The sequence below is a fragment of the Lampetra fluviatilis genome, chromosome 51 (assembly GCF_964198595.1).
Source record: "Lampetra fluviatilis chromosome 51, kcLamFluv1.1, whole genome shotgun sequence".
Lineage (NCBI taxonomy): Eukaryota > Metazoa > Chordata > Hyperoartia > Petromyzontiformes > Petromyzontidae > Lampetra > Lampetra fluviatilis.
The window spans coordinates 7864776-7936864 of record NC_136325.1 but is presented as its reverse complement, the minus strand read 5'-3'; the positions used below and the strand labels follow the sequence as shown (position 1 = coordinate 7936864).

The following is a 72089-nucleotide window of genomic DNA, read 5'->3' as shown; positions in this document are numbered from 1 at the left end:
AGTGTGTGGGTGAGTTGCTGTGTCGGTGAGTGTGTGGGTGATTGGCGGTGTGGGTGAGTGAGTGTGTGGGTGAGTGAGTGGTGAATGAGTGTGTGGGTGAGTGACTGTGTGGGTGAGTGAGTGGGTGAGTGGCGGTGTGGGTGAGTGAATGTGTGGGTGAGTGAGTTTGTGGGTGAGTGAGTGTGTGGATGAGTGAGTGTGTGGGTGAGTATGTGGGTGAGCGACTGTGTGGGTGAGTGTGTGGGTGAGTGACGGTGTGGATGAGTGAGTGTGTGGATGAGTGAGTGTCTGGGTGAGTGAGTATGTGGGTGAGCGACTGTGTGGGTGAGTGTGTGGGTGAGTGTCTGTGTGGGTGAGTGTGTGGATGAGTGAGTGTCTGGGTGAGTGAGTGTGTGGGTGAGCGACTGTGTGGGTGAGTGTGTGGGTGAGTGACGGTGTGGGTGAGTGAGTGTGTGGATGAGTGAGTGTCTGGGTGAGTGAGTATGTGGGTGAGCGACTGTGTGGGTGAGTGTGTGGGTGAGTGAGTGTCTGGGTGAGTGGGTGTGTGGAATTGCTCTCCCCGTGCCCTTATAAATCTCAAAGTTCATCCGACAAAGTCCCATCACAAAGGAGAAACGCAAACAAATGGACACATTTTTTTTGCCGGTATTGAAACGGTTGTACGCCGTTTGGAGCTGAAAACTCTATTTCACCAGAATGTGGGGTGAACCGTGTGGGTTGACACCAAGGGCGTATTTATAATATATATTGGGGGGGGGGGACACACATCCCCCCCAAAATATATTGCTATGAAATAGATTCCTGTTTATATGATTGTGGTTATGGTTGTACTTTATCAATCCCTAATCTCTGCCATTACATACAATGAAACAAGAAAAGGTAAACAAGAAAAAACAGAGCAATGTAATACATACAATACACTATTAGACATTATTGTAAAAAATAAATAAAAAGTCCATCCTATGTTTCAATTTAAAGCTTTCGTGACTGCAGGAATTCATCTTCTTGGTTCTTTCGGTAAAGTCACGTAGAAGGGAAATAATAAAATAATGAAAATAAAACATTATAAAATAATTCTCACGTTTCGGCTACAATGCAAGTAGTCGTCCTCTTCCCAACAGATCTGTTTTTCACCTGAGGACGGCTGCTTGCGTTGTAGCCGAAACGTCGTGAGAATAATTTTATTATGTTTTATTTTTATTTTATTATTATTTCCCTTCTACGTGACTTTACCGAAAGAACTAGGCAGGAAATGTCAGGAAATGAGTTTTCAAATTTAGATTTTTTTTCAGACTCCCTGGAAGATTTGTTCCCCCCCCCAATGTTGACTGCATGGTTACGGCCTTGGTTGACACGGCATGAGAGAGAGAGTGAGTCTTCGTGTGGGCGATGATTGTGGCTTTGACTTCGAAATTCAGAGGAGGCCTGGAAAGTTACCAAATGATGCAAGGGCCCGATGGCTGTTTATGCAAAACGCCTTTCGCAACGGCCTTTCGTAAACGCCCTGCGTGTCTGCGACGATCGGCGCCTGGGGATGCATATCGCCTATCATTGCTGCACTTGCCGGTCCTGGGCCTCCCCTAGGTCGACTCAGCCTCAAACGAGTACCTGGTGCGGTGTGTAAACATCGCCACTGGGGAGACAAAGGCGGTCGGGCGTGGTGCTGGCCACCCACCCCCTCGTGTGCCGTTCCGGCCTTCATGGGTGCTTGCTAACAGCACTTGCCCCTACAGTCTGTTACAGGCTATACGGGGGATCTTTGTCTTTGTTGTATATCAAGGGACGTTTCCTGCCAGTATCAAATTATGATAATAGGTTTTACCCTATTCTCATATGAACAGGAGGTGTTCACATGTGCAATGCGAGCGTAAATGGGCAGGCCGGATGTGACGACCCGCGAGGGAGGAGTCAGGGTCACGTGGGAGAGGGAGGAGTCAGGGTCACGTGGGGGAGAGGTTATAAGAAGGAGACCGGAAGACATCTGGGAGCAGTCGAGGGAGCGAAGAGGGAGGCCACGTTGGGTGGCCGCCGTGCCCTCAGCCTGGAGGCTGATAGGGCTCGCCAGACGGCGCCAGCCAGCGGGGTGCGGAGAGAGCAGAGTGCGCGGGGCGCACAGGGCGTGCGAGGTTGCACGGAGCAGCAGAGTAGCTGCAGAGCTAGCGGAGGACTAGCAGGGGGTGCGAGGTTGCACAGGCAGCAGAGTGGAGCAGCAGTGTAGCTGCAGAGTGGAGCAGCAGGGTATATGCAAAACATGCTCTGATCCTATATGTAAAACATGCTCTGATCCTATATGCAAAACACGCTCCGATCCTATATGCAAAACACGCTCTGATCTTATATGCAAAACATGCTCTGATCCTATATGCAAAACACGCTCTGATCCTATATGCAAAACATGCTCTGATCCTATATGCAAAACATGCTCTGATCCTATATGCAAAACATGCTCTGATCATCATATATATGAGACTTGTGTTGCCTCCGAAATGTCGTGATTTAATTGATTTATTTTCATTTATTATTATTTTATTTCTATTATTTTTTTACCTACGTGACTTTGCCGAAAAAACCTAAGAGTATATATGATGATGCATTGTCTTTGAAACTGATTGGTCCACACCAGAGATAGCTTTTTTAAGTGGCCTCGTCTCAACCGGTGTTAGACCAGACCACGCCAAAATGTGTGCAAAGAAAATGCGGATATTTACCAGAGCATATTTATTTTTTGCATGTTCACCAAAAAATGCATCTGTTTGGTCTTTGAACATCTTAACACCTCCATAATACATTGGGGTTTTTTGGGGGGTTAGATCTCGTAAATATATAAATGTGTCGTTAAACCCGCCACCACACGACACAGCCAATTAGTAAGGTTTGTCACGTAAAACGAACGTGGCCAATTCGTTACTTGTACAGCACTAGTGTATAGTGTATTGTGTATAGTTGTGTAGTGTATAGTGTAGTGTATAGTGTATTGTGTATAGTTGTGTAGTGTATAGTGTACTATACTGCCCCCTCCCTCTCTCCGCCCCCGCCCTATATTTAAGGCCTCGTCACAGAGACGACCTCTCTCTTTGTGCCGATACGTGTTCTCTCTCTGTGTATCTTTATGATGTCTGTCTGCTTATATGTCTGTCTCTAGTTTTCTGGTTAGATTTTTGTTGCTATTTCTTTTATACCTGATGACGATTGCTTGTGTTGCAATCGAAACGTCGTAGTATGCTATTATTTAATTTATTATTTTATCTTTACAACGTGACTTTACCGAAAGAACCAAAGAATAATTCCTGCAGTCGCGAAAGCTCCAAAATTAAGATTGTACTATACTGGTTCAGCACACTGGTGTGTTGGAGAGTTTAGCTTGTTGTGATCACTGGCAAGGCACCGGTTTGTGCTGTACCAGTAACGAATTGGCACGTTCTGTTTACGCGACAAACCTTACTAATTGGCTGTGTCGGGTGGTGGCGGGTTTAACGACACATTTATACCGGTAGGAACCGCCTTGTGTCCGTCCGTCCGTCGTGCATCCAAAAATGGGAGGGGTGGGGCTGGGTGGAGAGGGGAGGGGCTGGGTCGGTGGGGAGGGTGGGGCCGGGTGGGGAGGAGCTGGTCACCCCGTGGTGCCCTTATAAAACTCAACGGTTAACCTACTCACGCCGGCTTGTGCCCGCCCTCACAGTCGGCCATATTTGCGGAATACACCACGCCGCCGTTGACCCTGGCCATTGACCGAGCAACCCAACGTCCCTACCAGCTCCCTCCGCAGGAATGTGTTTTTTTGACGCGATTTAACCCAAAAAAACCTCTTATCAGTTTAGTTCAGTTCATTTATTAGGTATAACCCTGTGAGCCATGTGGCTCTTGACTCGGGCGCAACCGCAACATCTTAAAGTGACTACACGCAACAGAAAAATCCTGGAAAAAACAGCAAAGTATCCCAGAAGAAAAAAAACCCACCGCATTTTCAACGCTGCGTGCAAAATTATAGATTGGTCGCGAAAGCCTACGACGTGTTGAACCATTTTAACACGTGTTTTATTTTCAGAAAGGGTATAAACCTTTACACATGTGTTGTGCGTGTGTCTTTGCGTGTGTGATTGTAGCCGTGGGGGGAAGCGGTGGTGTATCGGTTAGCGCGCTGCGCTGCGAACCCAGCGTCCCGACGTCGATTCCAGTCCTCGAATGAGCACTCGGTGCGGTGCGCAAAGACACTGAGAGAGACAAAGGCGGCCGGGCGTGGTGCTAGGCCGCCCTTCATAGGTGCTACTCGCAAGCAGAACTTGCCCCGCCAGTCTGTTAGAGGCTATACCGGGGGGGGGGGCGGTGGGGAGAGAGTCATTTGCCTTTGTGAGTCTTGGTGTGTTCCAACTTCCTTCCCATAAATCATTTCCCACCCCCACCACACTCCCCCTTCCATCCCACCCGCGCCTTCCCCATTCCCGGGGCCGTGACCTCCCTGCAACGGAGCTGGGAGCCCAATGCGATTTCACGCGGCACGCATTGATCAGCACGTGACACGCATTGATCAGCATGTGACACGCATTGATCAGCATGTGACACGCATTGATCAGCACGTGGCACGCATGATCAGCATGTGACACGCATTGATCAGCACGTGGCACGCATTGATCAGCATGTGACACGCATTGATCAGCATGTGACACGCATTGATCAGCACGTGGCACGCATGATCAGCACGTGGCACGCATTGATCAGCATGTGACACGCATTGATCAGCATGTGACACGCATTGATCAGCACGTGGCACGCATGATCAGCACGTGACACGCATGATCAGCACGTGACACGCATGATCAGCACGTGACACGCATGATCAGCACGTGACACGCATGATCAGCACGTGAGACGCATGATCAGCACGTGACACGCATGATCAGCACATGACACGCATGATCAGCACGTGGCACGCATGATCAGCACGTGACACGCATGATCAGCACGTGGCACGCATGATCAGCACGTGACACGCATGATCAGCACGTGACACGCATGATCAGCACGTGGCACGCATGATCAGCACGTGGCACGCATGATCAGCACGTGACACGCATTGATCAGCACGTGACACGCATGATCAGCACGTGGCACGCATGATCAGCACGTGACACGCATGATCAGCACGTGGCACGCATGATCAGCACGTGGCACGCATGATCAGCACGTGACACGCATGATCAGCACGTGACACGCATGATCAGCACGTGACACGCATGATCAGCACGTGACACGCATGATCAGCACGTGGCACGCATGATCAGCACGTGACACGCATGATCAGCACGTGGCACGCATGATCAGCACGTGGCACGCATGATCAGCACGTGACACGCATGATCAGCACGTGGCACGCATGATCAGCACGTGACACGCATGATCAGCACGTGGCACGCATGATCAGCACGTGGCACGCATGATCAGCACGTGACACGCATGATCAGCACGTGACACGCATGATCAGCACGTGGCACGCATGATCAGCACGTGACACGCATGATCAGCACGTGGCACGCATGATCAGCACGTGGCACGCATGATCAGCACGTGACACGCATGATCAGCACGTGGCACGCATGATCAGCACGTGGCACGCATGATCAGCACGTGACACGCATGATCAGCTCGTGGCACGCATGATCAGCACGTGACACGCATGATCAGCACGTGACACGCATGATCAGCACGTGACACGCATGATCAGCACGTGACACGCATGATCAGCACGTGACACGCATGATCAGCACGTGACACGCATGATCAGCACGTGACACGCATGATCAGCACGTGACACGCATTGAGTAGCACGTGACACGCATTGAGTAGCACGTGACACGCATGATCAGCACGTGACACGCATGATCAGCACGTGACACGCATGATCAGCACGTGACACGCATTGACCAGCACGTGACACGCATGATCAGCACGTGACACGCATGATCAGTACGTGACACGCATGATCAGCACGTGACACGCATGATCAGCACGTGACACGCATTGATCAGCACGTGACACGCATGATCAGCACGTGACACGCATGATCAGCACGTGACACGCATGATCAGTACGTGACACGCATTGAGTAGCACGTGACACGCATGATCAGCACGTGACACGCATGATCAGCACGTGACACGCATGATCAGCACGTGGCACGCATGATCAGCACGTGACACGCATTGAGTAGCACGTGACACGCATGATCAGCACGTGACACGCATGATCAGCACGTGGCACGCATGATCAGCACGTGGCACGCATGATCAGCACGTGACACGCATGATCAGCACGTGACACGCATGATCAGCACGTGACACGCATTGAGTAGCAACGCGGCACGCTCCGTTTCCGCTTGAGGAAGGAAGCGCATCTGGCCATCGTCAGCAGCATCAGCAGCATCAGCAGCATCAGCTGCAGCTGCTGCTGCTGCGCGTGTCGCAACAAGAGTCATTGTCGGTGAGGTTGCTTGAGATTGCTACAGATTGGGGTGAGGCATTCGATTGAGCAGTCGATGAGTCCGTGGCTGATTATGAGATTATAAAAAAAAACAATTCTGCGCACAACGAGTCGAACCTTTCAGCTGATCACGGCTGTGTTAAACGGTAACCGGTAACCGCTTCCACAACCGGTTACCGCTTTTCCCTCCCTATCACCCGCGAACCGGAAATACCATTAACGAATTCGATGAAAGCGCAGCCCCTGCAAGTGCTCGCTTACGATAACTGCTGTTTGACGGGAGGGGCCACCTCCCCTACGGGAGGTGGGTGCTTTGGCCTACTCTTCCATACTGGCTTGGAATAGGTGGGAATAACCACACTTGACCCTACCGCCGCCACACGTGGCATCTGCCCGATCGTAGACACACGCTGTGGTCTGTAACCCCATTATTTTTAAATCCTTTATATTAAGTTCACTTGCTTGCTTGCTTGCGCGCTTACGAACGTGCAAATCTTTCGGTCGTTTTTTAACCCACTTCCCGTGATCCAATCGAGCTGACATTTTGCACACAGACTCGTTGTGCGTGACAATTTATTTTCGTGAAATTTTTTTTTCCAAAATTTTCCACTTTCAGAAAAAAAAAATTCATATTTAATTTGAAATACCAATGTGATAAAAATGAAACTCTTACTCAAGAAAAAACAGAAATGAATAATAAAATAAAACCGATGCCACGCATTTAAAGGATTTATAGTGAAAAACTTTGTTTTTACGGGTTCAGTTTTTGTGATCGGCAACTGCCGCGCCGAGAGAAAGTTCATTGCTGCTGCTGGTGGTAGTGGTGGTAGTGGTGGTGGTGATGCTGACCGCTTGACATCACCACTGGGGGTAGTCAATACGTGACAGACGCGAGTTGCTATCCGTTGCTTGGCATTGGCACGCGTGCGACAAACCGCACGCGTGGAAATGTTTGGTTGTTGGGTTTTAAATTCCGATAAATTGCCGTTGTGCGAACGCGTCCTTGTTTGAGTGCGTCTGTGGTGTGCGGGGGAGCGGTGGTGCAATGGTTAGCGCGCCGCGCTCACAGCCAACACCGGTGACGATTATCTGAACAGGTCCTGAGCCTCCCGTAGGTCGACTCAGCCTCAAAATGAGTACCTGGTGCGGCGTGTAAACATCGTTACTAGGGAAACAAAGGCGGCCGGGAGTGGTGCTGGCCACCGGCCCCCTCGTGTGCCGTTCTGGCCTTCATAGATGCTCGCGAACAGCACTTGCCCCTACAGTCTGTGAAGGCTATACAGGGGATCTTTGTCTTTGTGTTTTTTCTGTGTCCTCGCTTAACAGCACTTGCCCCAACAGGCGACACGGGGGTGGGGGGGGGGGATCTTCCTGCAGTGAACGATGCAAATTCGTAACAGATCACCGTGGCAATTATGATGACGATGATGTTGATGATGACGGATTTCGCAAAGATTTCTACGTCCGCTTGTCACGGCTGATGACGCATGCCCTCTGTGAGTCTTGTAATTATCACCGTGGTGATTACTAATAGGGTTTTTCCCCTTTTTTTTGGCAACAAAACTGACACCTTTTGCAAGGAATAATGCTTACATTAGACACAATACTTGCAGTCAAATGCAAACAAAAAACAATACTCTGATAATTTATGCATTGTCTTTGAAACTGATTGGTCCACACCAGAGACAGCTTTCTTTAGAGCCTAGTCTCATATGGTGTTCGACCAGATGACGCCAGAAAAAAGGGGAAAAACCTTATTAGTATATTTTGGTACTGGCAAAGGAGGTCCCATGATGCAACCGTGGTGATTGTTTTCTTACTGGCAACTATAGATTGAAGGAATCAGAGTGGTGGCGTCTACAACATTACAGCTATATCCTTTTCTCTCTCGGCCTTGTCCAGACCACCGGCTCAACAGAACTGAACCGTCTGTCTGCGGCACCGCACAGACCTCGACGGGAGACAGGTTTGCTTCTAAATTAGACTCGTCAGCGGTGCACAGTCATTGCAATCTTTGCCGCTGCATTGTTCATTGTCGGTGAACCACGTGCATTTGGAGCGAGGAATCCGTACAGTGCGTTGAACTTCTTTCGCACCGTACGCAGCCTACTGTGTTACTCGGAGGTGCGGGTGGGGGGTTTAAGGCAACTAAACACTGGAGGAGGAATCCGATGAGCTATGAAGCTCTTCTTCACAGATGTCCAGTCGGGGCGCGTTAGCGAGTTAGAACAACAACAAAAACACACAATACAAAAACGTCCGATCAGAGAGCAAAGTACAGAAAATTGGTTAGCAAATAACAAAACAAGTATAGAAGTTAAAATTGCATAAGTGCATGTGTAATGTCAACCTACGGTGTGAGTGGACTAGTGGCCACGGGAGGTAATGACAGGAGAGTCAGCCTGCAGTGCGAATGGACTAGTTGCCACGGGAGATAATGACAGGGGAGTCAGCCTGCAGTGCGAATGGACTAGTGGCCATGGGAGGTAATGTCAGGGGAGTCAGCCTGCAGTGCGAATGGACTAGTGGCCACGGGAGGTAATTACAGGGGAGTCAGCCTGCAGTGCGAATGGACTAGTGGCCACGGGAGGTAATGACAGTGGAGTCAGCCTGCAGTGCGAATGGACTAGTGGCCACGGGAGGTAATGTCAGGGGAGTCAGCCTGCAGTGCGAATGGACTAGTGGCCACGGGAAGTAATGTCAGGGGAGTCAGTCTGCAGTGTGAATGGACTTGTGGCCACGGGAGGTAAAGACAGAGGAGTCAGCCTGCAGTGCGAGTGGACTAGTGGCCACGGGAGGTAATGACAGGAGAGTCAGCCTGCAGTGCGAAGGGACTAGTGGTTGCGGGAATGATGGAGAATATGAGCGTTGCCAGGTGGCGGAAGAGGACAGTGGAGTCTGCTGGTAGAGCAAGCGGCCTAGAACCAGCGAGAAGGTTCGGGAATGGGGGTGGCCTCAGACCGTATAAAAGGGAGATGCGCGGGAGATTCGGGGCTGTCAGGGTCTCCTCCTTAAATAAAGAAACCATCTCAAGACAAGTGCGTCGAAGTCGTATTGCACACATGTAGCGTCAGTGCGCCGATTAGGACTAATCGCGGGTGGCAAGACAGCACACAACCGATGTATGTGGGAGTGACCGCAAGAGGGGGAAGAACTGGGCCAAGGGTTCAACGCATGGGTAGAAAAAACCCGATTTTTCCAGCGGCAGGCATCGGGTTTTTTCTTTAATACAATTAAACCCGATTTCGGAGAATTAAAACCTGGTTTAATGAACACGAAACTCTGATCCAGGGCTTAGGCTGCTTCCTCGTCGGTGCTGCTATCGTACTCGGGGCCGTCGGGCACGGGGTTGTCGTAGAATGCGGCGGGCAGGTTGGTCTTGATGAACACGAGCTTAAATTTCGATTTCAAGCTTTCGTGACTGCAGGGATTCATCTTCTTGGTTCTTTCGGTAAAGTCACGTAGAATGGAAATAATAAAATAATAAAAATAAAACATAATAAAATAATATAATTTTTTATAATGTTTTTTTATTTTATTATTAAAATAAAACATAATAAAGTAATATTATATTTTATTATGTTTTATTTATTTTATTTTATTATTTCCATTCTACGAGACTTTATCGAAAGAACCAAGAAGATGAACACGAGGAGCTTCTCCTCCACAATCGTGGGCGCCAGTGAGTTCCTTCGCTTGGAATGGATGAAGCCCATCGGTGAGAAGTTGGCGAAGTGCGCTTCTGCAATTAGAACCAATTAAACCGGATTTCTCCCAATCTCAGATGATCGGGTTTCATATAAAAAGACAATTAATCCCGATTGTAAAAAACCCGACTGTGCCACCCTTGGTTCAACGAGGGGGTCTATCGGCAAGCTCCCAAAACCCGTGAGAGACTTCGCTATATAGTCAACCAGCTGTATAGTCGGACATCGCCATTGTCGCCGTATAATCAGCCAGTTCTATAGTTGACTATAGTCAGTCAGGGATACGAATTAGTGACTGTGTCATTAAAGCCGACGAGAAATAAATGAGAAGCCCTCTGCAGTGCGTGTCTGAAGTCAATACGTTACACATGCATGCCCCAAGTTTGGGGCAAGGATGCAAAACAACAGCTTTAGAATGTCGGTGTGGTTCTCAAGGACAAAAGCGGCCAAACATTCAGCTGTGTTTAACTGGTGGTCTGGACAAGGCTGACAAAGTGTGTGCACGCAATGTTCCCCACCGGTGTGTTGTTGTTGTGGGGAGCGGTGGTGCAGCGGTTAGCGTGCGGCTATAAGAGTCTACACGGAGCACGAGTGGGTGGGTGGCCAGGACCACGCCTGGCCGCCTTTGTCTCCCCAGTGGCGATGTTTACACACCGCACCAGGTACTCGTTTGAGGCTGAGTCGACCTAGGGGAGGCCCAGGACCGGTTCAGATAATCATCACTGGTGTTGGTGGCCGTGAGCAGGAATCGAACTCGGGTCGCCGCGATTGTAGCGCAGCGCGCTAATCGCTGCACTACCGCCCCCCACTAAAACCACTACTGCTACCACTGTCATCACCACCACCGTCACCACCACCGTCACTACCGTCACCACCACCATCACCACCGTCACCGCCACCAACAACAACCGCCATTCACCACTAAGCGGCGGTGATGTCAACATGACGCTCGTGCCAGGCTATGTGCACGTTGAGGCCACGTGAAGTGTCGAAGGCTCGCTGCTGTTACGGGGCAGACCCAGATGCCACAGGTCGACTGACTGAGACGACTGGCTGATGCACCACCTGTGCCCCCTACTGTGCCAACTTGCTGTGCTTTAGCCACCCGGCACTCCGCTCGTTGTTGTGAGCGTCGCTCCTTCACCCTCCGTTGTTGTTGGAGGGCGACTGCCTCCAACTGCCCAGTAGCGTCCTTCACGAGCCTCCTGCACAGAGGCCGATCTTGACACCGAAGATACCAGTCATCGGCAAGTCCACTCAGCTCCACGTCCTCCTGTACCACGTCACTCCATCTCTTCTCTAGCCCGTGCCGCGCCCGTTTAGCCCCCTCAATCCGACCGAACAAAAGCTGTTTAGGCATGCCCAGCCAATGCAACCTTGCCTGCCAGAGGAGCTCACCAATGGGACTTTGTCCAGATCTTTCAAGGATTTGTAAGTTCCTCACACAATCCAGCCTGGTTAAACTCAGGATGGATTGTAGGCAGCCCAGCCTAAATGTTTCTAACCAGGGAAGATGTTCCATTAGGGGGGTCCATGTTTCGCAAGCATAGAGAAGGGAGGGAATGACTGTGGCCGAGAAGACCTGAAACTTCGTGCGGAGCGAGAGACCAGGTAGCCTCCACACAGCGTTACGCAACCGATGAAAAGATAATGGCACTCGACTGATTCGGAGTGAGACCTCTGCTGTCAAACCGGAGCCGTTCATGAGCACACTGCCCAGGTATGGGAAACTCTCCACTCTCTCCACAACTGCCCCATTACCAATTGGGAGTTGTGGGGGTGGAGTGCCCGATGGTACAAAATACCCAGGCAGGTGCTTCGTTTTGGTGGGGTTGATGGTAAGGCCTCACATCATCGTGGCAATCTCAAGGTTGAGCAGCAGCGCCTCCAACTCCTCTGATTGAGCTGCAATTACCAGATCATCGGCATACATAACGTGGTTGAGCAATAGGGAGCCATCCCTTGACCGCACCCGGGCATCGATCAGCCTCCCATTGTATCTGTACCACCACCACCGTCACCACCACCACCACCGTCACCACGTGACCACCACCGTCACCACGTCACCACCGTCACCACGGCAACCGCTGCCCCGCTGTCGAGGTGAGAGAGTGATGGTTTAGCCCCAGGACACAGCGGGGGGGTCTCCCCCTGCGTGACGTGACGTCAGCCGTGCCGGACTGACCCGAGACGTGATTGGTTGGGACTCGGAGTGATGACGCGTTGGTTGGGATTTCCCCAATTACGTCATAGCCACACACGCACAAAGACACATATTGAGATGACCCCGTGTAGCCTCAACAGGCTTTCGGGGCAAGTGCTGTGAGCCAGCAACCTATGAAAGTTGGCACGGCACGTAAGGGGGGGGGGGGTTGGGTAGCCAACACCACGCCCGGCCGCCTTTGTCTCCCCAGTGCCACACCACCATCCCTACGGTGCGAAAGAAGTTCAACATACACACACGTACATACATACCTCCGATGAGCACGGTGGGCGTACGTACGGTGCGAAAGAAGTTCAGCATGCGTGCAGGGTGTGTGAGTAGCGCCTCTAATGGTTGCAGGCTGCCACTGCAGTGGGCAACAATCGCCACTGATTGTGAGAGAGTGACCCAGCCGACGCTGTTAGACTCCTCATCCTCCTCGTCCTCCTCGTCCACCTTGTCCACCTCGTCCACCTCCTCGTCCACCTCCTCCTCCTCGTCCACCTCGTCCACCTCCTCGTCCACCACCTCCTCATCCCTCCGTGCGCGTCACAGCACCCAAACGATCGATGCAGCGGAAAAGGATGAGGTGATGAGGATGAGGTTGTGGGGAGGAAGAGGTGGTTAGGAGGAGGTGGTGAGGAGGAGGTGGTGAGGAGGTGGTGAGGAGGAGGTAGTGAGGAGGAGGTGGTGGTGAGGAGGAGGTGATGAGGAGGTGGTGAGGAGGTTGTGGTGAGGAGGAGGTGGTGAGGAGGTGGTGGTGAGGAGGAGGTGGTGAGGAGGAGGAGGTGGTGAGGAGGAGGTGGTGAGGAGGAGGTGGTGAGGAGATGGTGAGGAGGTGGTGGTGAGGAGTAGGTGGTGAGGAGGAGGAGGTGGTGAAGAGGTGGTGAGGAGGAGGTGGTGAGGAGGTGGTGAAGAGGTGGTGAGGAGGAGGTGGTGAGGAGATGGTGAGGAGGAGGTGGTGAGGAGGAGGTGGTGAGGAGGAGGAGGTGGTGAAGAGGTGGTGAGGAGGAGGTGGTGAGGAGGAGGAGGTGGTGAGGAGGTGGTGAGGAGGAGGTGGTGAGGAGATGGTGAGGAGGTGGTGGTGAGGAGTAGGTGGTGAGGAAGAGGAGGTGGTGAGGAGGTGGTGGTGAGGTGGTTGTGGTGGTGAGGAGGTGGTGAGGAGGTGGTGAGGAGGAGGAGGTGGTGAGGAGGTGGTGAGGAGGTGGTGAGGAGGAGGTGGTGAGGAAGAGGTGGTGAGGAGGTGGTGAGGAGGAGGTGGTGAGGAGGAGGTGGTGAGGAGGTGGTGAGGAGGAGGTGGTGAGGAGGAGGTGGTGAGGAGGAGGTGGTGAGGAGGAGGTGGTGAGGAGATGGTGAGGAGGTGGTGGTGGTGGTGGTGAGGAGGAGGTGGTGAGGAGATGGTGAGGAGGTGGTGGTGAGGAGGAGGTGGTGAGGAGGAGGTGGTGAGGAGGAGGTGGTGAGGAGGAGGAGGTGGTGAGGAGATGGTGAGGAGGTGGTGGTGAGGAGGTGGTGAGGAGGTGATGAGGAGGAGGTGGTGAGGAGGAGGTGGTGAGGAGGAGGTGAGGAGGTTGTGGTGGTGAGGAGGTGGTGAGGAGGTGGTGAGGAGGTGGTGAGGAGGAGGTGGTGAGGAGGAGGTGGTGAGGAGGTGGTGAGGAGGAGGAGGTGGTGAGGAGGTGGTGGTGAGGAGGTGGTGGTGAGGAGGAGGAGGTGGTGAGGAGGAGGTGGTGAGGAGGAGGTGGTGAGGAGGAGGTGGTGAGGAGGAGGTGGTGAGGAGGAGGTGGGGAGGAGGAGGTGGTTAGGAGGTGGTGGTGAGGAGGAGGGGGTGAGGAGGAGGTGGTGAGGAGGTGGTGGTGAGGAGGAGGTGGTGAGGAGGAGGTGGTGAGGAGGTGGTGAGGAGGAGGTGGTGAGGAGGAGGTGGTGAGGAGGAGGTGGTGAGGAGGAGGTGGTGAGGAGGAGGTGGTGAGGAGGTGGTGGTGAGGAGGTGGTGGTGAGGAGAAGGTGGTGAGGAGGTGGTGAGGAGGAAGTGGTGAGGAGGAAGTGGTGAGGAGGTGAGGAGGAGGTGGTGAGGAGGAGGTGGTGAGGGTGAGGAGGCGAGCAGCAGCAGCAGCAGCAGGAGGAGGAGTTACTCGCATCTCGATGCGCCCCACGCCCTTCCTGGTCCGCCCATTGCCCCTTGCGCTTAAAAACTCCGCATCACGACGTCTGCCGCTCAGTCGACACCTCGGGACCGCCAGCAGCTACAACAGCAACAACAGCTACAGCAACAACAGCAGCAGCAGCAGCACCAGCAGCTACAGCAGCTACAACAACAGCAACAACAACAACAGCAGCAGCTACAGGACGACCAGCAGCAGAAGGAGCAGCAATGGCATCGCTCCCACCAGCTCCAGAAGTAAGACGCCAAACTGCAGATCTACCCGCGTACCAACCCACCTACCCACCCACGTACCTACCTACCCACCCGCCTACCCACCCACCCACCCACGTACCCACTCACCTACCCGCCTACCCACCCGCGTAGCTACCCACAATACAATTCTAAAACTCTAGTCGAAAGTCTCCATGAGTGGTGGCTGCTCTAAGTATGTGCTGAGTCCACAGACACATGTCAGCCCCCCCCCTCGCCTCGCCCCCGGGTCCTGTGGCATATATATAACATATATATAACATATGCCACAGGACCCGCCGAAGCATCTGAGAAGTCTAAAGAGGCCAGCGAAGGGTGTTCTGACTTTGCCATAACGGGGGTCTGCCCACAGGAGCCATTGCTCGGGGCTTGTATAAGACCATTAGCGGGTCTTCTTGGTTCTTTCGGTAAAGTCGTCACGTAGAAGGGAAATAATAAAATAAAAATAAAATAATAACATAATTCTCACGACGTTTCGGCCACAACGCAAGCAGCCGTCCTCAGGGGAAAAACAGGTCTGTCGGGAAGACAGGCCTGTTTTTCACCAGTTTTTCACCTGAGGACGGCTGCTTGCGTTGTGCGAATTATTTTATTATGTTTTATTATTTTATTGTTTCCCTTCTACGTGACTTTACCGAAAGAACCAAGAAGATGAATCCCTGCAGTCACGAAAGCTTTAAATCGAAATTAGCGGGTCTGTTCAGCGTATCCATCATCATCATCGTCATCATCATTCACATGCTGGATGGAGGAATACCCCGGCCTCCTGTCAAAGGCATCGTGGATGAGACACGGAGGTAGAGCAGCAAGTAGGACGAAGTCCACATGCAGAGCGGTTGTTATGGCAACTCCCGTGCCACGGTACTCGGTCGCCTGTCGCCGTGGAGACGGAGAACGACGAAGATGTCTCGTAACGCAATCCCCGCCAGCACTGCGTGCCAGCTACGATACCAACTGTGTGACCACCGTGTGCACCTACCTGCCTTGCCTATCACCTACTCACCTGCCTCAACTACTCAGCTGCTTTGTCAGCTACTCAACCGACTTGTCAGCTTCTCGCCTGACTTGTCAACCACTCGCCTGACTTTTCAACTACTCGCCTGACTTGTCAGCCACTCACCTGACTTGTCAGCTTCTCGCCTGCCTTGTCACCCACTCACCTGACTCACCTGACTTGATTGTCAGGCATGCTGGTGTTGTTACTCTCTCCCTGTTCAGCAGAGAGAGAGAGTGTGGTGTGGTGTGATTTGAATGTTAGCGAGAAACGTCAAATCAAGGCCGGCACGTCACACCAAAGGGTGGGTGACCCAGCACCACCCCCGGCCGCCTTTGTCTCCCCAGTGGCGCTCTCGATTTAAACACCGCAACAAGTACTCGCTTTGAGGCTGAGTCGACCTAGGGGGAGGCAAATTGTCGCCGGAATTGACACTGGGGGTCCGAGCCGGCTGATCGGTGGCGCAGCGCGCTAACCACGGCGCCACCGCTCCCCCGCACTCTTTGAATATCGACCACCGTGACAGCGGCAGCATCGCCCCCTGCCGCTCAAACTTGGCAGCACCCTCCTGGAGTCTTGTGCCACACGCACCACGAGCTGAGCTCCTCCCCATCATGAGCCGTGGTCGCTTCACTGCTGGATGAATGCCTCCCCCCCCACCTCCCCCTCCTCCCCCCTCCATCCCTCCCTCCCCTCCTCCCTCCCGTCTCTCCGTCTCCCTGGTGGTGGTGGACGTCCTCCCCCTCCCCCGCGTCCTTCCCTCGACTGCCGCTCCGTGCTGAGTCTCGACCATCGGCCACCGCCGTCCCCCTCTGGGCGTGACGCCTCCTGCCCAAGCCCCACCACTCACTCCGCTTCGCAGTCTGCACGACGCCTCCTCCTCCTCTACCCCCCAGCGTGTGATCATCACCACCATGGTCTATCCACTGCTGGGTGGAGATCGATGTGGTGATGATGGTGATGATGTCTCTACCCCGCGTGTGATCATCACCACCATGGTCTATCTACTGCTGGATGGAGATCGATGTGGTGATAATGATGGTGGTGTCTCTACCCCGCGTGTGATCATCACCACCATGGTCTATCTACTGCTGAGCGGAGATCGATGTGGTGATGATGGTGGTGATGTCTCTACCCCGCGTGTGATCATCACCACCATGGTCTATCTACTGCTGGATGGAGATCGATGTGGTGATGATGGTGGTGATGTCTCTACCCCGCGTGTGATCATCACCACCATGGTCTATCTACTGCTGGATGGAGATCGATGTGGTGATAATGATGGTGGTGTCTCTACCCCGCGTGTGATCATCACCACCATGGTCTATCTACTGCTGGATGGAGATCGATGTGGTGATGATGATGGTGATGTCTCTACCCCGCGTGTGATCATCACCACCATGGTCTATCCACTGCTGGATGGAGATCGATGTGGTGATGATGGTGGTGATGTCTCTACCCCGCGTGTGATCATCACCACCATGGTCTATCCACTGCTGGATGGAGATCGATGTGGTGATGATGGTGATGATGTCTCTACCCCGCGTGTGTGTCCTCTCGATCGCGTGCTCACCCCTCTCTGTCTCTCTCTCCCTCGGTGGAACTCCCAGCGTGCCCATCTCTTTGTGATTTCGCAATAACCGCGATGACGACATCGTTCGAAGCGGACGACGTGATTGGTCCTCGCGACGCCTCCGTAGCGTCGCTGGCCGTGGCTGACCTCCTGACCTCTCGCGTTGACCCCCCCCCTCCCTCCAGGGCTTCCCCTCCACGGTGGTGGTGGAAGTCAAAGTTCAGAGGTCGGGCGGAGTTCACACGTACATCGTGACGGAGGTGGCCTTCCTCAATCACCCACGCGGCCTCATCAGGTGAGAGGAGTGGGGGGGGGTAGGGCTTGGGGGAGAGGGGGGGCTCAGGTGAGAGGGGGGGGGGCTCAGGTGAGAGGGGGGGCTCAGGTGAGGGGGGGCTGAGGTGGGGGGGGCTCAGGTGAGGGGGGGGCTGAGGTGAGGGGGGTCTCAGGTGAGGGGGGGTCTCAGGTGAGGGGGGGGCTCAGGTGAGGGGGGTCTCAGGTGAGGGGGGGGGTCTCAGGTGAGGGGGGGAGCTCAGGTGAGGGGGGGGGGTTCAGGTGAGAGGGGGGCTGAAGGGGGGGGGCTCAGGTGAGAGGGGGGAGCTCAGGTGAGGGGGGAGCTCAGGTGAGGGGGGGGGGGTTCAGGTGAGAGGGGGGCTGAGGGGGGGGGGGCTCAGGTGAGAGGGGGGCGTGGTGCTGCCTGCCTGGGGCCACTTCTGCTCCGTGCGTAGCCCACCGTGCTCGTCGGCAGTGCGGGGGAAGGGCAACAACACGTGATGCTGCTGATGCTGCTGATGCTGCTGATGATGCTGCTGATGCTGCTGATGCTGCTGATGCTGCTGATGCTGCTGATGCTGCTGATGCTGCTGATGCTGCTGATGATCATGATGATCATGATGATCATGCTGATGATCATGCTGATGATCATGCTGATGATCATGCTGATGATCATGCTGATGATCATGCTGATGATCATGCTGATGATCATGCTGATGATCATGCTGATGATCATGCTGATGATCATGCTGATGATCATGCTGATGATCATGCTGATGATCATGCTGATGATCATGCTGATGATCATGCTGATGATGATGCTCATGACGCGACTGATAATGCTGCAGATGACGATGCTGATAATGCTGCTGCTGATCATGCTGATGATGATGCTGATGATGATCATGCTGTTGATGCTGCTGCTGACGATGCTGCTGATGCTGCTGATGATGATCACGCTGCTGATGCTGCTGCTGCTGCTGTGTTCCCCTGACACAGGAAGGGGGACCTCATCCTGGAGGTGAACGGAGTCCCCCTGCAGCACGTGACCCCCTCTGAGCTGGGACTTGCCGTGAGCTCCAGCACCATGCTCACCATGGTGAGGACGTGCGGGGGGGGGGGGGGCGAGCGAGTTGGGGGGGGGGGGGAGCGAGTTGAGGGGGGCGAGCGAGTGGGGGGGGGGGGGCGAGCGAGTGGGGGGGGGGCGAGCGAGTTGGGGGGGGGGGGCGAGCGAGTTGGGGGGGGGGGGGCGAGCGAGTTGGGGGGGGGGGGCGAGCGAGTTGGGGGGGGCGAGCGAGTGGGGGGGGGGGCGAGCGAGTTGAGGGGGGGGGGGCGAGCGAGTTGAGGGGGGGGGGGCGAGCGAGTTGGGGGGGGGGCGAGCGAGTTGGGGGGGGGGGGCGAGCGAGTTGGGGGGGGGCGAGCGAGTTGGGGGGGGGGGCGAGCGAGTTGGGGGGGGGGGCGAGCGAGTTGGGGGGGGGGGCGAGCGAGTTGGGGGGGGGCGAGCGAGTTGGGGGTGGGCGAGCGAGCGAGTTGGGGGGGGCGAGCGAGTTGGGGGGGGGGGGCGAGCGAGTTGGGGGGGGGGGGCGAGCGAGTTGGGGGGGGGGGCGAGCGAGTGGGGGGGGGGGGGGCGAGCGGGGGGGGGGCGAGTGAGTTGGGGGGGGGGGGCGAACGAGTGGGGGGGGGGGGCGTGGGGGGGGGGAGATGCTGCAGGCGGCAAGGTGGCTTTCCCAGTGGATGGTAGAGTTGGTGGGTGAAGTGAGTGGATGGGTGGGTGGATGAATGGGTGAGTGGGTTGGTGGATGGATGAATGGGTGGGTGGATGGATGAATGGGTGGATTGGTGAATGGGTGAATGGGTGGATTGGTGAATGGGTGGATTGGTGAATGGGTGGATTGGTGAATGGGTGGATTGGTGAATGGGTGGATTAATGGGTGGGTGGGTGAATGGGTGGATGGATGGGTGGATGGATTAATGGGTGGATGGCTGAATGGGCGGGAGCGGTGAGCGGTATATGAGTGGGTGGGTGGATGAATGGTTGGATGGTTGGATGGTTGGATGAATAAATAAATGGGTGGGCGAATGAATGGTTGGGTAAATTGTGTGGCCATGGCCGGCTTGTGGCGGTGGGGAGGGGGATGGGGGTGTGACCGTGGAAAAGCGTAGCAGGGGCGTTGTGGCTCAGGATTTCTGGTAAACACATGCACTCGTGAGGAATGTAACACACAAAACCCGATGGTTTAGTGTGTGGGCCGGGGTGGAGGGGGTGGGGGTGACGCTTTGGGCAGGGAGACCACAACAACAATAGCAGCAGCAGCAGCAAACAGGCAGCGCTCTCGCGAGATATCGTACTTTTCCCAGCGTCACTGCTCCATTTCCCCGCACATCTTCTTTGCTTTCCCGGCCTGGAGAGAGCTTCAGGTTCGGCGCGACGGGGAGGGAGGTGGAGGAGGTGGGGGGGGGAGGGAGGTGGAGGGGGTGGGGGAGGTGGAGGGGGTGGGGGGAGGTGGAGGAGGTGGGGGAGGGAGGTGGAGGAGGTGGGGGGGGGAGGGAGGTGGAGGGGGTGGGGGGGGGGAGGGAGGTGGAGGGGGTGGGGGGGGGGAGGTGGAGGGGGTGGGGGGAGGTGGAGGAGGTGGGGGAGGGAGGTGGAGGGGGTGGGGGGGGGTGGAGGGGGGGGGTGGTGGGGGGGAGGGAGGAGGAGGGGGTGGGGGGGAGGGAGGTGGAGGAGGAGGTGGGGAGGGATGTGGATTCGGGAAAATCCCGCCAGCGTCCTCATCAGCATGTGAATTGGTTGGGACTTGAATAGAGACTTCCGGTGGAGGGGGGTCTGACAACAGAGGCGTGTTGTCTTTGCATATGGCCTTAAAAGGCAATATCCGAATGTTTAATCATAGTGGAGGAATCCGATAAGCTATGGATAATCTTTTTCACAGATGTCCAGCAGATTCGCAGATGTGCAGGAGTCAATGTCCCCTTCCCGTGTGATGCTCTGAAGAAGGGCCATTGCTCGAAACGTTGGCTAGCATGTCTATGTATAATTTGAAAGCCGCGCACACCGTTGACGTGGTTGGCTGTGATTGTGCACAGCAGCAGCGTCACCACGTGGTGTCATTACGAGAGTTCTCATCGCGTTATCAGCATCGCCACCACCACCATCATCGCCATCATCATTGCCATCATCATCGCCATCATCATTACCATAATCACCATCATCATCACCATAATCACCATCATCGCCATCATCATTGCCATCATCATCGCCATCATCATTACCATAATCACCATCATCATCGCCATCATCATTACCATAATCGCCATCAGCACCATCATCGCCATCATCATTGCCATCATCATCGCCATCATCATTACCATAATCACCATCATCATCGCCATCATCATTACCATAATCGCCATCATCATTACCATAATCGCCATCAGCACCATCATCGCCATCATCATTGCCATCATCATCGCCATCATCATTACCATAATCACCATCATCATCATCGCCATCATCATTACCATAATCGCCATCAGCACCATCATCACCATCATCGGCACCATCATCGGCACCATCATCATCACCACCAGTACCATCATCATCACTATCATCATTTCCATCATTGCATCACCATCATCATCATTACCATCAGCACCATCATCATCGCCATCATCATTACCATCAGCACCAGCATTACCATCATCAGCACCATCATTACCATCATCATTGCCATCATCAGCACCATCATTACCATCATCATTGCCATCATCAGCACCATCATTACCATCATCATCGCCATCATCAGCACCATCATTACCATCATCATCGCCATCATCATTACCATCAGCACCATCATTACCATCATCATCGCCATCATCAGCACCATCATTACCATCATCATCGCCATCATCAGCACCATCATTACCATCATCATCGCCATCAGCACCATCATCACCACCACCAGTACCATCTCCATCTCGATACTGGGCTCTGCGTGTGTGTAGGGGTGGAATTTCCCTGTCTCTCCACCCCCCACTCCTGACCCACCACCACCCCCCACAGCAGCTCTTTGCCCAGAGAGCGCGCAGGCTGTCACATCTCAGCGCTCTCCACTCCCTCCGTGCTTTCTCTCCGCCCTCTCTCTCTCTCACCAAACACGGCCATCACCTCTCCGCCCTCTCGCCAAACTCTCCTCACTCCCTGCCTTCGACTTGCGCAGTCTGTCTCTCTCTCTCTGTCTCACTCGCTCGCTCTCCCCCGTCTCCTCTGTCTCCTCTCTTTTTTTCTTTTTTACGATCAGAGGAAACAAGAAGATGCTCGGTGTAATTGGCACTTTGCTTCGTTCATCATTTCGTAATTTTTTTTTAAATAATAACTTTGCTTTATGTAAACGCTCACTCTCTCGCTCGCTCTCTCTCTCACTCAATCTCTCGGTCAATTCTCGCTCACTCTCTCGCTCACTCTCTCGCTCACTCTCTCGCTCTCTCTCTCGCTCAATCTCTCGCTCAATTCTCGCTCGCTCTCTCGCTCTCTCGCTCGCTCGCTCTCGCTCGCTCGCTCGCTCGACCGCTCGCTCGCCCGTTCGTTCTCTCTCTCGCTCACTCTCTCGCTCACTCGCTCGCTCACTCTCTCGCTCACTCTTTCGTTCACTCTCTCGCTCTCTCTCTCGCTCAATCTCTCGCTCAATTCTCGCTCGCCCGCTCGCTCGCCCGTTCGTTCTCTCTCTCGCTCACTCTCTCGCTCACTCGCTCGCTCGCGCCCTCTCTCGCTCTCTCTCGTTCTGCACGCAGCCCTTCTCGCAGTTACTCATTGCCCTCTCATCGCTCTCTCTCTCTCTCTCTCTCCGGTTTCCAGGACATCCATCGCGAGGAGAGCGACCAGAGCCCACGCAGCCCCAGACCCCGCAGCCCCCGGAGACCCACCACCTCCCAGGGAGGGGCTCCGGCCGCCGTGGTCCCCTTCCCGGCCGTCGATCTGAGTCGCGAGGCAGTGATGCGATGCAGCGGCTGGGAGACCGAGTGCCTTCCCCTGCACCTGAGCCTCACGGAGCGGCAGGATGACGCCCAGGTGAGCGGGGGGGGGGGGAGCGCTCATCGGGTGGGTGAGTGTGGTGTGTGTGGGGGGGGGGGGTGGTCAGGATGAGCTCGCTTGATGAGGGGCAGAGGTCCGTAGGTTTGAAGTTTCATTGATTAGGTGTAGCCCTGTGAGCCATGCGGCTCTTGAGTCGGGTGCAACCGCAACAAACTAAATATGAACAGAGAAACATCTTGAAGCGATAAAAGGCGAAATAAACACCCTGGATACACCAGGTGAGGGGTGCCTGGCTGGGTGAGGTCGTGGTGGTGAGCTGAAGATGTCACTGGGTGAGAGGGAGGGGTCAGGGGGTGGGGGGAATGGAATTTGCATAAAGTTCCCGTGTCCTGTGGCTGACGATGTCCTCACATACAGAGGATGCCAGAGCTTGGGTAATGTTAGTACTGCTGCGTGGCTGCTGCTATCTTCCCGCTCGTCTGCGGTTCATTCTCGTAGCGCCTCCCTATGGTGGTGATGAGATGTTAACGACCTCGCCTGGCATGCAGGAGGTCGTGAGTTCGATCCCGACACTGACCCCTGCTGTGTATTTGGAGTTTGCGTATCTCTCTGTCTCATCATCATCACGGTGGCTAGGAGATGTTAACTACCTCGCCTGGTCTACAAGAGGTCGTGGGTTCGATCCCGACCCTGACGCCTGCTGCTGCTGTATATTTGGAGTTTGCGTCTCTTTCTCTCTCTCTCCCCGTGGTCGTGTGGATTTTTCTCCCGGGTCCTCCGGTTTTGTTCCCTCCACATTTATAATTAATGTCTTTGTAATTGCTACACATTTTCACGTCATTTTGAGTAGACCCTTAGTTGGGCTATCATTTGTGGCCAGGTCGTTCAGTGGGCCTTACCTAAGATAAAGAAAACATAGTTTAGTTTAATAGTTTAGAGTCATCCTTTCTCTGAGTCGTCCTCTCTCTCTCTTTCTCTGAGTCGTCCTCTCTCTCTCTTTCTCTGAGTCGTCCTCTCTCTCTCTTTCTCTGAGTCGTCCTCTCTCTCTCTTTCTCTGAGTCGTCCTCTCTCTCTCTTTCTCTGAGTCGTCCTCTCTCTCTCTTTCTCTGAGTCGTCCTCTCTCTCTCTTTCTCTGAGTCGTCCTCTCTCTCTCTCTCTCCGAGTCGTCGTCCCCCCCCCCCCTCCTCTCTCTCTGAGTCGTCGTCCCCCCCCCCCTCTCTCTCTGAGTCGTCCTCCCCCCTCTCTCTCTCTCTCACAGTCATCCTACCCCCCTCTCTCTCTCTCTCTCTCTCCGAGTCGTCCTTACTCTCTCTCTACACAAGAAGCGGACAACCCCGCGGAACTGCCACCAGTCCAGAACAGTTTCCGACCCGCAACCGATTTTCCACTGCTCCATCTACCCCCTCCTCCTCCTCCCGTCCCTCCCCTCCGTAGCCCGGCAACGAAACGTGCGCGAAGCCGGGCCACGCCACGGTCGAGGGCTTGGACGACGGCGACGGCGAGCGCGGCTGGGAGGAGCTGCTGGAGGAGGCGCTGGCGCGGAACGGCGAGGGCACCCTGGCGCTCGTCTTCCGTCGGCCCGACTTCATGGTGATGAAGATGCGTGGCCCCGAGGAGGCCTGCGGAGCCTGCGGGAGGCTCGACTGCAGCACGGAGCACGTGCAGGCGCGCCGCACCGCGCTCAGCTTCGCCGCCGGTACGTGGGGGTGGTGGGGTTGAGAGGGTGGGGAGGGGGGTGAGTGGAGATGCTGAGAGATATGTGGAGGTGTGCGGAGATGGATGAGTGGGGATTGAAGAGCAACACGGAGACATGGGTGAGATGGGTAGTGGGTCATGTCACGTGCACCTTGATAGCCATACACACACACACAGTGACGCGTACACACACGCACTCACGTACACACATAAACAACAACAACAACAAAGAAAGATTCCTTTCCCCCCCCCGTCTAGCCTTAACAGACTGTTGGGGCAAGTGCTGTTAGCGAGCGCCTATGAAGGCCAGAACGGCACACGAGGGGGTGGATGGCCAGCACCACGCCCGGCCGCCTTTGTCTCCCCAGTGGCGATGTTTACACACCGCACCAGGTACTCATTTGAGGCTGAGTCGACCTAGGGGAGGCCCAGGACCGGTTCGGATAATCGTGTCCTGTGTGGTGGCCGTGAGCGGGAATCGAACCCGGGTCGCTGGGTTCATAGCGCAGTGTGCTAACCGCGACACCGCCGCTCCCCCACATACGAACACACGCGCACACACAACAACAACAACGCCCGCTGGCAGGAGGTCACGGGGCAGACCCAGGTGCCTCGGGTCGACTGACACACACTACACACACGCTACACACACGCTACACCCACGCTACACACACACACTACACACACACTACACACACACTACACACACACTACACACACACTACACACACACTACACACACACTACACACACACTACACATACACTACACACACTACACACACACACTACACACACACTACACACACACTACACACACACTACACATACACTACACACACTACACACACACACTACACACACACTACACACACACTACACACACACTACACACACACTACACACACTACACACACACTACACACACACTACACACACACTACACATACACTACACACACTACACGCTACACCACACACGCTCTACACACACACTACACACACACTACACACACACACTACACACACTACACACACTACACACACACACGTACGTACACTCCCAACCTCCACCTCCTCTTCACTAACCCCCCCCCCCGCACACCCCCCCCCCCCCCCCCCAGGCCGCAGCGGCAGCCTCAGCAGCCTGGTGCTGCGCCTGCTGCTCGAGGAGCCGCGTGTGCGCCTCCTGGACGAGCGGGACAGTGCGGTGACGCGCGCAGCCGACGGCAGCGTGCGTGTGGCGCCCTGTCGCAGCCCCGCACCCGACGCCTGTACGTGACCCCCGTGACCCCCCCGTGACGCCTGCACCACCGTGACCTCCACGCCACCATGACCACCGTGATCCTCTCACCTCTGTGACCCCTATGCCACCGTGACCCCCGTGACCCCCACGCCACCATGACCACCGTGATCCTCTTACCTATGTGACCCCCGTGACCCCTGCACCACCGTGACTCCCATGCCACCGTGACCCCTGCACCACCGTGACCCCCGTGACCCCCACGCCACCATGACCACCGTGACCCCCTCGCCACTGACCTCCATGACCTCACCACCATGACCCCCGTGACCCTCTCACCTCCATGACCCCCACGCCACCATGACCACCGTGACCCCCTCGCCACTGACCTCCATGACCTCACCACAATGACCCCCGTGACTCTCTCACCTCCGTGACCCCCACGCCACCATGACCACCGTGACCCCCTCGCCACTGACCTCCATGACCTCACCACCATGACCCCCGTGACCCTCTCACCTCCATGATCCCCGTGACCCCCACGCCACCGTGACCCCCTCGCCACCGTGACCCCCTCGCCACTGACCTCCATGACCTCACCACCATGACCCCCGTGACCCTCTCACGTCTATGACCCCGTGACCCCCCCTTGCCACCGTGATGACAACGATGACGATGACGACGACGATGACGACGACAATCGTCTGATCTGTCCCTTGCCTCCCATCATCTCCCCCCCCCCCACCCCAGTCTGCATGACGATCTTCCGCTTCAAGTCGACGGTTCCGGTGGACGCCGGAGAGCCGGTGGTGCTGGGATTCTACAACTCCAACTGCTACTTGGCGTGCCAGGAGGGCAACGCTCAGCTCGTGAAGCTCATCGTGGAGGTGAGGGAGCAGTCCGCTCACTCGCTCGCTCGCTCGCTCACCCGCACGCTCACTCACTCACTATCATCACCCGCACGCTCGCTCACTCACTCACTCACTCATTCTCATCACACACTCGCTCGCTCACTCACTCTCATCACCCACACGCTCGCTCACTCACTCACTCTCATCACACACTCGCTCACTCACTCACTCTCATCACCCACACGCTCGCTCACTCACTCACTCACTCACTCACTCACTCACTCGCTCACTCACTCTCATCATACACTCGCTCGCTCACTCACTCACTCACTCACTCACTCGCTCACTCACTCACTCTCATCATACACTCACTCGCTCACTCACTCACTCACTCTCATCATACACTCGCTCGCTCACTCACTCACTCACTCACTCACTCACTCACTCACTCACTCACTCACTCTCATCATACACTCACTCGCTCACTCACTCACTCACTCTCATCATACACTCGCTCACTCACTCACTCTCATCACCCACACGCTCACTCACTCACTCACTCGCTCTCATCATACACTCACTCGCTCACTCGCTCACTCACTCTCATCATACACTCGCTCACTCACTCACTCTCATCACCCACACGCTCACTCACTCACTCACTCACTCTCATCATACACTCACTCGCTCACTCGCTCACTCACTCTCATCATACACTCGCTCACTCACTCACTCTCATCACCCACACGCTCACTCACTCACTCACTCACTCTCATCATACACTCGCTCACTCACTCTCATCATACACTCGCTCACTCACTCTCATCATACACTCGCTCACTCACTCACTCTCATCACCCACACGCTCACTCACTCACTCACTCGCTCTCATCATACACTCGCTCACTCACTCTCATCATACACTCGCTCGCTCACTCACTCACTCTCATCATACACTCGCTCACTCACTCACTCACTCACTCACTCACTCACTCACTCACTCACTCACTCACTCACTCTCATCATACACTCGCTCACTCACTCACTCACTCACTCACTCACTCACTCACTCACTCACTCACTCACTCACTCACTCACTCTCATCATACACTCGCTCACTCACTCACTCTCATCACCCACACGCTCACTCACTCACTCACTCACTCTCATCATACGCTCGCTCGCTCACTCACTCTCATCATACACTCGCTCACTCACTCACTCTCATCATACACTCGCTCACTCACTCACTCACTCACTCTCATCATACGCTCGCTCGCTCACTCACTCTCATCACACACTCGCTCGCTCACTCACTCTCATCATACACTCGCTCACTCACTCACTCACTCACTCTCATCATACGCTCGCTCGCTCACTCACTCTCATCATACACTCGCTCGCTCACTCACTCTCATCATACACTCGCTCACTCACTCACTCACTCTCATCATACGCTCGCTCACTCACTCTCATCACACACTCGCTCGCTCACTCACTCTCATCATACACTCGCTCACTCACTCACTCACTCTCATCATACGCTCGCTCACTCACTCTCATCACACACTCGCTCACTCACTCACTCGCTCACTCGCTCACTCACTCTCATCACACACTCGCTCACTCGCTCACTCACTCTCATCACACACTCGCTCACTCACTCACTCACTCTCATCATACACTCACTCGCTCACTCACTCTCATCATACACTCGCTCACTCGCTCACTCACTCTCATCACACACTCGCTCACTCACTCACTCACTCTCATCATACACTCACTCGCTCACTCACTCTCATCACACACTCGCTCACTCGCTCACTCACTCTCATCACACACTCGCTCACTCACTCACTCACTCTCATCATACACTCACTCGCTCACTCACTCTCATCACACACTCGCTCACTCACTCACTCTCATCATACACTCGCTCACATCGCTCACTCACTCTCATCACACACTCGCTCACTCACTCTCATCACACACTCACTCACTCACTCACTCTCATCACTCACTCACTCACTCACTCACTCACTCTCATCACTCACTCACTCACTCACTCACTCACTCACACTCATCATACACTCACTCACTCACTCACTCTCATCACACACTCACTCACTCACTCACTCACTCACTCACTCACTCACTCTCATCATACACTCACTCACTCGCTCACTCACTCTCATCATACACTCACTCACTCACTCACTCTCATCACACACTCACTCACTCACTCACTCACTCACTCTCATCATACACTCACTCACTCGCTCACTCACTCTCATCATACACTCACTCACTCGCTCACTCACTCTCATCACACACTCACTCACTCACTCGCTCACTCACTCTCATCACACACTCACTCACTCACTCACTCACTCACTCACTCACTCTCATCATACACACACTCACTCGCTCACTCACTCACTCACTCTCATCACACACTCGCTCGCTCGCTCACTCACTCTCATCACACACTCACTCACTCGCTCACTCACTCACTCTCATCATACACTCGCTCACTCACTCACTCACTCACTCTCATCATACACTCGCTCACTCGCTCACTCACTCTCATCATACACTCACTCACTCACTCACTCTCATCACACACTCGCTCACTCGCTCACTCACTCTCATCACACACTCGCTCACTCACTCACTCACTCTCATCACACACTCGCTCGCTCACTCACTCTCATCACACACTCGCTCACTCACTCTCATCACCCACACGCTCGCTCACTCACTCTCATCACACACTCGCTCGCTCACTCACTCTCATCACACACTCGCTCACTCACTCACTCACTCTCATCACACACTCGCTCACTCACTCACTCTCATCATACACTCACTCACTCACTCACTCTCATCACACACTCGCTCGCTCACTCACTCTCATCATACACTCACTCGCTCACTCACTCTCATCATACACTCACTCACTCACTCACTCTCATCATACACTCGCTCACTCACTCACTCACTCACTCTCATCACTCACTCACTCACTCACTCTCATCACACACTCGCTCGCTCACTCACTCTCATCATACACTCACTCACTCACTCACTCACTCTCATCATACACTCGCTCACTCACTCACTCACTCACTCACTCTCATCACTCACTCACTCACTCACTCTCATCACACACTCGCTCGCTCACTCACTCTCATCACACACTCACTCACTCACTCACTCACTCACTCTCATCACACACTCACTCGCTCACTCACTCTCATCACACACTCACTCACTCACTCACTCTCATCATACACTCGCTCACTCACTCACTCACTCACTCTCATCACACACTCGCTCGCTCACTCACTCTCATCACACACTCACTCACTCACTCACTCTCATCATACACTCGCTCACTCACTCACTCACTCACTCTCATCACACACTCACTCGCTCACTCACTCTCATCACACACTCACTCACTCACTCACTCTCATCATACACTCGCTCACTCACTCACTCACTCACTCTCATCACACACTCACTCACTCACTCACTCTCATCATACACTCGCTCACTCACTCACTCACTCACTCTCATCACACACTCGCTCACTCACTCACTCTCATCACCCACACGCTCGCTCACTCACTCTCATCACACACTCGCTCACTCACTCACTCTCATCACCCACACGCTCGCTCACTCACTCTCATCACACACTCGCTCACTCACTCACTCACTCTCATCACACACTCGCTCACTCACTCACTCTCATCACCCACACGCTCACTCACTCACTCTCATCACACACTCGCTCACTCGCTCACTCTCATCACACACTCGCTCGCTCACTCACTCTCATCACACACTCGCTCGCTCACTCACTCTCATCACACACTCGCTCACTCACTCACTCTCATCACCCACTCGCTCACTCACTCACTCTCATCACACACTCGCTCACTCACTCACTCTCATCACACACTCGCTCACTCACTCACTCTCATCACCCACTCGCTCACTCACTCACTCTCATCACACACTCGCTCACTCACTCACTCTCATCACACACTCGCTCGCTCACTCACTCTCATCACACACTCGCTCACTCACTCACTCTCATCACCCACTCGCTCACTCACTCACTCTCATCACACACTCGCTCACTCACTCACTCTCATCACACACTCGCTCACTCACTCACTCTCATCACACACTCGCTCACTCACTCACTCTCATCACCCACTCGCTCGCTCACTCACTCTCATCACCCACTCGCTCACTCACTCACTCTCATCACACACTCGCTCGCTCACTCACTCTCATCACCCACTCGCTCACTCACTCACTCTCATCACACACTCGCTCACTCACTCACTCTCATCACCCACTCGCTCGCTCACTCACTCTCATCACCCACTCGCTCACTCACTCACTCTCATCACACACTCGCTCGCTCACTCACTCTCATCACCCACTCGCTCACTCACTCACTCTCATCACACACTCGCTCGCTCACTCACTCTCATCACACACTCGCTCACTCACTCACTCTCATCACACACTCGCTCACTCACTCACTCTCATCACCCACTCGCTCGCTCACTCACTCTCATCACCCACTCGCTCACTCACTCACTCTCATCACACACTCGCTCGCTCGCTCACTCTCATCACACACTCGCTCGCTCGCTCACTCACTCTCATCACTCACTCGCTCACTCGCTCACTCACTCTCATCATACACTCGCTCACTCACTCACTCTCATCACTCACTCGCTCACTCACTCTCATCACACACTCGCTCACTCACTCTCATCACACACTCGCTCGCTCACTCACTCTCATCACACACTCGCTCACTCACTCACTCTCATCACCCACTCGCTCACTCTCATCACACACTCGCTCACTCACTCACTCTCATCACACACTCGCTCACTCACTCACTCTCATCACCCACTCGCTCGCTCACTCACTCTCATCATACACTCGCTCACTCACTCACTCTCATCACACACTCGCTCGCTCACTCACTCTCATCATACACTCGCTCACTCACTCACTCTCATCACACACTCGCTCACTCACTCACTCTCATCACCCACTCGCTCGCTCACTCACTCTCATCATACACTCGCTCACTCACTCACTCTCATCACACACTCGCTCGCTCACTCACTCTCATCACACACTCGCTCACTCACTCACTCACTCTCATCACACACTCGCTCGCTCGCTCACTCTCATCACACACTCGCTCGCTCACTCACTCACTCACTCTCATCACACACTCGCTCACTCACTCACTCTCATCACACACTCGCTCGCTCACTCACTCTCATCATACACTCGCTCACTCACTCACTCACTCACTCTCATCACACACTCGCTCACTCACTCACTCTCATCACACACTCGCTCGCTCACTCACTCACTCACTCTCATCACACACTCGCTCACTCACTCACTCTCATCACACACTCGCTCACTCACTCACTCTCATCATACACTCGCTCACTCACTCACTCACTCACTCTCATCACACACTCGCTCACTCACTCACTCTCATCATACACTCGCTCGCTCACTCACTCACTCACTCTCATCACACACTCGCTCACTCACTCACTCTCATCACACACTCGCTCACTCACTCACTCTCATCACACACTCGCTCGCTCACTCACTCACTCACTCTCATCACACACTCGCTCACTCACTCACTCTCATCACACACTCACTCACTCACTCACTCTCATCACACACTCGCTCGCTCACTCACTCACTCACTCTCATCACACACTCGCTCACTCACTCACTCTCATCATACACTCGCTCACTCACTCACTCTCATCACACACTCGCTCACTCACTCACTCACTCTCATCACACACTCGCTCGCTCACTCTCATCACACACTCGCTCGCTCACTCACTCACTCACTCTCATCACACACTCGCTCGCTCACTCACTCTCATCACACACTCGCTCGCTCGCTCACTCTCATCACACACTCGCTCGCTCACTCACTCTCATCACCCACACGCTCACTCACTCACTCACTCTCATCACACACTCGCTCACTCACTCGCTCACTCTCATCACACACTCGCTCGCTCACTCACTCTCATCACCCACACGCTCACTCACTCACTCACTCTCATCACACACTCGCTCACTCACTCACTCACTCTCATCACACACTCGCTCGCTCACTCACTCTCATCACACACTCGCTCGCTCGCTCACTCTCATCACACACTCGCTCGCTCACTCACTCTCATCACCCACACGCTCACTCACTCACTCACTCTCATCACACACTCGCTCACTCACTCACTCACTCTCATCACACACTCGCTCACTCACTCACTCTCATTACACACTCGCTCACTCACTCACTCTCATCACACACTCGCTCACTCACTCACTCACTCTCATCATACACTCGCTCACTCACTCACTCTCATCACACACTCACTCTCATCACTCACTCGCTCGCTCGCTCACTCACTCACTCACTCTCATCATACACTCGCTCACTCACTCACTCTCATCACACACTCACTCTCATCACACACTCACTCTCATCACACACTCGCTCACTCACTCACTCTCATCATACACTCGCTCACTCACTCACTCTCATCACTCACTCGCTCACTCACTCACTCTCATCACACACTCGCTCGCTCACTCTCATCACACACTCGCTCGCTCACTCACTCTCATCACTCACTCGCTCACTCACTCACTCACTCTCATCACACACTCGCTTGCTCACTCACTCACTCTCATCACACACTCGCTCGCTCACTCACTCACTCTCATCACTCACTCGCTCACTCACTCACTCTCATCACACACTCGCTCGCTCACTCACTCACTCACTCACTCTCATCACACACTCGCTCGCTCACTCACTCACTCACTCTCATCACTCACTCGCTCACTCGCTCACTCACTCTCATCACTCACTCGCTCACTCACTCACTCACTCTCATCACTCACTCGCTCACTCGCTCACTCACTCTCATCACACACTCGCTCGCTCACTCACTCTCATCATACACTCGCTCGCTCACTCACTCACTCTCATCACTCACTCGCTCACTCGCTCACTCACTCTCATCACACACTCGCTCGCTCACTCACTCACTCACTCTCATCACTCACTCGCTCACTCGCTCACTCACTCTCATCACACACTCGCTCGCTCACTCACTCTCATCATACACTCGCTCGCTCACTCACTCACTCTCATCACTCACTCGCTCACTCGCTCACTCACTCTCATCACACACTCGCTCGCTCACTCACTCACTCACTCTCATCACACACTCGCTCGCTCACTCACTCTCATCATACACTCGCTCACTCACTCACTCACTCTCATCGCTCACTCGCTCACTCACTCTCATCACACACTTGCTCGCTCACTCACTCTCATCATACACTCGCTCACTCACTCACTCTCATCATACACTCGCTCACTCACTCACTCTCATCATACACTCGCTCACTCACTCACTCTCATCACACACTCACTCACTCACTCACTCTCATCACACACTCGCTCACTCACTCACTCTCATCACACACTCGCTCGCTCACTCACTCACTCTCATCATACACTCGCTCACTCACTCACTCTCATCACACACTCGCTCGCTCACTCACTCACTCACTCTCATCACACACTCGCTCGCTCACTCACTCTCATCACACACTCACTCACTCTCATCACTCACTCACTCTCATCACACACACGCTCGCTCACTCACTCACTCACTCTCATCATACACTCGCTCACTCACTCACTCTCATCATACACTCGCTCACTCACTCTCATCATACACTCGCTCACTCACTCACTCTCATCACCCACACGCTCGCTCACTCACTCTCATCATACACTCGCTCACTCACTCACTCTCATCACCCACACGCTCGCTCACTCACTCACTCTCATCACCCACACGCTCGCTCACTCACTCTCATCATACACTCGCTCACTCACTCACTCTCATCATACACTCGCTCACTCACTCACTCTCATCATACACTCGCTCACTCACTCACTCTCATCACCCACACGCTCGCTCACTCACTCACTCTCATCACCCACACGCTCGCTCACTCACTCTCATCATACACTCGCTCACTCACTCACTCTCATCACCCACACGCTCGCTCACTCACTCTCATCATACACTCGCTCACTCACTCACTCTCATCACCCACACGCTCGCTCACTCACTCTCATCACACACTCGCTCACTCACTCACTCTCATCACACACTCGCTCGCTCACTCACTCACTCTCATCACACACTCGCTCGCTCACTCACTCACTCTCATCACCCACACGCTCGCTCACTCACTCTCATCACACACTCGCTCGCTCACTCACTCACTCTCATCACACACTCGCTCGCTCACTCACTCACTCTCATCACACACTCGCTCGCTCACTCACTCTCATCATACACTCGCTCACTCACTCACTCACTCTCATCATACACTCGCTCACTCACTCTCATCATACACTCGCTCACTCACTCACTCTCATCACTCACTCACTCACTCACTCTCATCACACACTCACTCACTCGCTCACTCACTCACTCTCATCACACACTCGCTCGCTCACTCACTCACTCTCATCATACACTCGCTCACTCTCATCACACACTCGCTCGCTCACTCACTCTCATCACACACTCGCTCAATCACTCACTCACTCTCATCATACACTCGCTCACTCACTCTCATCATACACTCGCTCACTCACTCACTCTCATCACACACTCGCTCGCTCACTCACTCTCATCATACACTCGCTCACTCACTCACTCTCATCACTCACTCGCTCGCTCACTCACTCTCATCACACACTCGCTCGCTCACTCACTCACTCACTCTCATCACACACTCGCTCGCTCACTCACTCTCATCACACACTCGCTCGCTCACTCACTCACTCACTCTCATCACACACTCGCTCGCTCACTCACTCACTCACTCTCATCACACACTCGCTCGCTCACTCACTCTCATCACACACTCGCTCGCTCACTCACTCACTCACTCTCATCACACACTCGCTCGCTCACTCACTCACTCACTCTCATCACACACTCGCTCGCTCACTCACTCACTCACTCTCATCACACACTCGCTCGCTCACTCACTCACTCACTCTCATCACACACTCGCTCGCTCACTCACTCACTCTCATCACTCACTCGCTCACTCGCTCACTCACTCTCATCACACACTCACTCGCTCACTCACTCACTCTCATCACACACTCGCTCGCTCACTCACTCACTCACTCTCATCACACACTCGCTCGCTCACTCACTCACTCTCATCACACACTCGCTCGCTCACTCACTCACTCACTCTCATCACACACTCGCTCGCTCACTCACTCTCATCATACACTCGCTCACTCACTCACTCTCATCATACACTCGCTCACTCACTCACTCTCATCATACACTCGCTCACTCACTCACTCTCATCATACACTCGCTCACTCACTCACTCTCATCACACACTCACTCACTCACTCACTCTCATCACACACACGCTCGCTCACTCACTCTCATCACACACTCGCTCGCTCACTCACTCTCATCACACACTCGCTCGCTCACTCACTCTCATCACTCGCTCACTCACTCACTCACTCACTCTCATCACACACTCGCTCACTCACTCACTCTCATCACACACTCGCTCACTCACTCACTCGCTCTCATCACACACTCGCTCACTCACTCACTCACTCTCATCATACACTCGCTCACTCACTCACTCTCATCACACACTCGCTCACTCACTCACTCTCATCACACACTCGCTCACTCACTCACTCGCTCTCATCACACACTCGCTCACTCACTCACTCTCATCATACACTCGCTCGCTCACTCACTCTCATCACACACTCGCTCACTCACTCACTCTCATCACACACTCGCTCGCTCACTCACTCTCATCATACACTCGCTCACTCACTCACTCTCATCACACACTCGCTCGCTCGCTCGCTCACTCTCATCACACACTCGCTCGCTCACTCTCATCACTCGCTCGCTCGCTCACTCACTCTCATCACACACTCGCTCGCTCACTCTCATCACCCACTCGCTCGCTCACTCACTCACTCTCATCACACGCTCGCTCGCTCGCTCACTCTCATCACCCACTCGCTCGCTCACTCACTCACTCTCATCACTCGCTCGCTCACTCACTCACTCTCATCACACACTCACTCGCTCACTCACTCACTCTCATCACACACTCGCTCACTCACTCACTCTCATCACACACTCGCTCGCTCACTCACTCACTCTCATCACACACTCGCTCACTCACTCACTCTCATCACACACTCGCTCACTCACTCACTCACTCTCATCATACGCTCGCTCGCTCACTCACTCTCATCACACACTCGCTCACTCACTCACTCTCATCACACACTCGCTCACTCACTCACTCTCATCACCCACACGCTCACTCACTCACTCACTCTCATCACACACTCGCTCACTCACTCACTCTCATCACCCACACGCTCACTCACTCACTCACTCTCATCACACACTCGCTCACTCTCATCACACACTCGCTCACTCACTCACTCTCATCACACACTCGCTCGCTCACTCACTCACTCTCATCACACACTCGCTCACTCACTCACTCACTCTCATCACACACTCGCTCGCTCACTCACTCTCATCACACACTCGCTCACTCACTCACTCTCATCATACACTCGCTCGCTCACTCACTCTCATCATACGCTCGCTCGCTCACTCACTCTCATCATACACTCGCTCGCTCACTCACTCTCATCACACACTCGCTCACTCACTCACTCTCATCATACACTCGCTCGCTCACTCACTCTCATCACACACTCGCTCACTCACTCACTCTCATCATACGCTCGCTCACTCACTCACTCTCATCATACGCTCGCTCACTCACTCACTCTCATCATACGCTCACTCACTCACTCACTCTCATCATACGCTCGCTCGCTCACTCACTCTCATCATACGCTCGCTCGCTCACTCACTCTCATCATACGCTCGCTCACTCACTCTCATCATACGCTCGCTCACTCACTCTCATCATACGCTCGCTCGCTCACTCACTCTCATCACACACACGCTCACTCACTCACTCTCATCATACGCTCGCTCGCTCACTCACTCTCATCACACGCTCGCTCACTCACTCACTCTCATCACACAGTCGCTCGCTCACTCACTCTCATCACACACTCGCTCACTCACTCTCATCACTCGCTCGCTCGCTCACTCACTCTCATCATACGCTCGCTCACTCACTCACTCTCATCACTCGCTCGCTCGCTCACTCACTCTCATCACACACTCGCTCGCTCACTCACTCTCATCATACGCTCGCTCACTCACTCACTCTCATCACACACTCGCTCGCTCGCTCACTCACTCTCATCACTCGCTCGCTCGCTCACTCACTCTCATCACACACTCGCTCACTCACTCACTCTCATCACTCGCTCGCTCGCTCACTCACTCACTCTCATCACTCGCTCGCTCGCTCACTCACTCTCATCATACACTCGCTCACTCACTCACTCTCATCACACACTCGCTCGCTCACTCACTCACTCTCATCATACACTCGCTCACTCACTCACTCTCATCATACACTCGCTCACTCACTCACTCTCATCACTCGCTCGCTCGCTCACTCACTCTCATCACACACTCGCTCACTCACTCACTCACTCTCATCACACACTCGCTCACTCACTCACTCTCATCACACACTCGCTCGCTCACTCACTCACTCTCATCATACACTCGCTCACTCACTCACTCTCATCATACACTCGCTCACTCACTCACTCTCATCACTCGCTCGCTCACTCACTCACTCTCATCACACACTCGCTCGCTCGCTCACTCACTCTCATCACACACTCGCTCGCTCACTCACTCTCATCACCCACTCGCTCGCTCACTCACTCTCATCACCCACTCGCTCGCTCACTCACTCTCATCACACGCTCGCTCGCTCACTCACTCACTCTCATCACCCACTCGCTCGCTCACTCACTCTCATCACACGCTCGCTCGCTCACTCACTCTCATCACACACTCGCTCACTCACTCACTCTCATCATACACTCGCTCACTCACTCACTCTCATCACACACTCGCTCACTCACTCACTCTCATCACACACTCGCTCACTCACTCACTCACTCTCATCACACACTCGCTCACTCACTCACTCTCATCACACACTCGCTCGCTCGCTCACTCACTCTCATCACACACTCGCTCGCTCACTCACTCTCATCACCCACTCGCTCACTCACTCTCATCACACACTCACTCGCTCGCTCACTCACTCTCATCACACACTCGCTCACTCACTCACTTTCATCACCCACACGCTCACTCACTCACTCACTCTCATCACACACTCGCTCGCTCGCTCACTCTCATCACACACTCGCTCGCTCACTCACTCTCATCATACACTCACTCACTCACTCACTCTCATCACACACTCGCTCGCTCACTCACTCTCATCACCCACACGCTCACTCACTCACTCTCATCACACACTCGCTCACTCACTCACTCACTCACTCACTCACTCACTCACTCACTCACTCTCATCACACACTCGCTCACTCACTCACTCGCTCACTCACTCGCTCACTCACTCACTCACTCTCATCACCCACTCGCTCGCTCACTCACTCTCATCACACGCTCGCTCGCTCACTCACTCACTCTCATCACCCACTCGCTCGCTCACTCACTCTCATCACACGCTCGCTCGCTCACTCACTCTCATCACACACTCGCTCACTCACTCACTCTCATCACACACTCGCTCACTCACTCACTCTCATCACACACTCGCTCACTCACTCACTCACTCTCATCACCCACTCGCTCACTCACTCACTCTCATCACACACACACTCGCTCACTCACTCACTCTCATCACACACACACTCGCTCGCTCACTCACTCTCATCACCCACTCGCTCACTCACTCACTCTCATCACCCACTCGCTCACTCACTCACTCTCATCACCCACTCGCTCACTCACTCACTCTCATCACACACACACTCGCTCGCTCACTCACTCTCATCACACGCTCGCTCGCTCACTCACTCTCATCACACACTCGCTCGCTCACTCACTCTCATCACTCGCTCGCTCGCTCGCTCACTCACTCTCATCACACACTCACTCACTCACTCACTCACTCACTCACTCTCATCACACACTCACTCGCTCGCTCACTCACTCTCATCACACACTCGCTCACTCACTCACTCTCATCACACACTCGCTCACTCACTCACTCTCATCACACACTCGCTCACTCACTCACTCTCATCACACACTCGCTCGCTCACTCACTCTCATCACTCGCTCGCTCGCTCGCTCACTCACTCTCATCACACACTCGCTCACTCACTCACTCACTCTCATCACACACTCGCTCACTCACTCACTCTCATCACCCACTCGCTCGCTCACTCACTCTCATCACACACTCGCTCGCTCACTCACTCTCATCATACACTCGCTCACTCACTCACTCTCATCATACACTCGCTCACTCACTCACTCACTCTCATCACACGCTCGCTCGCTCACTCACTCTCATCACTTGCTCGCTCGCTCACTCACTCACTCACTCACTCTCATCACACACTCGCTCGCTCACTCACTCTCATCACACACTCGCTCGCTCACTCACTCTCATCACTCGCTCGCTCGCTCACTCACTCTCATCACACACTCGCTCGCTCACTCACTCTCATCACACACTCGCTCGCTCACTCACTCACTCTCATCACACACTCGCTCGCTCACTCACTCTCATCACACACTCGCTCGCTCACTCACTCACTCTCATCATACACTCGCTCGCTCACTCACTCACTCTCATCACACACTCGCTCACTCACTCACTCACTCTCATCACACACTCGCTCGCTCACTCACTCTCATCATACGCTCGCTCACTCACTCACTCTCATCACACACTCGCTCGCTCACTCACTCTCATCACTCGCTCGCTCGCTCACTCACTCTCATCACACACTCGCTCACTCACTCACTCTCATCACTCGCTCGCTCGCTCACTCACTCACTCTCATCACTCGCTCGCTCGCTCACTCACTCTCATCATACACTCGCTCACTCACTCACTCTCATCACACACTCGCTCGCTCACTCACTCACTCTCATCATACACTCGCTCACTCACTCACTCTCATCATACACTCGCTCACTCACTCACTCTCATCACTCGCTCGCTCGCTCACTCACTCTCATCACACACTCGCTCACTCACTCACTCTCATCACTCGCTCGCTCACTCACTCACTCTCATCACACACTCGCTCGCTCACTCACTCACTCTCATCATACACTCGCTCACTCACTCACTCTCATCATACACTCGCTCACTCACTCACTCTCATCACTCGCTCGCTCACTCACTCACTCTCATCACACACTCGCTCGCTCGCTCACTCACTCTCATCACACACTCGCTCGCTCACTCACTCTCATCACCCACTCGCTCGCTCACTCACTCTCATCACCCACTCGCTCGCTCACTCACTCTCATCACACGCTCGCTCGCTCACTCACTCTCATCACACACTCGCTCACTCACTCACTCTCATCACACACTCGCTCACTCACTCACTCTCATCATACGCTCGCTCACTCACTCACTCTCATCACACACTCGCTCGCTCGCTCACTCACTCTCATCACACACTCGCTCGCTCACTCACTCTCATCACCCACTCGCTCACTCACTCTCATCACACACTCACTCGCTCGCTCACTCACTCTCATCACACACTCGCTCACTCACTCACTCTCATCACACACTCGCTCACTCACTCACTCTCATCACACACTCGCTCGCTCACTCACTCTCATCACCCACTCGCTCACTCACTCACTCTCATCACACACACACTCGCTCGCTCACTCACTCTCATCACCCACTCGCTCACTCACTCACTCTCATCACCCACTCGCTCACTCACTCACTCTCATCACACACACACTCGCTCGCTCACTCACTCTCATCACCCACTCGCTCGCTCACTCACTCTCATCACACGCTCGCTCGCTCACTCACTCTCATCACACACTCGCTCGCTCACTCACTCTCATCACTCGCTCGCTCGCTCGCTCACTCACTCTCATCACACACTCACTCACTCACTCACTCACTCACTCTCATCACACACTCACTCGCTCGCTCACTCACTCTCATCATACGCTCGCTCGCTCACTCACTCTCATCACACACTCGCTCGCTCACTCACTCTCATCACTCGCTCGCTCGCTCGCTCACTCACTCTCATCACACACTCGCTCACTCACTCACTCTCATCACACACTCGCTCACTCACTCACTCACTCTCATCACACACTCGCTCGCTCACTCACTCTCATCACACACTCGCTCGCTCACTCACTCTCATCACACACTCGCTCACTCACTCACTCTCATCACCCACTCGCTCGCTCACTCACTCTCATCACACACTCGCTCGCTCACTCACTCTCATCATACACTCGCTCACTCACTCACTCTCATCATACACTCGCTCACTCACTCACTCACTCTCATCACACGCTCGCTCGCTCACTCACTCTCATCACTCGCTCGCTCGCTCACTCACTCACTCACTCTCATCACACACTCGCTCGCTCACTCACTCTCATCACACACTCGCTCGCTCACTCACTCTCATCACTCGCTCGCTCGCTCACTCACTCTCATCACACACTCGCTCGCTCACTCACTCTCATCACACACTCGCTCGCTCACTCACTCACTCTCATCACACACACACTCGCTCACTCACTCTCATCATACACTCGCTCGCTCACTCACTCTCATCACACACTCGCTCGCTCGCTCACTCACTCTCATCATACACTCGCTCGCTCACTCACTCACTCTCATCACACACTCGCTCACTCACTCACTCACTCTCATCACACACTCGCTCGCTCACTCACTCACTCTCATCATACACTCGCTCGCTCACTCACTCACTCTCATCACACACTCGCTCGCTCGCTCACTCACTCTCATCACACACTCGCTCACTCACTCACTCTCATCATACACTCGCTCGCTCACTCACTCACTCTCATCACACACTCGCTCGCTCACTCACTCACTCTCATCATACACTCGCTCGCTCACTCACTCACTCTCATCACACACTCGCTCGCTCGCTCACTCACTCTCATCACACACTCGCTCGCTCACTCACTCACTCTCATCACCCACACGCTCGCTCACTCACTCACTCTCATCACACACTCGCTCACTCACTCACTCTCATCACACACTCGCTCACTCACTCACTCTCATCACACACTCGCTCACTCACTCACTCTCATCACACACTCGCTCACTCACTCTCATCACTCGCTCGCTCGCTCACTCACTCTCATCACACACTCGCTCACTCACTCACTCTCATCACACACTCGCTCGCTCACTCACTCTCATCACCCACACGCTCGCTCACTCACTCACTCACTCTCATCACACACTCGCTCACTCACTCACTCTCATCACACACTCGCTCACTCACTCACTCTCATCACCCACACGCTCGCTCACTCACTCACTCACTCTCATCACACACTCACTCACTCACTCACTCTCATCATACACTCGCTCACTCACTCACTCACTCTCATCACACACTCGCTCACTCACTCACTCTCATCACCCACACGCTCGCTCACTCACTCACTCTCATCACCCACACGCTCGCTCACTCACTCACTCACTCTCATCACACACTCGCTCACTCACTCACTCTCATCACCCACACGCTCGCTCACTCACTCACTCTCATCACACACTCGCTCACTCACTCACTCTCATCACACACTCGCTCACTCACTCACTCTCATCACACACTCGCTCACTCACTCACTCTCATCACCCACACGCTCGCTCACTCACTCACTCTCATCACACACTCGCTCACTCACTCACTCTCATCACCCGCACGCTCACTCACTCACTCTCATCACACACTCGCTCGCTCACTCACTCTCATCACACACTCGCTCGCTCGCTCACTCTCATCACACACTCGCTCGCTCACTCACTCACTCTCATCATACACTCGCTCACTCACTCACTCACTCTCATCACACACTCGCTCACTCACTCACTCTCATCACCCACACGCTCGCTCACTCACTCACTCTCATCACACACTCGCTCACTCACTCACTCTCATCACCCACACGCTCGCTCACTCACTCACTCTCATCACCCACACGCTCGCTCACTCACTCACTCTCATCACCCACACGCTCGCTCACTCACTCACTCTCATCACACACTCGCTCACTCACTCACTCTCATCACACACTCGCTCACTCACTCACTCTCATCACACACTCGCTCACTCACTCACTCACTCTCATCACCCGCACGCTCACTCACTCACTCTCATCACACACTCGCTCGCTCACTCACTCTCATCACACACTCGCTCGCTCGCTCACTCTCATCACACACTCGCTCACTCACTCACTCACTCTCATCACACACTCGCTCACTCACTCACTCTCATCACACACTCGCTCACTCACTCACTCTCATCACACACTCGCTCGCTCACTCACTCTCATCACACACTCGCTCACTCACTCACTCTCATCATACACTCGCTCACTCACTCACTCACTCTCATCACACACTCGCTCACTCACTCACTCTCATCATACACTCGCTCACTCACTCACTCACTCTCATCACACACTCACTCACTCACTCACTCTCATCACACACTCGCTCGCTCACTCACTCACTCACTCTCATCACACACTCGCTCGCTCACTCGCTCACTCACTCTCATCATACACTCGCTCACTCACTCACTCTCATCACACACTCGCTCGCTCACTCACTCACTCTCATCATACACTCACTCACTCACTCTCATCACACACTCGCTCACTCACTCACTCACTCTCATCACACACTCACTCACTCACTCTCATCATACACTCGCTCACTCACTCACTCACTCTCATCACACACTCACTCACTCACTCACTCTCATCATACACTCGCTCGCTCACTCTCATCACACACTCGCTCACTCGCTCACTCACTCTCATCACACACTCGCTCACTCACTCACTCTCATCACACACTCGCTCACTCACTCACTCACTCTCATCACACACTCACTCGCTCACTCACTCTCATCACTCGCTCGCTCGCTCACTCACTCTCATCACACACTCGCTCACTCACTCACTCTCATCACTCACTCGCTCGCTCACTCACTCACTCACTCACTCACTCACTCACTCACTCACTCACTCTCATCACTCACTCGCTCGCTCACTCACTCACTCACTCTCATCACTCACTCGCTCGCTCACTCACTCACTCTCATCACACACTCGCTCACTCACTCACTCTCATCACTCACTCGCTCGCTCACTCACTCACTCACTCACTCACTCTCATCACACACTCGCTCGCTCACTCACTCTCATCACACGCTCACTCACTCACTCACTCTCATCACTCGCTCACTCACTCACTCTCATCACACACTCGCTCACTCACTCACTCACTCTCATCATACACTCACTCACTCACTCTCATCATACACTCGCTCGCTCACTCTCATCACACACTCGCTCACTCACTCTCATCACACACTCACTCACTCACTCTCATCATACACTCGCTCACTCACTCACTCTCATCATACACTCGCTCACTCACTCTCATCACTCGCTCGCTCACTCACTCACTCTCATCACACACTCGCTCACTCACTCTCATCACACACTCGCTCGCTCACTCACTCACTCTCATCACACACTCGCTCACTCACTCTCATCACTCGCTCGCTCGCTCACTCACTCTCATCACACACTCGCTCGCTCACTCACTCACTCTCATCATACACTCGCTCACTCACTCACTCTCATCACACACTCGCTCACTCACTCACTCTCATCACTCACTCGCTCGCTCACTCACTCACTCACTCTCATCACACACTCGCTCGCTCACTCACTCTCATCACACGCTCGCTCACTCACTCACTCTCATCACTCGCTCACTCACTCACTCACTCTCATCACACACTCGCTCACTCACTCACTCTCATCACACGCTCGCTCACTCACTCACTCTCATCACACGCTCACTCACTCACTCACTCTCATCACTCGCTCACTCACTCACTCACTCTCATCACACACTCGCTCACTCACTCACTCTCATCATACACTCGCTCACTCACTCACTCTCATCATACACTCGCTCACTCACTCACTCTCATCATACACTCGCTCGCTCGCTCACTCACTCTCATCATACACTCGCTCACTCACTCACTCTCATCACACACTCGCTCGCTCACTCACTCACTCTCATCACCCACACGCTCGCTCACTCACTCACTCACTCACTCTCATCACCCGCACGCTCACTCGCTCACTCTCATCACCCACACGCTCGCTCGCTCACTCACTCTCATCATACACTCGCTCACTCTCATCACTCACTCACTCTCATCACCCACACGCTCACTCACTCACTCTCATCACGCACACGCTCACTCGCTCTAATCACACACTCGCTCACTCACTCATCATTTGCGCGACCACTCGCCCAATAGTCTCGGCCTGGTCACCAGTGACTCGCACTGAGACTTATATACTCACACAGAGACCCACAGACTCGCAGAGACACCCAGAGACTCACAGAGAGACCCGTAGACTCACACAGACACCCAGAGACTCACAGAGAGACCCACAGACTCACACAGACACCCACAGACTCACAGAGAGACCCAGAGACTCACAGAGAGACCCGTAGACTCGCACAGACACCCAGAGACTCGCACAGACACCCAGAGACTCACACAGACACCCAGAGACTCACAGAGAGACCCGTAGACTCACACAGACACCCAGAGACTCGCACAGACACCCAGAGACTCACAGAGAGACCCAGAGACTCACAGAGAGACCCAGAGACTCACAGAGAGACCCAGAGACTCGCAGAGAGACCCGTAGACTCACACAGACACCCAGAGACTCACAGAGAGACCCGTAGACTCACAGAGACACCCAGAGACTCACACAGACACCCAGAGACTCACACAGACACCTGTAGACTCACACAGACACCCAGAGACTCACACAAACACCCGTAGACTCACACAGACACCCAGAGACTCGCAGAGCGACACGCTCAACTCCCTCATTACGATCGCTCCCTTCTTTACGCTCCCCCCCCCTCCCCTCCCTCGCCCTAGACTCACAGCAGGGACGAGTTCAGGAACATCACCAAGAACAGCGACCTGTTCCGCCTCATCTTCTATCGCAAGCAGTTCCCCGACATGACCATGAGGTTCGAGTCGGCCCAGTTCCCCTCCTGGTTCGTCTACAGCGGCGAGCGCCAGCTCGTCCAGATGCACAACCGATTGAACACCAGCTACACGCTGCTCTCTTGACGGGCGGCGACGACGTGGTTGTTGGGGCGACGTTGGGGCGACGTTGGGGCGACGTTGGGGCGACGTTTGGGCAACAACGTTGTTGGGGCGACGTTTGGGCAAGATTGCATGTTCACCGGGATAGTGGGGAGACAAAGACTGCCGGGTGTGGGGGCTGGTCACCTTGCCCTCTCGTGTGTGTGCGTGTGGGCGCGTGAGTGTGTGAGCGTGTGGGCGCGTGAGTGCGCGTGAGTGTGAGTGCGTGAGTGGGGGAGCGGTGGTGCAGCGGTTAGCGCCCCGCTCTACGAACCCGCCGACCCGAGTTCGATTTCCGCCCGCGGCCACCAACACCGGCGCCGATTATCCGAACCGGCCCTCCGCTAGGTTGACTCGGCTTCAAATGAGTACCCGGTGCGGTGTGTAGTAAGAACACCGTCACTGGGGAAGACAAAGACGGCCTGGCGCGGCGCTGGATACCCACTCCCTCCCGCGCCGTGGCGGCCTTCATAGGTGCTGCTCGCAAACAGCTCACTCACTGTCATCACCCGCTCACTCACTCTCATCACCCGCTCACTCACTCAGTGTCATCACCCGCTCACTCACTCACTCGCTCACTCACTCACACTCATCACCCACACGCTCGCTCACTCACTGTCATCACCCGCACGCTCACTCACTCACTCTCATCACACACTCGCTCACTCACTCTCATCACCCGCTCACTCACTCACTCTCATCACTCACTCTCATCACCCGCTCACTCACTCACTCTCATCACTCACTCTCATCACCCGCTCACTCACTCACTCTCATCACTCACTCGCTCTCATCACCCGCACGCTCACTCACTCTCATCACCCGCTCACTCACTCACTCACTCACTCGCTCTCATCACCTGCACGCTCACTCACTCTCATCACTCACTCACTCTCATCACCCGCACGCTCACTCACTCACTCTCATCACCCACTTGCCCCCACAAGGTGTGTATGGGCATGTCAGAAGGTATCCTATTTTTATATTTATTTATACAGCTCCTCTGCTCGAGGCGCTTGGCAATGGCTTGACAAACCGGGTGGCAGGGGAAGGAATGATGCGGCTGGCAGGGTCGGTACGGCGAGGCGTTGAGGAATCGGTGACGGCAGCGATAGAGTGGTACTGGTGGGGGGTTCACGATAGAGGGGTTCTTGCGGGTCACGAAGGGGGCGGGGGAAGGAGTGGAGGGGCGGGGGAGGGGGAAGAGAATTGGCAATGGAAATGAGGCACGCGTGCGTGTGTGTGTGTTCATGTGTTGGAACACGTGTGTATGTTCGGACACGTGTGTGTGTGTGGTATTTTTTTTTAACGGAAAACAATGTCGGGTTTCACGGTTATAGCTTGTGTTGGCATCGTTGATACAGTGTGTTTGTGTGTGTGGTGTGTATTAAAGAATTAAATATTACGCAACTTCCTCGTGTCGCCCGCACAGACTGCTGTTGGTGAGTCGTGCCTATACAGTCGTGAACATACAGGTGTAGTGTCGACGATTTGGAGACAAAGTTTCTAGGAGGCACTTTCTTTATTAACAACTTCTACGGTCTCGTCCGCACACTCTCCAAAGCAGAGGTCGCAACCGGGTACCCGATACCCGTAGCCTGCCCGATACCCGGCTACCCGTACCCGGCCGGGTACGGGAACGGGTATCCGTTTGCGACCCTGGTGCGGCCGGGTACGGGTACGGGTAGACCGTGAGTCACTGGTGAGTAACTGTTTGTCACTCATTTCCCAACGTCTTGTCTCTTCTCACAATTCAAGTTCCTAGAATCAACCCACCCGCGCCTGCAACATGGCTTCATCCCAGAGGTCGCAATCAGGTACCCGATACCCGTACCCGGCCGGGTACGGGTAGGGTACGGGTACGACCGGGTACGGGTACCCGTTTGCGACCCTGGTGCGGCCGGGTACGGATAAGGAATCAAAACCCGTTTGCGACCTCTGCTCCACAGTAGCTCAGCCCAGCCTGTACACCACACCGGCCGTCTAACACTGACGGCGCTGACTGAGATGGCTAACTACTCTCCTTCGTAGCTCAGTGTCTAGTGGACACGGCGGCGACGAGATGAGTCCATTCCCAGAACCGGCAGCCTTGAGCCCCTCGCCCTCGGCTTCTTTTACGCTCCCAGCGCCGCCTGGCTCCGCCCTGACCGCGCCTCCCTTCTTGAACCCCCCAGCAGATTCCAGGGGTCTCCAGACGGGGTCCTCTGTGACCCTTGCCCCAGTTCCTCCGCCCTGCCCACACGCCCGTGCACACGCCCTCACCGGCCTGTGGACTCTCCGTCCACCACAGTTGCCGCTGCTGTCCACCAGGCGGCGCTGCTACACGACATAGGTGCCACACAGAGGTCGCAAACGGGTTTTGATTCCTTACTCGTACCTGTACCCGGCCGCACCAGGGTCGCAAACGGCTACCCGTCCCTGTACCCGGCCAGGTACGGGGAGACGGGTATTGGGTAGGGTACGGGTATCGGGTACCCGGTTGCGACCTCTGCTCCCCTGGCTCCCGGCGAAGACTCCGTCTACGTCACCGGTCCCCCGTCAAATACCCCGGGGGGCATGACGTCATTCCCCCCCGAGGCGAGTGTGACCTGACGTCATCACTCCTCAACACAGGTACCAGAGTAGCGTTTACACAGGTACGAGTAGTCTTCACGAATTTTCAACTTTCGCCGAGGAGACATCAATAGGTGTCAGCCGTGGTCGGGAGTCGAACTGGTTTCGTAGTGCAGAGTGCACATCACTGTGCCAGCCACCATACCCCTAACTTAAACCCCCTAACCACCACCCCGTAAGCCTAACCTCTGACCCCAAAACCACTAACCCTAATATAAATCTCCTAACCAATACCCCTAACACACTACCCCAAATCCTATAGCCACTCTCCCTAATCATAACCACTACCCATAACCTACACCCCCTAACCAATACCCATAACCCACTATCCCTAACCCTGACCACTCCCTCTAATCATAACTACAACCCATAACCACCTACGCCTTACTGTAATGTCAACCTCTTAGACCACTTGACCCTAACCACTGCCCCTAACCTCACACCACCTAAACCCTAACCCCTTTCCCCTTACCTCAACCCCATGACCCCTGACCTCAACCCCATGACCCCTAACCCCAAGCTCGTGACGCGTCTCCTGGTTGTTCCGGCACGGTGTCCGACGTTCCGTGGCACGTGCTGGGAGCTCTCCGCTTCTGGAAGAAGCTCTCCCAGCACGTGGCGCGAAACGTCGGACATTGTGCCTAAATAGCAACACACACACACAGCCGGCCAGGACATCCGCGAACAGCAATCCGCAGCACAGTACTGGACATCTCTGACAAAAGAGCTTCATTGCCCTTCAGATTCCTCCAGGACAAATACAGATTGTGATTCTGTGCGAGAGCTCAAAGTTAATTTATTTAGGTATAGCCCTGTGAGCCATTCGGCTCTTGAATCGGGTGCAACCGCAACAAACAAAAAAACATGAACAAGAAAACATCTTAAAGTGACTGTGTGACTAAGTGCAAACAGAAAATCCAAGAAGAGACAGCAAAATATTGCATAAAAAGCACCGTTACACCAACGCTGTGTGCAAATATCCCAGTGGGATGCAAGTCAAACAACAACCACAAGACAACTTAGATTAAGGCCATCAGTCTAACTCTGTCCTACAACAAACAAACATGGCCAAACCAAAAAAACTTTTCGAAAATCACCAAAATAAAGCCATAAAAGCAATGAAACAGCGATCATAGCAACTGTGACCGAATTTTCACAATAAACGACGTCAACAACATGTACCGCCAAACTCTGCAGCCACAGCTGGCTGCATGAGAGAGAGAGGAGAGCGAGAGAGCGAGACACTGCGATTCAACTCTCGCTACCCCCCACTTATCTCGCTCTCTCTCTCTCTACCACGAGAGGGCATTGGCGTTCCGCGTACGGGCGAGAGAGGAGAGCGGGGTGGGAGCGGAGAGAGCGGCGGGAGAGGGAGGAGGAGGGGAGAGCGACATGGGGGTGCCGAGGGGAAGAGGGGCATGGGAGGAGAGAGAGGGGAGCGAGTGTGGAGGAAAGAGTGAGGGAGTGGGAGAGCGACGCCGTGGAGAGAAGGGAGATGGAGAGAGAGAGTCACTGAGAGTAGTGGGTTAGGGGTAGAGAGGGTGGTGGTGGGGTAGGGAGGGTGGTGGTGGGGTATGGGTAGAGAGGGTGGTAGTGGGTAAGGGGTAGGGGTAGAGAGGGTGGTGGTGGGTAGGGGTAGAGAGGGTGGTGGTGGGTAGGGGTAGAGAGGGTGGTGGTGGGGTAGGGGAAGGGGTAGAGAGGGTGGTGGTGGGTAGGGGTAGAGAGGGTGGTGGTGGGTAGGGGTAGAGAGGGTGGTGGTGGGGTAGGGAGGGTGGTGGTGGGTAGGGGTAGAGATGGTGGTAGTGGGTAAGGGGTAGGGGTAGAGAGGGTGGTGGTGGGTAAGGGGTAGAGAGGGTGGTGGTGGGTAGGGGTAGAGAGGGTGGTAGTGGGTGAGGGGTAGAGAGGGTGGTGGTGGGTAGGGGTAGAGAGGGTGGTGGTGGGTAAGGGGTAGGGGTAGAGAGGGTGGTGGTGGGTAGGGGTAGAGAGGGTGGTGGTGGGTAAGGGGTAGAGAGGGTGGTGGTGGGTAGGGGTAGAGAGGGTGGTGGTGGGTAGGGGTAGAGAGGGTGGTGGTGGGTAGGGGTAGAGAGGGTGGTAGTGAATTATGGGTAATGGTAGAGAGTGGTGGTTATGGGTTAAGAGTGGTGGTGTTGGCGGTGTTCGTCGGGGTCTAGAGCGGCCGCGGTGGTGGTGGCGAGCGCGGGAGGAGGAGGGGAGGAGGGAGGGGAGGGAGGCAGCGAGTAGGGGAGGGTGGTGGGGGGGGAGGTCCGGGCGACAACTTGACTCCAGGCTCGAGACTCAGTTAAATCCCCGCGCCGCATTCACCGCACGTGGCGAGGAACAGAGGCGGGGAGCGACTCTCAACCGCCCCGCGTCTTCCGTCCGTTACCCGATAGGCACGGGGGCTGTGGGGGGGGGGGGGCGTGTGGGAGGGGGGGCGAGGGTGGGTTTGGGGGGATCGGTGGTGCAGCGGTTAGCGCTACGCTGCGCTACGAACCCGGCGACCCGGGTTCGATTCCCGCTCACGGCCAAGACCAGTGACGATTATCTGAACCCGTCCTTGGCCTCCCCTAGGTCGACTCAGCCTCGAATGAGTACCTAGTGCGGTGTGTGAACATCGCCACTAGGGAGACAAAGGCGGCCGGGGTGGTGCTTGCCACCCACCCCCTCGTGTGCCGTTCTGGCCTTCATAGGTGCTCGCTAACAGCACTTGACTACAGTCTGTTAAGGCTATACGGGGGATCTTTGTCTTCGTCTTTTGGGGGGGGGGGGGGTGAGGGGGGGGTGGTGGTCGTCTGGCTGAGTTCCAAAGAGAAATCGGAGCCCGGGTGCCGGAGAGACGCCCTCATGCTGGGATCCAACCTTCACACCCCCCCCCTCACCCCCCACACCCCCCTCACCCCCCCCCTCACTCCCCCGCCGCCCCCCCCTCTCCTCCCCGTCGCCCCCCCCCTCCATCCACCCCCCCGCGCGCGCCTCTCACAGCCACCCATTGCCACGCACACTTCCAAAAACACAATCACCCACTGCCTGAATTCCTCACCCCACCCCCTCACCCCCCTCACCCCCCTCACCCCCCTCACCCCCCCCCCCCACAACTCCCTCCACCTCCAGCTCGAGCCCCTAACCCCGACTCTAACCCCGAGGCCCCCCCATGGATCTTATTTTGCTCTCGTACTCCACCACCATCGCTACCCCCCCCCACCCCGCCATTCCTCTTTCACCTCCTGCCCAATCCCCTCTTTGTAAATAAATAAATAATTCGCGAGAATTTTCGGGGACCCCCGCCGCCAACACCCAGACCCCCGCCTCAGCGGACCCCTACGGCCCCCCCTCTACCACCCCCCCCCCCCTTCACCTCCTTCATTCAACTTCTAAATCACTACCATCACTGCCATCACCATCACTACCATCACCATTACTACCATCACTACCATCACTGCCATCACTGCCATCACTATCTTCACAACCACCCACCATCACTGCCATCACTACCATCACAACCATCACTGCCATCACTACCATCACTGCCATCACTACCATCACCATTACTACCACCACTACCATCACTACCATCACTGCCATCACTGCCATCACTGCCATCACTACCATCACCATCACTACCATCACTATCTTCAGAACCACCACCATCACTACCATCACTACCATCACTAACATCACTACCATCACTGCCATCACTACCATCACCATCACTACCATCACTACCATCACTGCCATCACCATCACTACCATCACTACCATCATAACCACTACCATCACTACCATCACTACCATCACTACCTTCACAACCACCACCATCACTACCATCACTACCATCACTACCATCACCACCATCACTACCTTCACAACCACCACCATCACTACCATCACTACCTTCACAACCACCACCATCACTACCATCACTACCATCACTACCATCACAACCACCACCATCACTACCATCACTACCATCATAACTACCACATCACTACCATCATTACCATCACTACCTTCACAACCACCACCATCACCACCATCACTACCATCACTACAATCACTACCATCACGACATGACCACCACCGCTACCATCGCCACAACCACCACCACCATCACAACCGCATCCTCTCCTCAATGCTACCCCCCCTCCCCTTCAGCCCCCCCCACCCGCCCCTACATTAAGAGCCCCCCCCAATCCACCCATAGACCCCCCCCCACACTCAGTCATGAGAATAGCGACTCCCCGTTACACAGAGGCCCCTTTCAGAGCTCCGCTCCAGCGTTCCGTCTCCCCGTCGGCGGTCCCCGACACGAGCAAGGCCTCGCTCTTTAGCGTGATCATCAGCACCGCGTAGCGTTGCCGAAGCGTGAACCGTGACTCTCTCGACATTCAACGTCTCATCAGCAGTGTCAGCTTTGCTTGAACCGAGACTGGCGAACTGGCGGATTTTTTTTTATTAATAGGTAAGGTCTTCTTGGTTCCTTCGGTAAAGTCACGTAGAAGGAAAATAATAAAGTAATAAAAATAAAACATAATAAAATAATATTATGTTTTATGTTTATTATTTTATTATTGGTTCGTTCGGTAAAGTCACGTAGAAGGAAAATAATAAAATAATGCAAATAAAACATAATAAAATAATATTGTTTTCTTTCACGTAGAAGGAAAATAATAAAATAATAAAAATAAAACATAATAAAATAATATAATATTTTTATTTTTTTATTTTATAATTTTCCTTCTACGTGACTTTACCGAAAGAACCAAGAAGATGAATCCCTGCAGTCACGAAAGCTTTAAATAGAAATAGGTAAGGTGTCTCTCTCTGTTAGATACGGGGTTCAACATTCAACGTCTCATCAGCAGTGTCAGCTTTGCTCGAACCCACGTGCGTGGCTGGCTGGATGGCGGGGCGTGTGGCTGGGTAGTGGAGCAGTAAGAGTGCGCTGAGTAGGTCGAAGGCGGCTAATGCTCAAACGAACACGACACGAATGTTTAAGTTCATTTCATTTGTTGCACGGATGCCGATGACCCCGTTTATCGAGTTTACCCCGATAGCTGCCACGAGAGATCAAGAGCAGCAATAGTTAAAAACGAAACTTAATTCTAGATTTGAAGCTTTCGTGACTGCAAGGATTCATATGCTTAGGTTTTTTTCGGTAAAGTCACGTAGGTAAAAAATTAAAATTAATAAAAGTAAAATAAAATAAAAATCACGACGTTTCGGAGGTCACGATTTTTATGTTATTTTACTTTTTATGTTATTTTACTTTTATTAATTTAATTTTTTTACCTACGTGACTTACCGAAAAAACCTAAGAATATGAATGAAAAACTAAACTGTTTGAACTAATTTGTGTTACGTTAGCAAGTTAGGCCCACGAGCTGGGTAGCATTTTTTCAGAAACGACTTGGTTATCGCAAACGATCGTCCAACGAAGTTGCTTATCGTCGTGTGTGAATTAACAACAGCCAAATCCTCTGAACGCGTGGCTTCGATTCTAAAGTTGGAGGGAATATGCAGCAGGCTTCAGGATCGAACCCACGACATCCTGCATACCGGGCGAGGTAGTTAACATCTCCTAGTCACCGTAATGATGATGAAACAGAGACGCAAACTACAAATATACAGCAGCAGGCGTCAGGGTCGGGATCGAACCCACGACCTCCTGCATACCAGGCGAGGTAGTTAACATCTCCTAGCCACCGTGATGATGATGATGATGAGAGACGCGAACTCCAAATATACAGCAGCAGGTGTCAGGGTCGGCATCGAATCCACGACCTCCTGCATACCAGGCGAGGTAGTTAACATCTCCTAGCCACCGTGGCGATCTATGGGGGGGGGGTGTTTAACAATCATAGACGGATGACCGAGTCGCCATGTAACGTGTGTGATAATGCGTTGGGTTTCAGCACAGTTGCGTCAGTCGTCCAGCAACAAACAGCACTAATCAGAGTTGTAACAGGTTGTGGGCGTGTAACACGCAGGATGGGGTTAATGACCAGTGCGGCGCTGTGTTCAGGAACGATTTAATTCATTTTTGGGGGTCATGACCTCGGATCTGAACCTTGACCCTCTCCCTCCTCTCACCTCCCCCCCCCCCGAGAGAGAGATGGGGGTTACACAGGAATAGAAGACACGGGGAGAGATAAAGCGAGAGAGAGAGAGACATGGGGAGAAAGACGTGAAGATACGAGCACGGAAGGAGAGAGAGAGAGACACAGTCGTGCAGAACGAGAGAGTAAGCGAGAGAGTGAGCGGGAGAGTGAGCGAGAGAGTGAGCGAGAGAGTGAGCGAGAGAGTGAGCGAGAGAGTGAGCGAGAGAGTGAGCGAGAGAGTGAGCGAGAGAGTGAGCGAGAGAGTGAGCGAGAGAGTGAGCGAGAGAGTGAGCGAGAGGTGGCGGTTTACATAAAGCAAAGTTATAAAAAATAAAATTACGAAATGATGAACGAAGAAAAGTGCCGAATACAACGAGCATCTTCTTGTTTCCACTGATCGTAAAAAAAAGAGAGCCGGGAGGACGCAGAGATGCAGGGAGAGACGCGGGGAGAGAGTTGAGTGGGTTACGCTACACTATGGGAACCTCATTTGCCAGTTAAAATATGATAATTGGTTCTTTACCCTTCTATCTGGCAACAAAACTGACACCTTTTTACAAGGAGTCATGTTTGCATAGACCGCAATACCTGCAGTCATAATGCAAACAAAAGACATAACTCTGATAATGTGCACTGTCCTTAAAGTTGATTGCCAGATAGAAGGGTAAAGAACCAATTATCATATTTTTACTGGCAAATGAGGTTCCCATAGTGTAGATGCTTGCCCCGAGCTCTCATACTCTGATGGTGCATTGTCTTTGAGTTGTGCGCCTTTTGGCGTCATCTGGTCCAACCCATATGAGACTAGGCTCTAAGGAAAGCTGTCTCGGGTGTGGATCAATCAACTTTAAGGACAGTGCACATTATCAGAGTTATGTTCTTTTGTTTGTATTATGACTGCAGGTATTGTGGTCTATGCAAACATGACTCCTTGTAAAAAGGTGTCAGTTTTGTTGCCAGATAGAAGGGTAAAGAACCAATTATCATGGGTTACGCTGGTTATGAACGGTAACATTGGGAGAGCAGTGAGACAGAGAGGGGGGGGGGAGAAAGAGAGAGAGCAATGGGTGGAGAGAACGAGAGGTGGTAAGGGGTAGAGAGAGAGAGCGAGAGAGCGAGAGACACGGGGAGTGAGAGATCATGGGGACAGAAGGGGGAGGGGAGGAGGTGGGGTGATGAATAGAGGCCACGGCCGACCGAGCCATGGGTAAGGGGGTGGATGGGGGGGTCGGGGGGGGGGGAAAGCCACGGGAAAGGGGACTGCTGGGAGGAGATTGAGAGGGGATCAGGAGAGGGGGAGACGCGAGGAAGCGGGGACGAGAGGTGGGGGATGGGGGGTGGGGTTGAAGAGGAGGAGGAGGAGGAAGGAGCGGTATTAGAGAGCACGTAGTGTTAACAGAGTGTTAATTACATTATGTTAATTCTGGGATTCTAGCCGGACGGAAGTGCTTTTTGTGAGACTCAGTGGAAGGGATTAGAGCGCAAGAAAGGCGCCTTAGACCCCCCCCCCCTCCTCTCGCCCCCCCCCCCGCCGCCACACACACAACTCCAAGACCCCCATCCCGCCTCTCGCCTTCCTCTTCCATCTCCTCCAACCCCCCACCCCCCCCCACCTCTTCAGAACGCTCACAGGTTGGCAAAGAGAGCGTGCTACAGAGATCCGGGTAGCCTGAAGCCACTGCTGGGGCAAGTGCTGTCAGCGAATAGGGGCAATCCTATGAAGGTTGCTGGGACGGCGTACAAAGCGGTGGGTGTGGTCAGAACCACGCCCGGCCGCCTTTGTCTCCCTAGTTAGGATGTTTACACCGCAGCAGCAGGCACTTATTTGAGGCTGAGTCGAGCTAGGGGAGGCCCAGCACCGGGTCAGATAATTGTCACTGGTGTTGGCCGTGAGCGGGAATCGAACTCGGGTGGCCGGGTTCATAGCGCAGCGTAGCGCTAACCGCTGCACCACCGCTCCCCACACACACACACGGGTATGGACACACACACAGATACACACACACACGATGTACACACACACGAGGTACATATACAGACACACACGAGGTACACACACACGAGGTATACACAGACACACGAGGTACACACACACACACGAGGTACACACACACGGGTATACACACACGGGTACACACACACACACACGAGGTACACACACACGGGTACACACACACACACGGGTACACACACACGAGGCACACACACACGATGTACACACACAGACACACACGAGGTACACACACACACACACGGGTACACACACACGAGGTACACACACACACACGAGGTACACACACACGGGTACACACACACACACGATGTACACACACACACACACGGGTACACACACACGAGGCACACACACACGGGTACACACACACACGAGGTACACACACACACACGATGTACACACACACACACACGGGTACACACACACGATGTACACACACAGACACACACGAGGTAGCTGAGTGCTGTGTCCGCGTGGTCCTCCTGGCTCCTCTGAGCTTCATGGAAACTCCGGACCCCCCCGACCCCCCCCCCCCCCCCGGGCTCAGACTGCCCCCCCACCCTCCATCCCACCCTCCATCCCACTCCCCTTCCCCATTCAGAACAAAACGTACATGCGATTGTGTGTGTGTGTCTGTGTGTGTGTGTCTGTGTGTGTGTGTGTCTGTGTGTGTGTAAAGTTCCACATAAATAAGGACTATCGTCCATTACCCCTTCCTTTCTCTCCTTATGAATATAGAAAAAAAAAAACTTCAAAGCGCCACCGCGACCTCTTCACCCTCCGGCCCCCACCCCCCTAAACCCCCACCGCCCCCCCCCAAACCCCCACCCTCTGCAGGGACTGAACCCGCGTCACCATCGCTTGCTTCATTTACGCGGATCCGCGCCATTGATTTGGTTTCGGAGCTCAGAGGCCCCAACAGCCCCCCCCTTCCCCCCCCCTGCCTCCCATACCCCCTCGCCTCGCATCCCCCCTCCACTCAGCTTGGCATCCCCCCTCCCCCCTCCCCCCACTCAGCTTGGCATCCCCCCTCCCCCCTCCCCCCACTCAGCTTGGCATCCCCCCTCCCCCCACTCAGCTTGGCATCCCCCCTCCCCCCTCCCCCCACTCAGCTTGGCATCCCCCCTCCCCCCTCCCCCCACTCAGCTTGGCATCCCCCCTCCCCCCTCCCCCCACTCAGCTTGGCATCCCCCCTCCCCCCACTCAGCTTGGCATCCCCCCCCCCCTCCCCCCTTACTCAGCTTGGCATCCCCCCTCCCCCCACTCAGCTTGGCATCCCCCCTCCCCCTTACTCAGCTTGGCATCCCCCCCCCTCCCCCCTTACTCAGCTTGGCATCCCCCTCTCATTACGCTCCCCTCGTCTTCACTCAGCCCCCCCCCCCCCTCGTTACCTCTCCTCTTTTCGAATCCCATCTCCATCTCTCTCCTCCACTGCTCTCGCATCCCCTCTCATCGCTCTCCTCTCTCCACTGCGCTCGCCACTTCCGTGAGCATCCCCTGACCTCCGCTCTCCTCTCTCCACTCACCTCGTTCACTCACCTCCTTCACTCACCTCCTTCACTCACCTCCTTCACTCTCCTCCTTCACTCTCCTCCTTCACTCTCCTCATTCACTCTCCTCGTTCACTCTCCTCCTTCACTCACCTCCTTCACTCTCCTCTCTCCACTCACCTCGTTCACTCTCCTCCTTCACTCTCCTCCTTCACTCACCTCCTTCACTCTCCTCCTTCACTCTCCTCCTTCACTTTCCTCCTTCACTCTCCTCCTTCACTCACCTCCTTCACTCACCTCCTTCACTCACCTCCTTCACTCACCTCGTTCACTCTCCACCACTCTCGACTCTCCACTCTCCTCACCTCTCCACTCTCCTCCTTTCTCCACTCCCCTAAACTCTCCCCTCTCCTCTAGATCTCCTCTCCTCCTGTCGCCACTCCTCGTTCCTATGGCTGTCTCTCTGGCCCCTCGACGCGCGTGTCCAGAGAACACGCGCGGACACAAACAAATACAAAGATCCCCCGTGTAGCCCGCGGAGGCTGTTGGGGCAAGTGCTGTTAGCGAGGACCAACACGACATATGGAGGGATGGTGTGGTCGGAACGACGCCTTCGTCTCTCTGTTGCTGATGTTTAACACACACACTGCACCGGGTAGTCATGTAAGGCTGAGTCGACATAGAGGAGGCCCAGGACCGGTCAGTTATTTGCCACTATTATTTTTGGCTGTGGATCGGAGGTTTCGTTGTGCCATGAGCTAACCGCTGCGCCACCGCTCCCCACAAAACAAAGACAAAAATCCCCCGGGTAGTCTTAGCAGACTCTTGGGGCAAGTGCTGTTAGCGAGCACGTGTGGCAGTGGCGGTCGTGGTAGCGATGGCGATGGCGGTGGTGGTAGCAGGGGTGGTAGCGGTGGCGGTTGTGGTGGTGGCGGTGATGGAGGTGGTGGTGGCGGTGGTGTTGGTGGCGGTGGTAGTGGTGATGGAGGTGGTGTTGGTGGCGGTGGTGGCCCCGGCGGTGGTGTTGGTGGTGGTAATGGTGGTGGTATTGGTGGCGGTGGTGTTGATGGCGGTAGTGATAGTGGCGGTGGGGGTTGCGGTGGTGGTGGTGGCGGTGGTGGCGGTGGTGGTGGTGGTAGCGGTGGTGGAGGTGGCGGTGGTGGTGGTGGAAGAGGTGGTGGTGGAGGTGGTTGTGGTGGCGGTGGTGGTGGTGGTGGCGGTAGTGGAGGTGATGGTGGTGGAGTAGGTGGTGGTGGTGGTGGAGGTGGTGGTAGCGGTGGAGGTGGTGGTGGTGGTGGTTGCACTGGTGGCAGTGGTAGAGGTGGTGGAGGTGGCTGCTACGCTACACGTGGCCGCACCTAATCATCCAGCAAGGTGCTGGCAGCAGCAGCGAGGGTTGGTGGGTCACACACGGATGGGCCGTGAAACTCTCTTTCCCCGTGGCGGTCGGTACGGAAAAAGTGTGGTCTCATCTCCATCTGTTCCATCTGCACGGGGATCGAGTGTTGTCCCCTCTCGCACGCATGGGTACTCCGGTTTCTCCCCCAAACGTATATACACACACACACGCGCGCGCTCATTTATTGGCCGATGACATCTTAATATAAAGAGGACCGCAGAGCGTGGGCAATTGTTGGTGCTGCCCTTACGCTCGTCCGTGGTTTCCTCCTCCTGGCTGATGAGACCCTGCGTGTCGAATCCGGCGCAGAGTTGTTTTTTGTTACTTGCGTTGAGCCAATATGCTTTGACATCTGTCTAATGTGTGAGAGACAAATATGGGAAGCAGCAGGTATTCATTGTGCAGTAGGATTGGGGGTGCGGGGGGGAGGGAGCTGGAGGTGGGGGGGGGGGAGAGAGGGCAGGGGAGGGGGGTAGAGGTCTATGGAGCTGTCACTTAAATTAAGTGGCGTTTAATTAAGGAGCCATTCAACTCAATTACGGCCGGGTTATAATCCCGGGCTGTCATCTCTTAATAGAGAGCTCACTTCCACGGATATTTAAATATGCTAATTGTCCGCGGCGGATTGTTGCTTGTTTTAACGCGCCGCGAGAGACAGGAGGACACGTGGTTTAGAGGCCACGTGGGTTAGATGACACGTGGGTTAGATGACGCCACGTGGGTTAGATGAGGCCACGTGGGTTAGATGAGGCCACGTGGGTTAGATGAGGCCACGTGGGTTAGATGAGGCCACGTGGGTTAGATGAGGCCACGTGGGTTAGATGAGGCCACGTGGGTTAGATGAGGCCACGTGGGTTAGATGAGGCCACGTGGGTAAGAGGACACGTGGGTTAGATGAGGCCACGTGGGTTAGATGAGGCCACGTGGGTTAGATGAGGCCACGTGGATTAGATGAGGCCACGTGGGTTAGATGAGGCCACGTGGGTTAGATGAGGCCACGTGGGTTAGATGAGGCCACGTGGGTTAGATGAGGCCACGTGGGTTAGATGAGGCCACGTGGGTTAGATGAGGCCACGTGGGTTTGATGAGGCCACGTGGGTTAGATGAGGCCACGTGGGTTAGATGAGGCCACGTGGGTTAGATGAGGCCACGTGGGTTAGATGAGGCCACGTGGGTTAGATGAGGCCACGTGGGTTAGATGAGGCCACGTGGGTTAGATGAGGCCACGTGGGTTAGATGACACGTGGGTTAGAGGACACGTGGCCAGGGAGGAGATGGCGCGTTACAATAATGCGTCACAGCAAGAAGGGACTATGACGATGCTGATGACGGTGGTGGTGATGATGGTGATGATAATTGTGATGGTGATGATGGTGATGATGATTGTGGTGGTAATGATGATGATTTTGGTGGTGATGATGGTGATGATTGTGGTGATGATGGTGATCATTGTGGTGATGATGGTGATGGGTGGTGGTCGAGACTAACGACGGATTGGCAGTCAAAGGAAGGAATCGCACCCCGAGATGAGCTGTGAACTCCACCAAGACGTCATCGTCGTCGTCGTTATTGATGCGAGGGCTCCCCTCACTGCACGCACCGGCGTGGCCATGGCTTCTGCGAGTGGTGGAGTAGCACCATGGTGGGCGAGATGTTAACTCCCTCGCCTGGTATGCAGGAGGTCGTGGATTCGATCCCAATCCTGACGCCTGCTGTATATTTGGAGTATGCGTGTCTCTTTCTCATCATCATCACGGTGGCTAGGGGATGTTAACTCCCTTGCCTGCTATGCAGGAGGTCGTGGGTTCGATCCCGACCCTGACGACTGCTGTATACTTGAAGTTTGCGTGTCTCTCTCTCTGAGATCGAGTGGATTTTTTTTTCTCCGAATTCTTCGGTTTCCCCCATCCACGTTTAGAATCCACGTTGCGTTTTTCGAGTATTTGGCTGCTAGACATTTCCCACGCGATAAGCCCGCTTCGTTGAGCTGCCATTTGCGATGGACAGGTCCCTTCTGTAAAATAGCTACGAAGCTCAGCTCGCCTTACCTGCTAAAATAAAACAAACAGTTATGAGGAGTACGAGGTGTGTGAGAGGAGCAGGGAGACGAGGAGCAGAAGGATCTACGGAGGACAAGGAAGTGATGATGACGACGATGACGACGATGAGGGAGGATGGCTGAGCGGCAGTGGAAGAGTGGTGGAGAAGGGGAGTAAGAGGGAGGAGATGCTCGCGGGGAGAGAGCGCGTAAGAGAGCAGAGCGTGAAATCTTTTGTGAAATATTTCATTTAAAAAAAAGGGGGAGGGAGGGGGGGCACATTAAGCAAAGCATTGCAAAAAAAACGAAATGATGAACGAAGCAAAGTGCGACTACACCGAGCATCTTCTTGTTTCCTCTGATCGTAACAAAAAAACAAGAGAGCGAGAGGGAGGGAGGGGGAGGGAGGGAGGGAGGGAGGGAGGGAGGGAGGGAGGGAGAGGGAGGGAGGGAGGGAGGGGGAGGGAGGGACGTGGGGGAGAGAGGTTGACGTCTCTATCGAAGTTGTTCCCTGCGGGCTCGCGTCAGCCGCTTTCGCATCTCTATGCAAACGGCAGCTCCCACGGGGGAGCGTGGTGGGGTGCACGGGGAGGAGGAGGAGGGGGAGTCAAACAATTAGTGGGTTTAACATGTTCGTCTTCTAACGAGACGTCTGCGCGTGACAGCGAACTGATGGTCGCCAGTTGACCCGGGTCACCCCAACAGACGCCGACGCCGCCAACACCAACACCACCACCACAACAACCACCACCACACAACCACCACCACCACAACCACCACCACAACCACCACAACCACCACAACCACCATCATCACAAGAACCATCACCACCACAACAACCACCACCACACAACCACCACCACCACCATCACAACAACCACCACCATAACAACCACCACCATCACAACAACCACCACCACACAACCACAGCATCCCACAACCACCACAATCACCACCACCACAACACCCCACAACCACCACAACCACACAGCCACAGCACCTTACAACCACCACAACCACCACAACCACCACCACAACAACCACCACCACCACCACAACAACCACACAGCCACAGCACCCCAAAACCACCACAACCACACAGCAACAGCACCCCACAACCACCACAACCACCACAATCACACAACCACAGCACCCCACAACCACCACAACCACACAGCCACAGCACCCCACAACCACCACCATCACAACAACCACCAACAACCACACAGCCACAGCACCCCACAACCACCACAACCACACAGCCACAGCACCCCACAACCACCACAACCACCACAACCACCAACAACCACACAACCACAGCTCCCCACAACCACCACAACCACACAGCCACAGCACCCCACAACCACCACCATCACAACAACCACCAACAACCACACAGCCACAGCTCCCCACAACCACCAACAACCACACAAACACAGCACCCCACAATCACCACAACCACCAACAACCACAGCTCCCCACAACCACCACAACCACACAACCACCACAACCACAGCACCCACAACCACCACAACCACCAACAACCACACAACCACAGCACCCCACAACCACCACAAACACACAGCCACAGTTCCCCACAACCACCCCAACCACCACAACCACAGCTCTCCACAACCACTACAACCACCACAACTACCACAACTGCCCCCACCACAGCCTCCCCCCCGTCCCCCCACAACCACAACTAACGCCAGCCCCCCCCCCCCTCTCTCAACAGTAGTCACCGCAGCAGTGAGATGTAGCTGTATCAACAGTGTCAGTAGCAGATGTAGCTTTAGCAGCAGTAGTATTATCAGCAGCAGTACCATCAGCATAAGCAGCAGTATTATCAGCAGCAGTACCATCAGCAGCAGTAGCAGTACTTGTATCAGTAGCAGCAGTACTTGTATCAGTAGCAGCAGCAGTAGCAGCAGTAATTGTATCAGTAGCAACAGCAGTAGCAGTAGACGTATCAGTAGCAGCAGCAGCAGTAGGTGTGTAGTGTTGTACTCACACGGACACTTAACTTTGCTCATGTGCCACTGTGTTTACCTTGCATCCAGTGTGGATGCCCCTCACCCATGTTCCGAACTCCCCGACTTTCCCCTACTCAAGTTCAAGTTTCATGTATTAGGTGTAGCCCTGTGAGCCATTCGCCTCTTGAATCGGGTGCAACCGCAACAAACAGAAAACACAAACATGAACAAGAAAGCATCTTAAAGTGACTATGTGACTAAGTGCAAACAGAAAATCCAAGAAAAGACAGCAAAATATTGCAGAGAAAAATCACCGCACACCAACGCTGTGTGCAAAACTCCCAGTGGGATGCAAGTCAAACAACAACAACAACAACCACAAGACAACTTAGATTAAGGCCATCAGTCTAACTCTGTACTACAACAAACAAACATGGCCAAACTAAAAAACTTATCGAAATCACCAAAATAAAGCCATGAAAGCAATGAAACAGTGATCATAGGAACTGTGACCGAATTTTGACAATAAACGACGTAAACAACATGTACCACCAAACTCTGCAGCCATAGCTGGCTGCATGAGTCACTCCACAACAATAGCAGGAGCATCAGTCGGACTATCAACATTTTTCAATGCACCTTTAAGATCAGCGCACTAAATCAAAACACAGATCTTACTTTGCAGCGATCATCCGGAGCGAAACATTGTATTTTAGGCCACTAAAATACAATGACTCACCTCCGGTCACTACTCTGTCTCCCCCGCTCTGGTGATGATGATGGTGGTGTTGATAATGCTGATGATGGGCGATGGTCGAGATTGAGGTAGAACACGCCCGAGATGACGTCCACCGTGGAGACGGAGCGGCGATGATGAAGTTTGCTCTTGGAGCGGAGTCGAGCACCACGTGCTGAGGGGGGGGGGGGCGAACCGTCGCATTGCGGGAGAGGAGACAGGCCTTCATCCAGCAGTGGATTGACCATGGCTGCTGCTGATGATGTTGATGACGGCAATCTGCAATGACGATGATGGTGGCGGTGACGTGAATCTTGTGGAGATGTGAACTTGGATCTAAAATCCATAACGCGTGGCAGTATTCACGCTAACCCCCCCAATATCTCTTGACTCCATCTCCCAAACCCTCTAAACCCCAATCCCTGTACCCCCTAAATCCCTGTGACCCTCACCACTATCCCCCACGCCTTCACCACTCACTCTATTCCTCACCATTCCCCACGACTCCTCCAATCCTTCTACCCCCCCCCCAGCCCCCCCCCCCCCCCCCACCGATCGTCCATCTGATACCCCCGCGGGGGATGGGTGGGGGGTTAAACCCCCCCCCTAACCCTCCTGCCCCCCAAGCAGACAGCGTCCCCCTAGACACTGGCGATGTCAGTGGATGACGGAGCGAGAGAGAGAGACACACAGAGAGAGACAAAGAGAGACAAAGGGTTGAGAGAGAGAGAGAGACAGACAGAGAGAGAAAATTGGAGAGAGAAAGAGACAGACAGAGATACACAATGGGAGAGAGAGAGACAGAGACAAAGGGAGAGGGAGAGACAGACAGACAGACACAATGGGGGAGAGAGAGACAGAGACAATGGGAGAGAGACAGACAGACAGAGAGACACAATAGGGGAGAGAGAGAGACAGAGACAATGGGAGAGAGACAGAGACAAAGGGAGAGGGAGAGACAGACAGAGAGACACAATGGGGGAGAGAGAGACAGAGACAATGGGAGAGAGACAGAGACAAAGGGAGAGGGAGAGACAGACAGAGAGACACAATGGGTGAGAGAGAGACAGAAACAAAGGGAGAGAGACAGACAGAGAGACTCTCTCGCTATGGTGTGCGGAGATTCCCGTGACCTCTCGACCTCCCGGCGCGGCAGGCAGGCGGGTGACTCGCGTGACTCTTTAGTGGAACAACTCGTGGGGATCCCTGGAACTCGTGGCTTGAGCCCGTCACCATGCTCCCTCCCTCACGTGTCCAGGACCCTCGGTCTAACCACACACTGTCATCATCATCTTCATCCACCACCACAACAACAACAACAACTACACTGCACGTCACAACAACAACAACAACTCGATCACTTAATCACTCACCTACTCACTCGCTCACTCACTCACTCAATCTCTCATTCACTCACCCACTCACTCACCCTCTCATTCACTCGCTCGCTCACTCACCAACTTACTCACTCGCTCACTCACCCGCTCAACTCACTCACTCAATCTCTCATTCACTCACCCACTCACTCACCCTCTCATTCACTCGCTCGCTCACTCACCAACTTACTCACTCGCTCACTCACTCGCTCACTCACTCACTCAATCTCTCATTCACTCACCCACTCACTCACCCTCTCATTCACTCGCTCGCTCACTCACCAACTTACTCACTCGCTCACTCACCCGCTCAACTCACTCACTCAATCTCTCATTCACTCACTCACTGCTGTTGACTGTGAATCGAACCCGGATCGTGGGGTTAGTGGCGTAGCTACAATAAAGATACAAACACGCTACAAAGACAAACATCCCTGTAGAGCCTGAACAGACTGTTGGGGCAAGTGCTGTGAGGGCCGGCGCGGCATATGATGGGGTGGGTGGCCAACACCACGCCCGGCCGCCTTTGTCTCCCCAAGCGGCGATGTTTACACACCGCACCAGGTACTAATTTGAGGCTGAGTCAACCTAGGGGAGGCGCAAGACCGGTTCAGATAATCGTCATGGTGTTGGCCGCGAGCGGGAATCGAACTCGGGTGGCAGCCGGGTCCGTAGCTCAGCGCGCTAACCGCTGCACCACCGCTCGCCCCTTACACAAGCACACACGCACAAAGACAAAGAGCCCCCGTGTAGCCTTAACAGAGTGTTGGGGGCAAGTGCCTTTGAGCGAGTAGCACCTATGGGGGTCGACACGTCGCATGTACACAAAACGCGCGTGTGATGTGTCTCGACCGTGACAATAAGTCTCCTGTCAGCGTCTCTATAACGACCCCTCCACAAGCCCCCCAAGACCCCCCCCCCCTCCTCCTCCTCAGCCCTCCCCCCCCTCCACCCTCTCATATCAATGCTTGCGGCCATTCTTTTGCTGTCATTTTCTCTCGGGGTCACGATTGAGTCAAAAGCGCCACAAGACATTTGTCTGGCCCATTTTAATTACAGAGCAACGCACGCGAACGCACCACTCGCATGCATAATACATTGGGCACAGACGCCGCACAATATATGTATGATAAAAAACACATGCGTCATATATATATACACACACAAATGGTATACACACATGCATCACATATACATGATATATACACGTGCATAATATATATGATATAAACACATGCATCATATATACACATGGGCCATGTATGCACACGCATCATTTATATCGTATATATACACGTATTATATACAGTAACACACCTCGGTTTACGTCGGAGGATGCGTTCCTGAGAGGTGTGGCGACGGATATCGAAACGACGCAAAATCGAAGCGATGCAGAGGGTAGTCGTAGTAGTAGTGGGTGGTGGTGGTGGAGGTGGTGGAGGTGGTGGTGGTGGTGGTGGAGGTGTTGGTGGTGGAGGTGGTGGTGGTGGAGGTGGTGGTGGTGGCAGTGGTGGTGGAGGTGGTGGTGGTGGCGGTGGTGGCAGTGGTGGTGGAGGTGGTGGTGGTGGTGGCAGTGGTGGTGGAGGTGGTGGCGGTGGTGGCAGTGGTGGTGGAGGTGGTGGTGGAGGTGGTGGTGGTGGTGGTGGTGGCGGTGGTGGTGGTGGTGGTGGAGGTGGTGGCAGTGGTGGTGGAGGTGGTGGTGGTGGAGGTGGCGGTGGTGGTGGTGGTGGTAGTGGTGGTGGTGGAGGTGGTGGTGGTGGCAGTGGTGGTGGAGGTGGCGGTGGTGGAGGTGGCGGTGGTGGTTGTGGCTGTGGTGGTGGTGGTAGCGGTGGTGGAGGTGGTGGTGGTGGCGGTGGTGGCAGTGGTGGTGGAGGTAGTGGCGGTGGTGGCAGTGGTGGTGGAGGTGGTGGCGGTGGTGGCGGTGGTGGCAGTGGTGGTGGAGGTGGTGGTGGAGGTGGTGGTGGTGGAGGTGGTGGTGGTGGCGGTGGTGGAGGTAGTTGGTGGTAGCGGTGGTGGTGGAGGAGGTGGCTGAGAGACGACGGATATCGAGAACGGACGGAGGGGGTTGCTGTCAGCGAAGTGAGTGTGGGGTAGAGGTGACAGATTACGTGGTGGTGGTGGTGGTGTTGATAAAGTGACGACGTATGTGTGAAACGACGTTAAGGGGGGAATACGTAAATGGAGGTATTACTGGGGGTATTACTCTATTAGCAATATGCACAGTTATACTAGAAACACATACATAATATGTATAATACACAGATCATACATACACACAACTTACATGCATACACACATCATACATACACACATCACACATACGCACATCACACATACACACATCACACATACGTACATCATCACATACACACATCACACATACGCACATTATCACATACGCTCATCATCACATACGCTCATCATCACATAAACACATCATACATACAAACATCACACATACGCACATCATCACATACGCTCATCATCACATAAACACATCATACATACACACATCACACATACGCACATCATCACATACGCTCATCATCACATAAACACATCACACATCATCATGATCCCGCAACCTCCGATTGGTTAAGTACGGTGCGAAAAAAGTTCAACACACATAAATGCACAAACACCATTTGTATAATATATACAAACACATTTATATAATATATTAAATACACTCAACAAGTAACACATCTATATACATGACACACACAAAACACACCACACACATCATATATATAATTTATACATAGACACAACATCATATGTATAACTTACAACATACATCATACATACACAATATAACACGCATACATATTATACATACTCACAAGCGCATCATATTTAAACAGCATATTTATACACATCATATATGCACACACATATCCATCTAAACATGTCGTACAGTATATACATTACACACAAGACATTATATATAATACACATTATTTACACATATGCCACACGTCATATGAATGCATCACATGTAGAAATACACACACTGTGTAACAATTATTTTTTGTTCCTGGATAGTAAGTGTTATTTCCTAATTGTTTATGCCTCAAAAGTACAAAAAGTGGCTATCATTCCCCACAAACTTTGCTTTTGTGACCAGGACAGTGAAATGTAGAAATTTACCTATTTTCCAGAACATTCCAGATAGATTCAGTGCTGAGTAAACTTGGAGTAACTTCTAGAACATTCTAGGACTTTTCAGTAATATAAATAGCAGTATAAATACAGGGGCCTTAAGTCCACCAGTTCAGTTTAGTTCCAGCTGCCTAAGTGGAGACATCTCTGCATTTTCCTGAGAGGGCATCAAGAGGCTGCAAGCATCCGGCAGACGCATTTTGCTGTGTCTGTGGCCAATTTATCAAGACAAGAGCGAAAAAGTACTCTGTGGAAGCATCTGCTACGATGTGCGAGGCCTACAAGGCATATTTCGGCATGTCTGTTGGGGATCAAGACAAACCCTGGGCACCTAATTTCACCTGTGAGCAATGCAAACAAATTCTAGAAGGTTAGATGGATAATTGTTGCTCGGAATATTACGTAATAAAATCTGTTACAATTTGTAAAATTGTAAAAGTTTTGAATTTGAAAATGTTTACAATTTTCCATGTTGTTGAAAAAAATATATCACGTATGAAAAATGGTTCGAGAATCTCTTACACATTAGTCATGGGTGAAATAAATTTATTTTTGTAGGATGGTACAGAGGGGAAAAGAGAGCCATGAAGTTCGCTATCCCAAGAATTTGGCAGGAACCCACTGACCACTCAAGCAACTGCTACTTCTGCATGGTGGACCCTTCCAAACGTCGGACTGGCAAGAATGCACCTGCCATCACGTATCTGGACCTTCCTTCATCCATCGCCCCGGTGCCACACTGCCATGAGCTCCCCGTACCCACTCCTCCAGAGAGAGAGAGCAGTTGTATTTAGAAGAGAGCAGCAAGTCAGAGAGCGAGGAAGACGTTGTAGATCCAGATGACAATTTCAGAGGTGGAGCTGAGGAGAGAAAACCATACTACCCCAACCAAACAGACCTCAACGACTGGATCAGAGATCTTGGTCTCACCAAGTCCAATGCCGAGCTTTTGACGTATCGGCTCAAGCAGTGGAACTTGTTGGATGAAAGTGTGCAAGTCGCAGATCAGAGGAAGCGTCACCAACCTTTTTGCAGCTTTTTCACCCGTCAAGGTGGGCCCTGCTTCTGCCACAATGTGACCAGTCTGTTCGAGGCAATCGGAATCGCATGCAACCAGAATGAGTGGCGCCTATTCATTGACAGCTCATCCAGAAGCCTCAAAGCCGTGCTGCTGCTCCATAATGGTAACAAGTACCCGTCTCTTCCCCTGGCTGACTCGGTGCACCTCAAAGAGGATTACAACAGCATCAAGACCTTGCTGGTAGACGCCTTGAAGTATGATGAGTACGGCTGGGAGGTCATCGGAGACTTCAAAATGGTGGCATTCCTGATGGGTCTCCAAGGTGGTTTTACCAATTCTAGATTTGAAGCTTTCGTGACTGCAAGGAATCATCTTCTTAGGTTTTTTCGGTAAAGTCACGTAGAAAGTAAAATAAAATAAAAACAAAAATCACGACGTTTTTGGGACCGTCACAGCCAGCTAATCTGGCTGTGACGGTCCCACCTGATGACGGAGACTTGTGTTGCCTCCGAAACGTCGTGATTTTTGTTTTTATTTTATTTTACTTTCTACGTGACTTTACCGAAAAAACCTAAGAAGATGGTTTTACCAAGTTTCCCTGCTATCTTTGCCTTTGGGACAACAGGGACACCAAGGCGCACTACCACATGCGGGACTGGCCACAGCGGACCGAGTTCTCTGTGGAGAGGAACAACGTGAAGTGGGAGCCACTGGTGGACCCCCGGAAGGTGCTGATGCTCACAGGGTAAATCCTAATAAATTAAACTGAAACTGCTCGCAGTCGTAGTAGCGTTAGAAGAGTGATCAGGAGGGCGACTGACGGCCTGTGAGTGAGCGAGTGAATGGAGAGTGACTCAAGAGAGTGTTGCAGTGGTCCAGTGGAGCCCTCTAGAGCGGCCTCTAGTGGAGGAGACCCTTCTGCCAGCATGGACGAGATGGAGCACTTGCAAGGCTGTGCCTTTACCCATTGCTGCATGAGTAGTATTATTATGAGTATTGCTGCATGAGTAGTATTATTATGAGTATTGCTGCATGAGTAGTATTATTATGAGTATTGCTGCATGAGTAGTATTATTATGAGTATTGCTGCATGAGTAGTATTATT

At 53.8% G+C, this 72089-nt stretch overlaps 1 protein-coding gene across 2 annotated transcripts; it reads left to right on the top strand.

Annotated features, from left to right (window-relative positions):
• Nucleotides 1-14633: 14633 nt before the first annotated feature.
• LOC144948894 (uncharacterized) lies at nucleotides 14634-48471 on the top strand. 2 transcript variants are annotated; one of them, XM_078878602.1, is made up of 8 exons: nucleotides 14634-14776; nucleotides 17544-17653; nucleotides 18628-18727; nucleotides 22481-22693; nucleotides 24092-24353; nucleotides 25475-25624; nucleotides 26344-26480; nucleotides 46849-48471. In XM_078878602.1, the coding sequence occupies exons 1-8, from the start codon at nucleotides 14750-14752 to the stop codon at nucleotides 47044-47046; spliced, it is 1197 nt and encodes a 398-aa protein (XP_078734728.1). In that variant the 5' UTR covers nucleotides 14634-14749; the 3' UTR covers nucleotides 47047-48471. The 2 variants fall into 2 exon arrangements, with proteins under 2 accessions (XP_078734728.1, XP_078734729.1); XM_078878603.1 differs by lacking the exons at nucleotides 14634-14776; nucleotides 17544-17653; nucleotides 18628-18727 and adding an exon at nucleotides 21747-21948.
• Nucleotides 48472-72089: the final 23618 nt, after the last annotated feature.

What these genes read in the sequence shown, in the direction of transcription:
- LOC144948894 (XM_078878602.1), top strand. Translation starts at nt 14,750, where the DNA reads ATGGCATCGCTCCCACCAGCTCCAGAA. An exon ending in CCAGCACCATGCTCACCATG is followed by an intron (nt 18,728 to 22,480) that starts GTGAGGACGTGC and finishes TCCGGTTTCCAG; the next exon opens with GACATCCATCGCGAGGAGAG. An exon ending in TCGTGAAGCTCATCGTGGAG is followed by an intron (nt 26,481 to 46,848) that starts GTGAGGGAGCAG and finishes CCCTCGCCCTAG; the next exon opens with ACTCACAGCAGGGACGAGTT.